Source organism: Dendrobium catenatum, unplaced genomic scaffold, assembly GCF_001605985.2.
Source record: "Dendrobium catenatum unplaced genomic scaffold, ASM160598v2 fragScaff_scaffold_1022, whole genome shotgun sequence".
Classification (NCBI taxonomy): Eukaryota; Viridiplantae; Streptophyta; class Magnoliopsida; order Asparagales; family Orchidaceae; genus Dendrobium; species Dendrobium catenatum.
In genome coordinates, this window is record NW_021319484.1 from 1,405,406 (window position 1) to 1,465,903 (window position 60,498).

Consider the following 60,498-nt stretch of genomic DNA (forward strand, 5'->3'; position numbering starts at 1 on the left):
AAATATATGGAGGATAATTTTAGTAGTAATAGATCCAATGAGGGGATTTTGACTTCGGGCGATCAAGTCATTAATAAGAGTACACGTTTTAGAAATCTTGGGTCTATTATTCATAGTGATCGTGAAATAGATGGCTGAAGTGGAGGAAAGCATCAGGTTTGTTGTGTGATTCAAAAGTCCCCATCAAACTTAAGGGGAAATTCTATAAGATGGTGGTAAGACCTACAATGCTTGATGGTGCAGAATGTTGGTCATTAAAAGAGAAGTATAAAATTAAGTTCAGTGTTATAGAGATGAGAATCCTCAGGCGGATAATTGGCTTACTCTTAGAGATATGATACAAAATGAGCATATCAATGAAAAGGTTTGGGTAGCTCCAATGGAAGATAAGATTAGAGAGAGTCACCATGGTTTGGTCACAAAATGTCGGCCGTCCGATTACCCGGTTAGGAAACTATGCTAGACTTAAATTGCCATGCTAATGGGAGATGTGGTTGCCTGAGAAGCTCCAGCCCATCCAAACAAGCCATATAATAAGAAAAATAGAAACATCATCATTGCGCTCAAAGTATTTCACACATAAAACAGATAATCACAGCACACATGTTGTGTATTGTCACTAATCTTGAAGATAGCCGAATGATTAAGCCTTTTTAATTGTATTTTAAGGTGGGGAAGAGGCTACTTACAGGCCCTGCATCTGTAAATAAAAAATATTATCCCCTATCAGGCCAATTTCAGTTTTCCAACATGCATAAGAAATAGAATCGATATAGAGGCTCTTGAATTACCAATGTAATGAATAAGAAGAAATAGCGTCACTTGGGTTGCCAGTAAGATATGCTGAGCATTTTTTTTATAATATACACACATATATATGCAGATCATCTCAAATAACCATGGTTACTGCACAGTCCTTTAGGAAAGAAAGAGAGAGAGGACAATATGACTTTCATTCCAACACACAAAAAAGCAGCTTTCTAGAAGTACACTCACCTCGAGCATATATAAGAAAAATAATAGCATTGGTTGCCTGAAAATTTTGAGGCCATCCTTGATGTTTGCCGTTGCAAAATGAGATAAGCATCTTAGGTTGTAGAAGATCAGTCACTCATTGGTGAGGCAATCACCAGCACAATTCTTCCAAGAGAAATATTGACGATTACATTATGGAGGAAAGCAGAATACAAGTAAGGAAGTTTTGAGTTTTGAATATAACAATAAGTCATTAATTGTAAAAATATGCCCACCATTTTGATAGTCCTTCCCATGCTCCACAATGGTTACAGATATTTATGAATGTCTCATCCCATTAATATGAAAAATATATGGAAAACTCCATTCAACTTGTATTGATTACTTTGCTCATAGAACATTTGTTTAGCATTTAAGTACATTTATATTGTCGACATAAAGCAATCTTGTGTCAGTTGGATTTGCCTCATCAACATGCTCGATCTGACACTAATCATCTAAAATTTGAAGATCATTTAATTATCTAATTAACATCCTGAAATTTTCAATTACACTACAGATTCAGATAGCAAGGCTTTTGGTGTCATAAGATACATTTGGTTTACACGTTCAGTTTGGCTATAAGTTTGCCGAAATCAGAGTTATAATAGTCCAGAAATTAATTTTGAAAATTCCAGTTAAAATATGCATCAAGTTTCATGCTTGATTTTATATATATATATAAAGAGAAAGTGTGGGGTAGAGAAAGGGAGTTTAAAAGCTGTTGGATCTTCCCAAAAATGAAGGTAAGATAAAAGGTAAAAAAGGTGGTAGACCAAGCATCCAAAAGTAGGGCTGCAGGCGAACCAAGCGTTCGACAATATATCGTTGCTCGGCTCGATTAAAGCTCTTTTGTGGTCATTTAATTAACCAAACAAACAAATTTGAACAATATTTTAAATACTCGATTCTTAAATAAACAAGCTTGAACACTAATATGTTTGGCTCATTTATGTTCACGAACAACATCATTTGAAGCTCGTGAACAAGCTCAACATTAAGCACGATAAGAAGCTCGATAAAAGCTTGATTCTTGAACAAATTGTTCATAAATATATATAAGATGAATCATAGATCGTTTGTTCGTGAACGTGCTCATTTGATAGCTCGAAAACACTAGTTATATATATTCATGAAATTGCTCATTTGATAGCTTAAGAATACTCATTAGACATGTTCATGAATGCGGTTGTTTGATAATTTAAAAAAAAAATTTGCTAAATATGTTTAGTAACATAGCTCGTTAAGGCTTGTTTGTTTAAAGCTCGATAAGCACTAAACGAACCGAACATTAATATGCATTAATTTAAACGAATCAAACATGAACACTAACAATAAAACTCGAATCAAACACGAACCAAAGTTGAACAAGCTGATAATAAACGAACTCAAACAAGAGCACTCACATACTCGGCTAGATTCGGTTTGTTTGCAGCCCTATCCAAAGAAGAGTAAATAGCTGATGGCCACATCAATTGCCACCAAAGGCCATCCTAGATAACTTATCAATACAATCAAAGGGTGTCGAGGAAAGCATATTGGGCATTATCAACACTACCATTAAGACATTCCCAGGGTAAAGGAGTTAATTGCCTTCAAGCAGATATGCAAAGCCCCTGTTAAGTAGAGCGGCCAAATCCTTTAGAGGAGATCTTTGACCAATCTGTTTGGCTCGCCCCAGCATGCGCGCGGGCTAAGTCCTCCCCTGCAACTATGTGTCAAAATCTCTTTTCATCATTCTTTCCACAATGGAAAGTCATTCCTTCCTCAATATTTTACCCCATTACTCTTTCTCTCTCTACAGCTGAAGCATTGCATGGTCCGGGTAAAAGGTGGATTGAAGACTTGAAATGGAAACAGCTTGTAATAAATAAAATGAAAGCTGACAAGGGGTTGTAACATAATGGACGCTCAAGGATGAAAGGGGAGAGAGGAGCTGAATATACACAATCTCATGTGCTGATCCGATGCAAATATGCATCAGCAACTAACCAAAACGGGAATGTTATAAGAACTTTAGAGAGAAGACGGTACCAACCCTGCGCATTATGAAACATTCAGAACCCAAAAGGACTGAAAAAATTTCAGAAGTAAAGAACAAGAACGAGAACACAACTCTCCTTAGTCTATTGGTTGAGAGCTAAGGCTTCCAACTAAGAGGTCTAAGGTTCGAGTCTGTGTATGCGTTGTGTGTGTGAGTTTGCCTTAAATGGCCTAAATGTCCCAAAAAAAAAACAAGAACGAGAGACCAATAACAGGCAAAGGGGGCCAGATGATAGCAAAATGCATCAAGGCAAGTAGAGAAGCTTTCTACTGATAGCCAAGCATGAATCAACATATTAATGGCAGCTGTCACTGCCTCATAAGCTGCAGAACATCAAAAGATTTCAGATCACAAAAATAGGAAATATCATATAATAGCATTGAGAATAATGCTTCACTCCCCCAAAAATAAAGAGCAATGTGAGAAGATAAAGTCAGCATTAGTATTTAGAAGCCCTCCTTTGATATGCAATGCACATTAAGGCAGACAAAAGTTAACAAGGATACTAGAAAGCAAGCTTCCACGCCAATCTGTCACATTAAACAACCATTAAAATGCTAAAATAGTTACCTCAAGACGCAGTTTGGAAGCCAGAGTTGAACATGACTTAAGCCAATCAGCAAAAATGACAGTTTCAAAAATACTACAGACCCCCAAAAATAAAGAGCATTGTGAGAAGAAAGTCACCATTAGTATTTAAAAGCCCTCCTTTGATATGTAATGCCGATTAAGGCAGACAAAAATTAACAAGGATACTTGAAAGCAAGCTTCCACGCCAATCTGTCACATTAAACAACCATTAAAATGCAAAAATAGTTGCCTCAAGATGCAGTTTGGAAGCCGGAGTTGGACATGACTTAAGCCAAACAATACTACAGAAACAGCCCGCTGTCTTCTCCAGGGAAATCCCATCGAGACTTCCTCGATTCTATATAGTCGACGGTTTCTTGAATTTAGGGGGAATTGATTTGGGAAAGAAAGACGAGGGCTTCGGACATTATAGGCCATTAAGGGAAATAGAGAGGAGAAAAGCATACGCTGGAATCATCAGCACGCCTCTACGGTATCCAACCAATAAAAGAGCAGGAGAAAGATGTAAGAGAAATTATTGCGCTGCAAAAGATCTCCTTTGATATCAAAATTTCTTACACTACCCCTTTACAACTTTTAAAAACTCCGGCGCCAGTCAGTGGTCAGGCAGAAGTCCAACATCAATTGGTGGTCAGGTGTAAGTCCAACAAAAATTGGAAGCTGGGTGAAAGTCAGTTGGTGGCTGGACAAAAGTCAAGCGTTAGTCAGTAGGCAGGGGAAAATTCCGTAGTTAGTTGGATGACGGTCAGTGGTCCGACGTTGGTCGAGGAGTCTGGTAGCAAGAGAACTCTAGTTTCTCTCTTCCTTCTATTCCTTGCTTCCCTTCCCCCTTCCATGAGAAATGAAGGGTCTATATATAGTTTTCTGGAAGTAGCATGGCCATTAAATAAGAGATAGGTCAAGGGTATGGGTATGTTGAGAGTGGTTTGAATGGACGACCGATATTGATCCCCTTGATCGTGGACCACTTATTAGGCATTTGAATATCTTTGATCTTAGGCTCGTTGGATTCGTTTTCTCGAGACACTCAATTCGACTATAAGCATGTCACATTTGGAAACCATTTGGTTATCCAATTTATGATTTGAACCTTCCAAATGTACTTCAGGCCTTCAATTTAGACCCATATGAGCTCTCGGATTACAACGAATTTGGTGTCGTTGGGTTTGTCTTTTTCACATGTTAAGTTTGACTATAAGTTTGCTAAAATTAGAGTTCATATGATTCTGCATTTAATTTCGGAAGTTTCCAACTCAATTTTGCCTCGAGATTTGTGCACGATCTAGATAAATTTTTGATGATATATCAATGCCATCCTTGATGCCTCTCTGCTAGAGTAGAGGAAGAATTATCTATGGCCAAATTGTCAATTGTTAGCAGTAACGGTCACAGCCTTTCCATGATTAATTCATCATCCAGTGGCCAGAGAAAAGTAGCAAAACTAAGCAGCAAGAACCGATAATGGATAATTTGTAACAGTCACAGCAACAGAAGTTGGAGGGGGGGTTTATTAATGAAGAGATAATTAGGGAGCTCGGCTCAGCAACTGAAAGAGCTAAGCTTCAAGATTATTGAGCAAGAATAGGAAGACAAAGAAGAAAAGAGCAAAAATAAGAAGGCTCGCATGCCAATAAATCCTTACATATGACAAGTGGAGATTTATAACTTAATTGTCATGCTAATGGTAAATTGCCATGCTAATGGGCGTAGCAGTTGCCTGAGAGCCTCCGGGCCATACAGACATGCCATATAAAAAATATATATATAGGAACATCGCATAGCAGTCATATGCAGTTGATAGCTAAATTCTTTATTAGATTTAAACGAGAATTTGACTTTTAATAGGACACAATGGAGAAAAAGGATTCATGTAGCCGACCCCACGTAGTGGGATAAAGGCTTGATGTTGTTGTTGTTGTTGTATCATTTCCCTCAAAACTTCTCACTGATAAAACAGATACACACAAGGCATGTTATGTGTATTGCCACTAATCTTGAAAATTACCATATGAATAGGACTTTTTAATTGTATTTCAATGTAGAGAAGCTTCGCAATGCTTGACTTCCATTGTAATGTCAACTGTGGTTGCCTGAGAAACTCCAGGCCATCCAGAAAGTCATACCATAGGAAACATAGCCAATATTCAGGCTAAATTCTAAATCATCATCATCATCATCATAGCCCTCTCAGTTTTTTACTCAAAGAAGAAATAATCACAACACACTACAAGTTATATTTGTGGTACAAATCTTTGCAACTTTCATATATTTAGGCCTTCTAACTTTATTGCATGATGAAAATGGGCTACTGATAGGATTTCCATAAAAAAAAAAAAAACCAAAAATATTAAACCCTGTCAATGCAATTTCATTTTTCCTTTTCATGACAATAGACTGTGAGATGTATCAGCATACATAAAAATTAGAAACGAGAAAAACAATTGAACTTATAAAGTAATTAATAAGAAGATTCTGCATCATTTAGTTTGCAAGTAAGAAACTGACCACTTTTTTCCATTACATATCTAGATATATAGAAACATAGAGAGAGAGCGTATTATTTGCAAAAAATGAATTAGGGATCATCTGATACTGCATAAAACAAAGAACTTGATAACAATTACAAACTACTTTCCTCTGATATAAATTGAATTTATAGAATACCTTCATATAAATTGCAACAAAAATATTAGGATCCAACAACAGTTCCTTGTTACCAGCAAAAACATTTTGTATGTACATGCAAAACTAGCAAACAACACAAGAGCATGTATGTATATCTTAAGAGTTGAGAGAGAGAGAATCCTCATTTGTTATATAAAACTTCAAATCCCCTATTATATAAAATTGTCATAAAAAATTGTTATTAATAAATAGCTCATATTCGATCATCGATACATTTTATACCATAGGAAACATAGAGATACTAACAGAAGCACAACACGACCCAGCTAAAATCTAAATCATTATCATCATCATAATCTTCCCCACAATTTTTTTAACTTCTTAAAGAAATAATCACAACACTATTACTCGTTATGAGTATTGCACTAACCTTCATAAATGCCAAATGATATGGCCTTCGTAAATATATTTCTTGGAGAACATGAAGCTACTGATAGTATTTGTATCTAAAAAACAAATTTATATATCTCTTCAAAGAATTTATTTCCCTTTTCACAGCAAGAGACACTGATTCCACCAACATGCATTAAAAATAGATTGGAGAAAGGGCACTTGAATTTATATGGTGATTAAGGAGAGCAAGCGTCAATTAGGTAAACAATATTCCTTTTCCGCTAATTCCTCCAAAACAAACTCAAACAAAAGGATCATGAACCAAAAAGGAGGAAGAAGAAGAAGAAGAAGAAGAAGAAGAAGAAGATAATGAAAGAAAAAGGCTCAGAGAATGACAAGGAATCCATGACATAAAACTATTAGAGAAGCTTTTTACTCAAAGAAGAAATAATTTCAACACACTACAAGTTATATTTGTGGCACAAATCTTTAAAACTGCCATATATTTATGCCTTCTTAATTTTATGTCATGATGAAAATGAGGCAACTGATAGGATTTCCATATTAAAAAGCAAAAATATTAAACTCCATCAACTGAGTAGTGAGAATTCAGTTCAAGTGGCGTGCATTAAGGATGAAGATCAAAAAGTGGATTTATTAGAAGAAGATATTCAACAAAGATGACTAAGATATTTTGCTAAACTTTTCGATGAAGATAGCGAGAATATGGTTGATTTTAGTGACCATAACATCCTAAATGAAATTAAAGATTTTTGTTTTTATCAACATATTAGTAAAACTAAAGTTATATTGGATTTAAAGAAATTGAAGTATGAAAAAAGCTGTTTGACCTTATGATATTTCAATAGAGGTGTAGAAATGCTTAGGAGATGGAGTTTCTTGACTATCTAAACTTTTTAATATTATTTTGAAAACTAAAAAGATGTTAGATGCATGGAGAAATAATTAGTAAATGGCTAAATTCTAAATTATCACCATCGTTGACCTCACAACTTTCACTCATACAAGAGATTATCGCAGCAACAACAAGTTCATGGTATACCGCTAATCTTGAAAATGCCATTTGATTAGGACTTCTTAATTGTATTTCAAGGCGGAGATGAGGCAACTGCCAGGTTTTCCATCTGTAAATGAAAAAAATAATCCTCCATCCGTGCAATTAAAATTTCCAATTCATATGGACAGATTGTGAGAAAATTCTCCAACATGCAAAAGAAATAGAATGGAAACGGAGGCTCTTAAATTTGTAAGGTAATGCAAAATGAAAGGTATTGCACTTAGATTGCCAGTAAGATATACACTGAGCAATTATATATATATATATATATATATATATATATATATATATATCTGAAACTTGCTTCAGAAGAGAAAGAGATAGTACAATATGGCTATTGAATTCCAACATGAATAAACAAACAACCAGCTTTCTAAAAGCCCTCCAAACTGAAGCATAAATAGAGATGATCATAACATCGGTTGCTTGAGAATTTTCAAGTCATCCTTGATGTTCGTCATTGCAAAAAGAGTATAAGGAAACCTGGGGTTCCAGAAGATCAGTCACTAGTTGGCAATCACCAGCTCAGTTCTACCAACAGATATCACGATGATTACATTATTGAGAAAAATACCAGTAACTAGCAAGTTTTGACTTTTGAAAATAACTACTAGCCATTAATTCTAAAAATAAGCCACATCATTAGGACCTCGCTCAAGTACATATTCTAATATGCATGTGTTACATACACGAAGGTACATCCCCTTCCAGAAGTCTAGAAATAACATCCATGACTAAAGAAGAAAAGATATGAGCTTAACATTGATCCTTCATATAATCCAACTAAAATAGAAAATTACTTGATCAAACCACCTTGTGTTCAAGCACAAATTAAAACTCTTGTATACATATCCTGAATGAATTAAATATAGACATTACTAATTCTTTTCTTTCTAAAACTCTCCTCAGCACTTCTCTTGAAAATTTGTTATTGTTCAAGTGATGGTGAAATAGATGGGGATATTATCAACAGAATTCAAGTTGGAGGTTGAAGTGGAGGAATGCATCGGGCTTGTTATATGATAGAAAAGTCCCCCTCAAAATTAAGGGAAAATTATATAAGATGGTGGTGAGACCTGCAATGCTTTATGGTGCTGAATGTTGGCCATTAAAAGAGAAGCATAATACTAAGTTAAGTGTTACAAAGATGAGGAAGCTTAGATGGATGAGTGGCTTTACCCTTAGAGATAGTATACGACGTGAAAAGGTTGGAATAGCTCCAGTGAAAGATACGATTAGAGAGAGTCGCCTTAGATGGTTTGGTCACATTAAACGGATGCCTTCCAATGACCCGATTAGGAAAGTTGCGGATTTATAATTGACTTATGTTAAGATAGGTAGAGGTAGACCTAAAAAGATTTGGTTCGAAAATATAAGAAATGACCTTTCTTTATTATATTTAAATGAGAATTTGATTTTTAACAGGACATAATGACGAAAAAGGAATCATGTAGCCAACCCCACGTAGTGGGCAAAGGCTTGATGTTGTTGTTGTTGTTGTGTAGGAAGGTATATAAAACTGTTATAAAAATTTAAAACAATTGAATCATATACATATAAAGAGAGTGTAGCATAGAGAAAGAAACTTGAAAACCATTGAATCTTCCCATTAATGAAGGATTGAAGGTAGATAAAAGATGTGGTAGACTAAGCATCCAAAAGAAGAGTAAAAATAGCTGATGGCCACATCAGTTTCCACAAAAGGCCAACCTGAATAACTTATCAAGACAATCAAAGGGTGTAGAGGAAAGCATATTTGGGCATCATCAGCACTAACACTAAGACATTCCCTTTGTAAAAGAGTTACTTGCCTTCATGGGAATCGAACTTCAAATCCCTTGTTATATAAAACTGTCATAAAAATTTGTTGTTTATGAATAGCTCATATTTAACCAAACATACATGTAATGCCATAGGAAACATAGAGAAACTCCACAGAAGCACTACAAAACCCAGCTAAAATCTAAATGATTATCATCATCATAATCTTCCCCACAATTTTTTTAACTTCTAAAAGAAATAATCACAGCACTATTACCCATTATGAGTATTTCACTAATCTTCATAACTGCCAAATGATATGGCCTTCGTAATTATATTTCATGGAGAAGATGAAGGTACTCATAGTATTTCTATCTAAAAATCATATGTATCACTCTTCAATGAATTTATTTCCCTTTTCACACCAAGAGACACTGATTCCACCAACATGCGTTAAAATTAGATTGGAGAAAGGCCCCTTGAATTTTCACGGTAGTAAAGAGAGTAAGCGTCAATTAGGTAAACAATATTCCTTTTCCGCTAATTCCTCCAAAACAAACTAAAAAAAAAAGATCATATACCAAAAAGGAAGAAAAAGAATAAGAAGATGCAGAAGAAGATGCTGAAAGAAAAAGGCTCAGAAGATGATAATGAATCCATGACAGAGATATATTGGTGAAGTTTTGCTATGCTCGAATTCCTATCTTAATGTCAGTTGTTATTGCCTGAGAAACTCAAGGCCATCCAAAAAGTCATACCAAAGGAAACATATCAATATACAGGCTAAATTCTAAACCATCATCATCATCATCCTCGACCTCTCAGCTTTTTACTTAAAGAAGAAATAATCACAACATACAAGTTATATTTGGTACAAATGTTTGAAATAGCCAGATATCTAGGCCTTCTTAATTTTATATCATGGTGAAAATGAGGCAATTGTTAGGATTTTCATATAAAAAAGCAAAACAAATAAACACCATCAATGCAATTTCATTTTTCCTTTTCATGTCAAGAGATTGTGAGATGCATCAGCATACCTCAAAATTAGAATCAAGACAGACAATTGAACTTATAAAGTAATTAATAAGAAAATTCTGCATAATATAGTTTGCAAACAAGAAACTGACCACTTTTTCCATTACATATATAGATAGATTGAAACACACGAAGAGAGAGAGTGAGTGAGAGAGCAGAGAGAGAGAGGGTGTGTGTTATTATCAAAAAATGCATTAAGGATCTTCAAACACTGCACTAAATATAGAACTTGAGAACTATCACAAACTACTTCCCTCTTATATGAATTGAATTTATAGAATACCTTCATAGAAATTGCAACGAAAACATTAGGATCCAATAACAGTAGTTACCAGTAAAAACATAAATCCCTGTTCTCAAATATAAATCTCTCCAGGGCATTTCTTTTGTAACTTTATCATATGCCTACTCTAAATCAATAAATATAATATGCAGATTCTCAATCCTCTCTCTATACTTTTCCATCAAACCTCTCAAATATATATGCAAAATGAAAAAAAGGCTTAGCAAGTTACCATGGTTATTGCACCGTGCTTCAAGGAGGGAAGGAGAGAGAGAGAGAGAGAGCAATATAACTAATAAACATCAGTTGCCTGAGATATTTCATTCCATCCTCAATGTTCGCCATTACAAAATGAGTATACGAAAGTTTATTTTCAAAAGATCAGTCACTTGTTGGCACCTACAACAAAAAATTTTGCAATAGAAATCTCAATTATTACATTACTGAGGAAAACAAAAGACAACTATAACTATCAGCTATTAATTGTAAAAATGTCTCACCATGCAAATATTTCTCCTCATTGTCCACACCAATCCAATAATTTCTCAAGTTAAGGGCAATTTGATTGCAAGAAGTATATCATACACATATGTATGTTTGTATGTATATGTATATAGATATATATCCATGCATAAATGGGGGTGTTCAATCATAGAAAAAGCTTTCACGCTGTCCTCTCAGCTCAAGCCCTAATTAAAAAAAGGGGGGAAGCATCTTTTACTAGCAGATATCTGGTGATTTTTAATACCTCGCCATTCTAAATTAAAGATATGACAACTAAACCAAGGAAGATTCGAATAGCAAATGCATCACAGCATCAACACTTAGGGGCTGTTTGGATGCAGGATTTAAGCCGGATTTGAAGTGGATTTGAGCTAAATCCAACCAAACAGCCCAAAATGCAAAACCAAATCTCACAGTAAAACAAATCCGCGGTTGACGGAACATTCCCTCTTTTCGTGGTAAATCCCAGATTAAATCCTTTGATTCCCGAAGAAGCATGGGCAAGGGAAAAAGTTACCTACACAACAAGCAAGCTCCCATTGTTGCTTCCGATCAAAAAACTGTCGTAACTTTCGATCTAACAAGAAGGGAACGTAGTCGAAGGAGCAAAGTCGAACAATGACGAAGAACTCGTGAAAAACTCTACCATCATACGAAACAACGAAGCCGAACGAAATAGAGAAAGAAAAAGTAAAACCTAGACTCCTCTAACTGTTGGATAATTTTATTAATATAATTTAAAATATTAATAATTAAGTGAAACTAATTAAATAATATATAAATGATTAATAAAATAATTAAAAGAATTAAATATGATTTTTTAAAAATATTTATTATAAAATATAATAAATAATATTTAAATAATTAATTATTATTAATAAATTTTTATTATGTTTTATTTAAATTTCTCTTGCAATATTTTAATTATCCTAACAATGCATATAAACTCTTTTAACCGCCTTATATCCTAAACACAAAAGTTTTAGCATGAACAAAAATGAGAAGAGGAAAAGCAAACCCTAGAAACCTCTAATCTATTACTGGTTAACTTAATATAATTTAAAATATTAACAATTAAATAAACTAATAAATTAATAGTACAAATAATAATTAAATAATTAATGATAGAAAAATTCTTAAGTGATTAATAAAATAATTAATAATTAAACAAACTAAATATAATTTAAATAATTAATTAAATTATTAGTAGAACAATTAAATATAAAATGAATAATAATTTAAATAATTAATGAATGATCAGCCATTAAATGTAAAAATATGCCTCACCATTCTCCGATTCCTTCACATTGCCCATAATGTTTTCAGATAATTAAGAGTGGCATAAAAATGGAGAAAATCGGGAACACGACATAGCACATGTAACAGAAGTAGTAGCTAGGCATCCAAAAGAAGAGTAATAATAGCTGATGGCCACATCAGAACTTTTCATTACAATTAAAAGCGGGTAGAGGAAAGCATATTTGGGCATCATCACCACTACCACAAAGACATTCCCATAGCAGAGGACTTATACCACAAGATCATATGTTCAATAAAGACGACTTCGTCCGAATGTGGATTGCATTGGGTTTCATTCATCCGTCTCAAGGAATGACTATGGAGGAGATACTGCAAGAAGGTATTTTGACTTTTTTGGAAAAAAAAAAACTTTAGTTGACAAGGTCAGAGAACACTATAAGATGCATGATTTAATACATGAGTCGGCATCTAAATTTTTTGCACATGTATGCATTGAAGTTGTGGATGTTGAAAAAACTTCTCTCGAAATTTCTGAAACTTTTCGATACTTGTTTGTTCAAACTACAAATCCAGGCATCATAAAAAAGATTGGGCAGTTTAAACATTTGCATTCTCTTTTTTTTGTTCTATAAAGCTTCTTATGAGGATATTTGCAGTGCACTTACTGAAATATTCAGAGCATCGAGAAGCCTACGCTTATTATATGTATGTGCTCCATACTTGAAAATGATACTTGAGGAGATTGAAAATTTGATACCTCTTCGATACTTAAAAATTATTGGTTTTAATTTGATTATGCTGCCAAGATCTCAAAGTAATCTCTATCACTTGCAATACACAATATATGATAGCCCTGAGGAGCTAGAACCCCTTAAACTACAGGAACGTGATGATTTTTTACCAAGTGGCATTAATAGCCTTCCAAACTTGCGTTACATGATATTGCCCAAGAGTTGCAGTTCATTGATATGTTGGATTGGGAAGCTAAAGTCTTGTCCATAATAGGTTGTGAGTTGATGCAGGCAAACTAGAAAGAAAGAGACAAAAGAGGAGAACACTAGGACTAGTAGAACAAAACTCAATTCAAATTAGAATGGTGACATCCAATCAAACACCAAGACAAACAAAAGCCAAACAAACGAAACAAAATTAAAATTAAAAAACACTATTCTCAGAACAACTGACAAGCAGTTTCCTCACATGCAACGAAAAATAGGTAAAATAAGATAAGTGCTTAAGAGCTTGCAAACCAAAGGTCCACCACAGCTACAAGGTCCAACGTCCACCAAAACTCCTCCGGCAAATGTCACCAACTCAGCCAACAAACACCTTCCAATAGCTCACAAAGAAAGATACAAGTGTAATGGAAATTGTGGAGAGAAGAAGAGGTTAGAAGCCCAAGACGAAATAGTGGGTAGGAAGAGAGAAATGGAACAAGCTCTCAAGCTTTTCCAAAGAAGAAACCTAAGGTTTTTAGGAGGCTTTGCTCAAATATTCAACAACATTTTATGCATCTCCAATTTATAAGAGAAAAGGGGGCAGCCAAACAGCCAAGCCCAAGTAGCTAGCACACCAAAGGTTTGCCATGCCCAAGCACTACCTACTCATGATCATTGGATGTTTTCCATCATAGGATAACATAAAAAAATCAAAAAAAAAACTATAGCATTCAAATTACAATAAAAAAACTAAAATAAATTGAAACTTGCATGCATCATGAGTGGTTATAGATTAATTGGGGTGATGAAGAATATGAATGATCTTTGCATTTTAGAAATCAACAGCCTTGAATATGTGAAGGATGCCGAGGAGACTCGTAATGCCCAATTATGTGAAAAGACGAGGCTCATTGATTTGACCTTATGTTGGAGAAGTGCTAATTCATGGAACATCGCTTTATATGAGAACGTGCTCGACAACCTTCATCCACCAAATTGTATAAGGAATATGAGCATAAAGCGTTACTGGGGTGCAAGGTCTGCAATATGTCAATCCGACCTTCAACCTAGAGAAAATCGAATTGGAAAATTGCTTGGAATGGGAAACTCTTCCTCCTTTCAGGCAACTTCCCTTCCCCAAGTCTCTAAAACTTGCTTGGATGCAGAAAGTAAAATGGCTTGAAAGTAAGTTTAATGGGAATGATAAATACCGTGCCTTTCCATTGCTAGAGGTGTTAGATATTTGCGGATTAGAAGCATTAAAGGATTGGTTTGAAGCAGGAGTAGCTGGCGAAGATGGATGTTTGTTTCCTTGCTTAATTGATCTGGTGCTACGTGACTGCCCAAACATTACATCTCTTCCTCTGGCTGATGAAATAACAAGACTTGCAGCACTAAGATACAAGACAATTAGAGATTGCCCCAATCTGATCTCTCTCGGAAGATATCGAGAAGTGGAGACGACTAATAATTGCCATCTCATGCTCAACGATCTTAGCATAAGTGATCCATTGGTGTTGCTAATGGAGCCCTTGAGAAGTATCGCCTCGTTAAAAAAGCTAACAATCACGAAGAATAATGTGCGGGTTTCATTTCCAAATGACATGGAGCAGTGGTATCTGAAAGTTAGGTCTTCTCTTTCTGAGCTGAATTTTAAAGTTAGGCCATATTCGATCATATAATATATAACTAAGACGTTCCCAGCAAAAATCTAAATCTATATGCTATACCAAAGGAAACAAAGAGACGCTCCACAAAAGCACTAACACAACCCAGCAAAAATCTAAATCATTATCATCATCATAATCCCACAAAATTTTTTGAACTTCTAAAAGAAATAATCACAACACTATAACCCATTATCTGTATTGCACAATTTTCATAACTGCCAAATGATATTGCTTTTGTAATTATATTTCATTGACAAAATGATGCTACTGATAGTATATCAATCTAAAAATCATATGTATCTATCTGTTAGATAAATTTATTTCCCTTTTCACCGCAAGAGACACTGATTCCACCAACATGCAATAAAATTAGAATAGAGAAAGGGCCCTCGAATTTTTACGGTTGTAAGGAGAATAAGCGTCAATTAGGTAAACAATATTCCTTTTCCGCTAATTCCTCCAAAACAAACTCATACAAAAGGATCATAATCCAAAAAGGAAGAAGAAGATGATGATAATGAATGAAAAAGGCTCAGAAGATGACAATGAATCCATGACAGAACTATTAGAGAAGCTTCGCTATGCTCGAATTCCCATCGTAATGTCAGTTGTGGTTGCCAGAGAAAGTCCAGGCCATCTAGAAAGCCATACCATAGGAAACAGCAATATTCAGGCTAAATTCTAAACCATCGTCGTCATCATCGCCCTACGGTTTTTATTCAAAGAAAAAATAATAACAACACACTACAAGTTATATTTTTGGCACAAATCTTTGAAATTGCCATATATTTCTGTCTTCTTAATTTTATATCACGGTGAAAATGAGGCAACTGATAGGATTTCCATATAAAAAAAGCAAAAATATTAAACCCCATCAATGCAATTTCATTTTTCCTTTTCATGGCAAGAGATTCTGAGATGCATCAACTTACCTCAAAATTAGAATCGAGACAGACAATTGAACTTATAAACGACTTAATGATCCTCAACAAAATTTGTATTCCATATTTTTTTTTGCAGAAAAATATGCTTCACAAAATAACAAAATAGAGTATTCAGTAGCTGAAAAGAACTTTCATAATATTGCTCACTACTCCATAAAAGAAACAAAATAGCGCCAAGATTTATAAAATAAAAAACCCAGCTTTGTGGCATGACTGAGAGAGATATAAGAAAAAATTGAAAGCTAAACCTGCAGAAGTATATGCTCGCAATTTTTTTTTCCTTAAGCCCATAACTTTTTGCTTTAGTCATTGATGTTCTCACTAGACATTTTCAAAAGGTTGTATCCAGCTGTATGCTTTTTGCTGATGATATTCTTCTTAATGATAAGACTAGAGAGGGAGTTGAAGGTAAACTTGAATAACGGAGGTCAACCTTAGAGTCTAAAGGTTTTAATTTGAGTAAATACAAAATTAAAGTTGGTCATTAGAGTCTAAAGGTTCCATTTCAAGTCTAAATGTTTTAATAGTGAGGGGATTTTGCCTTCGGGCGATCAAGTCATTAATAAGAGTATACGTTTTAGTAATCTTGGGTCTATTATTCACAGTGATCGTGAAATAAATGGTTGAAGTGGAGGAATGCATCAGACTTGTTGTGTGATTCAAAAGTCCCCATCAAACTAAAAGGAAAATTCTATAAGATGGAGGTAAGACCTACAATGTTTGATGGTGCATAATGTTGGCCATTAAAAGAGAAGTATAAAATTAAATTAAGTGTTGCAGAGATGAGGATCCTCAGGTGGATGAGCGGCTTACACATAGAGATATGATACAAAATGAGAATATCCGTTAAAAGGTTCGAGTAGCTTCAGTGGAAAATAAGATTAGAAAGAGTCACCATGGTCTGGACACAAAACGGCGGCAGTCCGATGACCCGGTTAGGAAACTTTGCTATACTTAAATTGCCATGCTAATGGGAGATTAGGTTGCCTGAGAAGCTCCAGGCCATTCAAACAAGCCATATAACAAGAAAAATAGGAACATCTCATAGCCGCCATGTGCAGTTGATGACTAAATTCTAAATCATCATCATTGCGCTCAAAGCATTTCACACATAAAACAGAAAATCACAGCACATGTTGTTTATTGTCACTAATCTTGAAAATTGCCAAATGATTAAGCCTTTTTAATTGTATTTTAAGGTAGGTAAGAGGCTACTGACAGGCCCAGCATCTGTAAATAAAAAATATTATCCCCTATCAGGGCAATTTCAGTTTTCCAACACGCATAAGAAATAGAATCGAGATAGAGACTCTTGAATTACTAATGTAATGAATAAGAAGAAAGAGCGTCACTTGGGTTGCCAGTAAGATATGCTGAGCATTTTTTTTTATAATACACACACACACATATATATATATATATATATATATATATGCAGATCATCTCAAACAACCATGGTTACAGCAAAGTCCTTCAGGAAAGAAAGAGAGAGAGGGCAATATGACTTTCATTCCAACACACAAAAAAGCAGCTTTCTAGAAGTACACTCACCTCGAGCATATATAAGGAAAATAATAGCATTGGTTGCCTGAAAATATTCAGGCCATCCTTGATGTTTGCCGATGCAAAATGAGATAAGCAACCTAGGTTGTAGAAGATAAGTCACTCATTGGTGAGGCAATCACCCGCGCATATCTTCCAAGAGAAACATTGACGATTACATTATGGAGGAAAACAAAATACAACTAACAAGCAAGTTTTGAGTTTTGAATATAACAATAAGCCATTAAATGTAAAAATATGCCCACCATTTGAATATTACTTCCCATGCTCCACAATGGTTACAGATATTTAAAAATGGCTAGTCACATTAATATGAAAAATATCTTGAAAACTTCATTTAACAACTTGTATTGATTACTTTGATCATAGAACACTTGTTTAGCATCTAAGTAAATTTATATTGTCTGCATTAAGTAATCTTGTGCTAGTTGGATTTACATCATCGAGATGCTCAATCTGACTATAATCATCTAAAATTTGGAAATCATTTAATTATCTAATTAACATCCTGAAATTTTGAATTATACTTCAGATTCAGATAGCAAGGCTTTTGGTGTCATAAGATTCATTTGGTTGACACGTTCATTTTGGCTATCAGTTTGCCGACATTAGAGTTAAAATGGTCCATAAATTAATTTTGAAAATTCCAGTTAAATATGCATCAAGGTTCATGACTGATTATATATATATATATATAAAGAGAAACTGTGGGGTAGAGAAAGAGAGTTTAAAAGCTGTTGGATCTTCCCAAAAATGAAAGTAGATAAAAGGTAAAAGAGGTGGTAGACCAAGAATCCAAAAGAAGAGTAAATAGCTGATGGCCACACCAATTGCCACCAAAGGCCATCCTAGATAACTTATCAATACATATTTGAGCGGGGCATGCCGGATACTATGTATTTGTTAACCAAATAGCCTTAATCAAAAGTTCTCTCTCGTTATCGGGAGGGGCAATTAACTATAGAGACTAGCGCCTATAGGAAACCTGAACTCAGATCATGAAGTCCTCGCAAAATGAGGGCGAAATCTCTGGTACTATCTTATTTAAAACCCAATCTGCCCTCTAAAAATTTGCCTGAGAACTTAAAAGTTAAAACTCTTATCGACGACGCGAAAAAGAAAGTGCCCAAGAAGAGTTCGGGGCGCAAACTTTCGGAGCCCACAGAGACCATCGATGCTTCATGGTGATCCTGAAGTGGATGAGTAGCTTTACACTTAGAGATAGAATGTGAAACGAGCATATACATGAAAAGGTTAGAGTATCTCTTATGGCAAATAATATTAGAGAGAGCTGCCTTAGATGGTTTGGTCACATTGTCACATAAAATGTTTATCTTCTAATGTCTTTGTTGAGAGAAGATTAGAAGTATAAGATCCGGCCTATGCTAAAAGAGATGGAGAAAGTGAGGGAGCGTGTTATTGTCAACAAATGCATTAGGCATCTTCTAACATTGCATTAAACATAGAACTTCAGAATTATCACAAACTACTTCCTACCGATAAGAATTGCATTTTATAGAATACCTTCAAAGAAATTATAAAGAAAACAAGAGGATCAATAGTTCCTTGATACCAAATTAAAACAAGAATCACAATCAGGCCATGTGAAAGACACTACATCTCACTTAATCCCACTATAAATTTCAAATATATACTAATTTTCCTTCTCTATACTTGCAAAAGTATGTGCTTTCCAACATACATATGTGTGTATTAAAAAAAGAGAGAATCTTATAGAAGAGAAATCATCACAGACTCTATAATGAGCATCAGCAATAATGTGATTGCAAGCATGTTGCAAACAAATGACTCCAGATCCTACTGTTGCAAAGAATCTGAGAAAAGGTTAGAGCATGCAGCTAAACAACTAAATAGAAGTAGGTTCTTATAGTAGAAGCAACATTGGTAAAAGAAGCAGTATAGTAGGCAATTTTTAATAGAACTACAAGTACGTTGCTAGAGAAGTTCCATTCCATCCTCAATGCCTCATTGCTAGAGTAAAGTAAGAATCGACCATGGCCAAATTATCGGCAATAATTGTCACTGCCTCTCCAAACTAAATCCATCTAGAAGCCAGAGAAACATAGCAAAGCTAAGCAAGAATTGATAATGGATATATTGTAACAGTAACAGCAACAGAAGTTGGAGGGGATTTTATTAGTGAAGAGATTATTAGGGAGCTAGGCGCAACAACTGGATGAGCTATGATTCTCGACTCCTGGGAAAGAATTATTAGAAGAAGAACAATCAATCCATGACATAAAGAGAAGTAGAGAAGCTTTTTTAAACTTTATTTCCCATCCTAATGGAAGATGTACTTGCCATAGAAGCTCCAGGCCATCCAGACATGCCATATCATAATAAACATAGGGGAATTTCATTCCCCTCATGTGCAGTTGATGGCTAAATTCTAAATCATCACCATTGTTGCCCTCAGAAGAGAGAGAGAGAGAGAGAGAGAGAGAGAAGAGAGAGAGTGAGTTATTGTCAACAAATTAGTTAGCAAACTTCTGACACTGCATTGAACAATAAACTTAAGAACTATCACAAACTACTTCCCTCTTATATAAACTGAATTTATCGAATACCTTTATAGAAACTGCAATGAAAACACTAGGATCCAACAACAGTTCCTTGTTACCAACAAAAATATGAACAAAATCCGGTCATGTAAAGACACTTCGTCTCTCTTAATCTCCCTCTCAATGTCGAATATATGGGTAATTTGTCCTCCTCTTCTCTCCCTCTAATCTCTAAATGCTGCCTTATTTTTACCCCTATACAACTCCATTCAAAATTAGAGAAAGAGAGTGGATATGCATTCAATACAAATGAGTAGCTGGCTTTATAAGCAGATCTAATAGTACAAGATCCATGACGTATTAATTTTTCTCTCTCACTGTTTTCACTGCTCTGCTTTCCCAAGGAAATCCCTTTTTAAGGTCAGCACAGGCTAAAAAGATACCCATTCTCAAAGTAACTTAATCCACATAAAATATGAAATATGCACCAATACATAGAAAGTGAAACTGACAAGCATAGATATATGAAGAGTAGCAACATTATCTTCCATATCAAAACCTAATTGTCTTGAAGACAACATAAAGATAGCACCCCAATGCCCTTGTCACTGTCAACAAATGCAATAGGCATCCTCGGAGAGGGAGCATGTTACTGTCAACAAAAGCATTAGGCATCTTTTGACATTGCATTAAACATATAAGCAGGCCTAATAGTACATGATCCATGATGTTTTAACTTTTCTATTTCTCACTGTTTTAACTGCTCTGCTCTTCCAAAGTTATCCTGCTTTAAGGTCAGCATAGACTAAGAAATACCCTTTCTCAGGGGGTCATTAGTGTAAGGAGTCTTGAAAGCAATAACCGATGCAAAGATTTCAGCTTTAATGATTTATATAAAAGATTAGATATTAAGGAAGGCGAAAGATTAGTAGTGAGGATTTAGTACCAATGAAGCGCATTAAGGATGAAAATCAAAGTGGTTTTATTAGAAGAAGACATTCAACAAAAATAGATAAGATATTTTCCTGAACTTTTCAATAAAGATTGCGAGAATACAGTTGATTTTAGTGACCATAGCATCCTAAATGAAAATAAAGATATTTGTTTTTATCAAAGTACTAGTAAAACTGAGTTATAGTGGATTTAAAGAAAATGAACTGTGAAAAAGCTGTTTGACCTTATGATAATCCAATAGAGGTGTAGAAATGCTTAAAAGAAGAAGGAATTTCTTGACTATCTAAGCTTTTTAATATTATTTTGTAGACTAAAAATATGTCAGATAAGGGGAGAAATCATGTGCAGCAAATAGCCAAATTCTAAATTATCACCATCATTGCCCTCACAACTTTCATTCATAGAAGAGATAATCGTAGCAACTACATGTTTTTGGTATACTGCTAATCTTAAAAATGTCATCTGATAATTGTATTTCAAGGCGGAGATCAGGCAACTGACAGGTTTTCCATTTGTAAATGAAAAACATAACTCTCCATCCGTGCAACTTAAATTTCCCATTTATATGGACAGATTGTAAGAAAATTTTCCAACATGCAAAAGAAATTGAATGGAGATGGAGGCTCTTAAATTTGTAAGGTAATGCAAAACGAAAGGTAGAGCAATTAGATTGCAAGTAAGATATGCTGAGCATTTATATATCAAAAATCTGTATATATATAACCGAAAGCTGCTTCAGAAGAGAAAGAGAGTACAATATGCAATTGAATTCCAACACTAATACATAAACAACCAGCGTTCTAAAAGCCCTCCAAACTGAAGCATAACTAGGGATAATCATAGCATCGGTTGCTTGAGAATTTTCAAGCCATCCTTGACGTTCGACATTGCAAAAATAGCATAAGGAACCTAGGTTCCAGAAGATAAGTTATGGCAATCACCAGCTCAGTTCTACCAACAGATATCTCGATGATTACATTATTGAGAAAAATGCAAGTAACAAGCAAGTTCTTCAGGCCTTGCAGGCCTCATCAATTTTGTTTTAATGGCTAACATTTTGCGTCATAAGGCATTGCATGACTTGATCACCCAATGTCACAATCCCACCACTAGATCTATTAATATTAAAATTAAAATTAAACATCATGTATTCGATTTTAGATCTACTCAAATGAAAAACTTTAAACACTTATGTGAACCTCCATAATTCAAATCATTCATCAACTCCCTCGCTAATCCGATCAATAATAAGAATATCATCAGCAAGAAGCATATAGGAAGTTACATCCCCTTGCAGAAGTCTAGAAAGAACATCCATGACTAAAGAAAAAAAAGATATTCACTTAACATTGATCCTTTATATAATCCAACTAAAATAGAAAAATACTTGATCAAACCACCTTGTGTTTAAGCACAAATTAAAACTCCTGTATACATATCCTTAATGACTTAAAAATAAGCATTACTAACTCTTTTCTTTTCTATAACTCTCCACAGCACTTCTCTTGAATGTTTATCATATGCTTACTCTAAATAAATAAATATCTCCCTTTTACTCTATCAATGCTTATCCATCAAAGCTCTCAACAAAAATATATGTTCAATACTGGACCTAACCACCAAGAATTCAAGCAAATTTTGAAAAACATTAAAATCAAACTATAAACTAAGCTATATTACTCTTCCCCAAAAAATTTTACTAGAAAGCTTCTTTAAGCGTTAACCATATTTTATTAAATTCCAGCTGCCGCAACTCCAAGGCTCGGAGAATTGCTAGCTAGTAGGAATACAGACCACAAAAGGGATTCCAGTCACCAAAAAAAATTTTGGGGGACTTTTGAGCCAGCCAACAAATCAAGGTAAGCTGCATAATAACAAGATTGATTTGCTAAAACTTAAGAAAAGTTGACAGCAAGCTTCCACTCTGATATATTAGCTAAAGCCAAAAAAACTTACAATCATGACATCTACAGCTTATGTCTATGGCATTAAAGCAAGGGCGAGGGAAGCTCATTTGATAAACAAACTAGAATATCACCCAAAAAATTTTCACCTATATCTGGTAACCTGGCACCTTCAAGACCAGAAAGCTTCGGGACATTCTTGTTCAAAAAGAACAATTTGGCATTCTAAAGAGAGAGAAAGAGAAAGAGAGGGAGATTGGAGAGAGAGAGAGAAAAGCGAAGAGTAAGAGAACAAGAGAGAGAGACGATGGAGCGATGGGGTGAATGAGAGAGAGAGAGATGCTAGCAACTTGTTATTGTAGGGTGAATCCATTAAGAAAGCTAAAGACATTGTAATGTTACGTATTTACTATATGTTGCAGCATTCATTGACAGCAGAAACTAAAAAATAGATTAGCCCTATTAAATAGAAAATCCTAACAATTTCTCCACACCATGGTAGCTTTATTGTTATCCTAAAGAATTTTTAAGTGCATCTCAGTAATTCTCGTATTAAATAGCACTAAACCAGTTAAAGATACGGGTTTCACAACTTAGAAACATTTGAGTGCAGTAATTTAAAATGGTCCCCGTCATGGAACTATTTTGATTCTTTTAAAAAAAATTTAAGACCAATATGATCTTTTAATAAAATTGAAGAACATTTTGGCCCATCATAAAAACTCAGGTAACCATTTTGATATTTATATATATTAAAAAAGTGTAATTATCCTAGAGGAAATCACCACAGCCTCTATAATGAAAATACAGCAATAATGTGATTGCAAGCGTCTTGCAAACAAATGCCTCCAGGTCCTGCTGAAAAGAATCTCAAGCAAAGTTAGAACAAGCAGGTAAACAAAATAAATATAAGCAGGTTCTTAAAGTAGCAGCAATAATGGTAAAAGAAGCAATACTGTGGGAAGTATTTAATAGCCACAAGTAGGTTGCTCTTGGATCTGCATGCTATCCTTATGCCTCACTCCTAGAGTAGAGGAAGAATTAACTATGGCCAAATTGTCAATTGTTAACATTAACAGTCATTGCCTTTCCAAAAGTAATTCATCTAGTAGCCAGAGAAAAGTAGCAAAATTAGCAGCAAGAATTGATAATGGATAATTTGTAATAGTCACAGCAACGGAAGTTGGAGGGGAGTTTATTAGCGAAGAGATAATTACGGAGCTCAGCTCAACAACTGAAAGAGCTAAGCTTCAAGAGCATTAAGAAAGAATAAGAACAAAAATAAGAAAAGAGCAAAAATAGGAAGGCTCGCATGCCAATAAATCCCTAACATATGACAGGTAGGATGCTTTGCTATACTTTAATTGTCATGCTAATGGGAGATGTAGTTTCCTGAGAAGCTCCAGGCCATTAAGACAAGTCATATAATAAAACATTGGCCTGAATTACCAATGTTGTTGCATGGAGCAACAATAAAGAGATATCCAAAGGTGCCACCTGCACTCAATCATAGAAAAAGCTTTCACGCTGTCCTCTCAGGTCATGCATGTTGCTCAGGTCAGTCATAGTACACGATTCATGGTGTTTTAACTTTTCCATCTCTCACTGTTTTAACTGCTCTGCTCTTCCAAGGCTGTCCTGCTTTAAGGCCAGCGTAGGCTAAGAAATACCGATTCTCAAGGAGTCATTAGCGAATATATAAAATAGGAAACAACCCACAATTTATTTGACCCTTTTTTTGCCTGATAAAAGAGAATGTCACAAAACCATAAAAATAATATACAATTAGAGATTTCTTGAGGCAAAGGATGAGGCGCAAATCAGTCGTCTAACAAAGACTGAGAAGCAATGTTCAACCTCGTACAAGATCAGCTCGGAAACTATCCAACCCAAACTATCAAAACAAAAGATTCAGAATAGTTGGGTGCACAGTTATAAGATCCACAAGCTACTGAAAGGAAAAAAAAGCAGACATAAGAAGATTTTGGTATAAAACAACAAAAATGTAAAAAAAAAAGATTTGTATGACCTCAAAATATAAGTATAAAAGGACGTGAGAAAATAGACTAGAAATTGAAAGAGGTTTTACTCTTTGAATTTGCCTGAAATTATAATAGGGTATTGGTATAATAACAGAGAATTATTATAAATTTCCCAATTGATTCTAATTAGCAACTCCATAAACCTAGGACTAAAGATATGAGATTTAAGAAATCAGATACAAAAGTACTTGTAGTTCATAAACCACATTGTTGATATTCATAAACTAAATTGCTACTCTAACTTTACAAATACGCTTTATGTCGGTAAACAGCTATATGTTTGGCAAGATAAGTTAAAAATTTAAACAAAATTTTTGCTCATTTGACAACACTTAAGTTCCTCTAGATCAACTCATTTACACCCCTAATGGTGAGGAAGGCAAGAACTAACGATGGCTCATGATACCATCATCTTCATAAGCAGCATCACCATAACATCACGTCTACGAATGAGCGTGTTGATTCCTATTTTTAAGAATAAAGATGATGCACAACATTATGCGATTTATATAGGAATTAAGTTAATGTGTCATACTTTAAAACTATGGTAGAGAGTTATGGAGCATAGGTTGCGGCATGATACTAAATTACTAATGTTTCTCAAAATCAATTTGGATTCTTACCAGGTAGGCCTACAAATGCATTAGGTATCTTCTAACACTGTATTAAACATAGAACTTGAATACAATCACAAACTACTTCCCTATGATATGAATTGAATTTATAGAATACCTTCATAGAAATTACAATGAAAACATTAGGATCCAACAACAGTTTGTTGTTACCAACAAAAATAAGTATCACAATAAGGTTATGTCAAAGAGATCATCTCTCTTACTCTCCCTCTCAATGTCAAATATATGGTAATTTGTCCTCCTCTACCTCTTTTTCTCTCTTTAATTTTTTATGGGTTGTCGAGGAGAGTTTTAACTTTCAAGTTTTGAGGCAAATTTTCAGAAGACAGATTAGGTTTTAAATAAGTTACTAACCAGAGATTTCGCCCTCATTTTGAGGGGTTATATGATCTGAGTTTAGGTTTCCTATAGGCACGCCCTATAGTTAATTAGCCTTCCCGATAACGAGAGAGAACTTTCAATTAAGGCTAGTCTTCAAACAAATACATGTTATCCGGCGTATAGTAGCAGCGTGATTTGGTATTAAGTTAAATGTTTCAAAGATGTATTAGTATAAGATCCAGCCCATGCTAAAAGAGAGAGAAAGTGAGGGAGCGCGTTATAATTTCAGAACTATCACAAACTACTTCCCACCGATAAGAATTGCATTTTTAGAATACCTTCATAAAAATTATAAAGAAATCAAGAGGATCAATAGTTCCTTGATACCAACAAAAACAAGAATCACAATCAGGTCAGTGAAATACACTATCTCTCTTAATCCCACTAAAAATTTCAAATATATGCTAATTTATCTTCTTTATATCTCTTTCAGTCGCTCCCATCTCAAAATGCTGCCTTTTTTCCCTTATGCTGCTCAAATCAATATAAGCGAAGACAGAGGATATGCATTAACTTCAACCTGAGTAGTAAACTTTATAAGCAGACATAATAATACATGATTCATGATGTTTTAACTGCTCTGCTCTCCCAAGGCTGTTCTGCTTTAAGGCCAACGTAGGCTGAATTCTAAATCATCACCATTATTTCCCTCACAACTCACTCATAAAAGAGATAATCACAGCAAACTACTACCTGATAAGTCTTCCATCTGTAAAAGAAAATTAGAATCCCCCATCCGTGCAATATAAATTTTTCATTCATATGGACGGATTGTAACAATTTTCCAACTTGAGAAATAGAATGGAGACAGAGGCTATTTAATTTCTAAGGTAATGCATAACGCAAGGAAGTGCACATGGATTGCCAGTAAGATATGCTGAGCATATATATATATATATATATATATCATCTCAAATCACCAGAGAAACAGCATCCTGCTTCAGGGAAGGATAAAGAGTACAATATGACTATTGAATCCCCACACTAATAAATAAATAATCAACTTCCTAAAATCCCTCCAACAACAACAACAACACCAAGCCTTTATCCCACTACGTGGGGTCGGCTACATTAATCCTCCATTGTGTCCAATTAAAAGTCAAATTCTCGTTTAAATCTAATAAAGAAAGGTCTTTCCTAATATTTTCTAACCAAGTCTTTTTAGATCTACCCCTACCTATTTTAACATAAGTCAAATCTAATACCTCTACTCTCCTAACCGGGTCATCGGAAGGCCACCGTTTTATGTGACCAAACCATCTAAGGCGACTCTCTCTAATCTTATCTTCTACTGGAGCTACTCCAACCTTTTCACGTATATGCTCATTTCGTATCCTATCTCTAAGGGTAAAGCCAATCATCCACCTGAGCATCCTCATCTCTGTCACAGTTAACTTAGTATTATGCTTCTCTTTTAATGACCAACATTCGGCACCATAAAGCATTGCAGGCCTCACTACCATCTTATAGAATTTTCCCTTAAGTTTGAGGGGTACATTTCTATCACATAACAAGCCCGATGCATTCCTCCACTTCAACCATCCAACTTGAATTCTACTGATAATATCTCCATCTATTTCACCATCACTCTGAACAATAGATCCAAGATATCTAAAATGTGTACTGTTATTAATGACTTGATCGCCCAAAGTCACAATCCCCTCACTAGGTCTATTACTACTAAAATTACACTCCATATATTCCGTTTTAGATCTACTCAAGCGAAAACCTTTAGACTCTAAGCCTCTAAGGTTGACCTGCATAATTCAAGTTTACCTTCAACTCCCTCTCTAGTCTTATCAACAAGAAGAATATCATCAGCAAAAAGGTATCCCTCCAACAAGTAGGAGATATCCCTCCAACCTCAAGCATAAATAGGTATAATCCTAACATCGGTTGCCTGAAAATTTTCAAGCCATCCTTGATGTTCGGCATTGCAAAATGAGTATAAGTAAACTTGAATTGTAGGAGATCAGTCACTTGTTGGCAATCACCAGCAATGTTACACCACAGATATCTCGATGAAAACATTATTGAGGAAATTACAAGTAGCAAGTAAGATCCATGACTAAAGAAAAAAAGTGTGGCTTAATGCTGATCCTTGATGTAATCCAATTGAAATAGAAAAATACTTGATCAAACAATCTTGTGTTTGAGCACATATTAAAACTCTTGTATACATATCCTTGATGACTTAAATATAAACATTACTAACTCTTTTCTTTTCGTCGAGAACTCTCCAAAGCACTCATATGCTTACTCTAAAAAAATAAATATCAAATGTAGATCCTCTTTACACTCTCTATACTTCTCCATCAAACCTTTCAACAAATATTTAGCTTCAATAGAAGACCTAGCCAGTATGAATTCAAACTAATTTTGAAAAGCACAATCTCATGTGCTGATCCAACGTAAATATACATCAGCAACTAACCAAAACATGAATGTTATAGGAACTTTAGAGAGAAGAAGGCATCCAACCCTGCGCATTATGAAACATTCAGAACCCGAAAGTACTGATAAAATTTCAAAAGTAAATAAGAAGAATTTAAGGGGCATAGATTTGCGAAAAATGACGAGGGCTTCAAACATTATAGACAATGCAGGGAAATAGAGAGAAGAAAAGCATACTCTGAAAAAATCAGCAACGCCTCTAGGGCATCCAACGAATAGAAAAGCCGGAGATAGATTTTAGAGAAATTATTGCGCTCCGAAAAATCTACTTTGATATCAGGAAAAATTAGGCGGCGAGAAAGATGTGCATCCGATCCTACAATCACTACGGCATAGGTTTCGCTGTAGCTGGTATAAATAGTAGATGTCTACTGAAGAGTCGTGTGGGAGGCGAAGAAGCTTCCCCGTAAAAGAGCAGAAATTATTCTGCGCGCACACCGGATCAACCAAATCTCCAGGCTTCCATAAGAGTATCTATCCGTATTATGCGACCAACCCCGCGCTCACGTTTCTTTTTGTTCCCTCTTTCTTTTCTCTTAGCTGATTAAATAAATTTTAATAGCACTGGCAATAAATTTTGTTATTCTTTATTAAAAATATATTTAAATTAAATAAAAAAACATATATAATTTTTAATTTATTTTTTTTTTAATCTATCTCTTGGAATAAACCATATCTAATACATCTATTCTACTAAGAGAATAATCAGAAGACTGAATTCTGTGACATTTAATAATTAATACTAATTAACTTTAAAAATAAAAATTAATTAAATGAAAGTATAATTAGCTACAAATGCATTATGCGTATACAATGAAAATTTCTCAAACTAATTTGATTAGAATTTATTATTGCGTATACAATGAAAATTTCTATAACAATATTTCTTCTCATTGCCAACAATGGTTCCAGATTTCATGAAGAAGAGGAAGCTACCGATGGTATCTCTATCCAAAAATCATATGTATCTCTCTCTCTCTCTTCAATGAATTTATTTCTCTTTTCACAGCAAGAGCCACTGATTCCACCAACATGCGTTAAAATTAAATTAGAGAAAGGGCCCATGAATTTTTGCAGTAGTAAGGAGAGTGCGTAAAGTAGGCAAACAATATTCCTTTTCCGCTAATTCCTCATAAAAATTTCTCAAACTAATTTGATTAGAATTTCTATAACAATATGTCTTCTCATTGCCAACAATAGTTCCAGATTTCATGAAGAAGAGGAAGATACCGATGGTATCTCTATCCAAAAATCATATGTATCTCTCTCTCTCTCTTCCATGAATTTATTTCCCTTTTCACAGCAAGAGACACTGATTCCACCAACATGCGTTAAAATTAAATTAGAGAAAGGGCCCTTGAATTTTTACAGTAGTGAGGAGAGTAAGTGTCAATTAGGTAAACAATATTGTTTTCCGCTAACTACTCCAAAAAAAAAAACTTAAACAAAAGGATCATGAACCAAAAAGGAAGAAGAAGATGAGGATGAAAGAAAAAGGCTCAGAAGATGACAATGAATCCGTGACATAGAACTATTAGAGAAGCTTCGCTATGCTCGAATTCCCATCGTAATGTCAGTTGGGGTTGCCTGAGAAACTTCAGGCCATCCAGAAAGCCATACCATAGGAAACATAGCAAAATTCATGCCAAATTCTAAACCATCATATTCATCATCGCCCTCTCAGCTTTTCACTAAAAGAAGAAATAATCACAACACACTACAGGATATATTTGGGGTGCAAATCTTTGAAACTGACATATATTTAGGCCTTCTTAACTTTATATCATGGTGAAAATGAAGCAACTGATAGGATTTCCATATAAAAAAGCAAAATATTAAACCCCATCAATGCAATTTCATTTTTCCTTTTCATGGCAAAAGATTGTGAGATGCATTAGCATACCTCAAAGTTAGAAACAGAGAGAGAAAGAGAGAGAGTGTGTGTGTTTGTTATTATAAAAAAATTCATTAGTGATCTTCTAACACTGCACTAAATAAGGAACTTGAGACTATCACAAACTAATTCCCTCTGATATGAATTGAATTTATAGAACACCTTCATAGAAATTGCAACGAAAACATTAGGATCCAACAACAGTTCCACTTTACCAGCAAAAACATAAATCCTTGTTCTCAAATATAAAACTTTCCAGGGCATTTCTTTTGGAACTTAACCACATGCTTTCTCTAAATCAATAAATATGCTTTCTATAAATCAATAAATATAATATGTAGAATCTCGATACTCCCTCTATACTTCTCCATCAAACCTCTCAAAAATATATACAAAATGAAAAAAAGACAAGTTACCATGATTACTGCACCGTGCTTCATGAAAAAAAAAAAGAGGGGGGGCGATATGAAAATTAAATTCCAATAGAAAATAAATAAACCACTTTCTAAAGGTCCTCTCACCTTTTACTACCAAATGACATTACATGTAAACGGTTATGACCAGGGCCCTTTGAACCGGGTGTTTTGCCACTAAATGGCCAGAGCTCGTATGTTCCCCAATGACTTCAAATCCTTGAGATATGAATTAAATGAGATATAATCGATAGGCCACAAAGCTCTCTTTTAGCTAAGGTGGATTCAAATTCATCACCATGGGCAAATATTTCCCCCATGTCTACAAGGTACCTTTGGACAATGCAACCCATGGCTGTCGACAAAGATCCTTCTATCAAGTTAGGTCGACTACCTCTAATTAAGTAGACCAGAGACCACGATGACCCGGGCGATGGAACCATGGGATCATAATTGGGTCCATCATCACTTCCCAACCATCCGCCTTAAATGCGAGATAGTTAATTTCTAATTTTAAATATCAACCCATGCTGCTACTATACATCAAATACCACGTACCAATACGTAAAATGAAAGAAGGCTGGAGCGTGAATTTTCATAAAGTGCATTGGGGGTGTTCTGACACTGCATTAAGTGTAGAACTCGAGCCCAACACTAACAATTTCCCTCTCATAGAGTACCGTCAAAGACATTACAATGAAAACAGGACCCAACAATAGTTCCTTGTTACCAACTAAAACATGAATCACTATCACGCCAAGTGAAAGCCGAAAGACACTTCATCACTCAATTTCAAATAAATGGTCATTTCTCCTCTCTCTACCTCTTTCTCTCCCCCTCATCTATAAATGTCGACTTCATTTTTTCCCCAATGCAACTCTATTCAATAAAAGAGAAAGAGGATATGTATTCACTTAAACCGAGCAGCGGCCTTTATAGGGAGGCCTAATAGAAGTTCCATCATGTATCAACTTTTCCATCACTCACTATTTTCGATGATGTATTTACTTTTTCATTTCTCATTGTTTTTCCTACAGTGCTCTCCCAAAACTAAGAACTCCTTTCCAAGAGTCACTAGTGCATATATAACATAGGGAAAAAACACATTATAATTAGACCCTTGGTTTTGCTTGATCAAAGAGAATTTTACTTTAAAAATAATATGCAAACTCTGGTGATTTCTTGAGGCAAAATATTCAGCACAAATCAGTACCTCTAATAAAAAATGGGGTGCAATGTTCAAACCCTAGAAGATCAGCTCAACCTTACCCAAACTGTCCAACCCAAGGTACCAAAAATAAAGATCCAGAAAAAGTGGGATACACATTTAAAAGATCCACAAGTTACTGCTAAGGAAAGAAGCTTGACTAGTAACAATTTCCAATTTAATTCCCACGCACACATGATAAAACTTTATAAAACAACAAAAATTAAACAAACAAAATAATAGACCGGGTCCAGCCAGACCATATGGGACCGGCTCACATTAAATGGGGCGGAACTCTTCCGCCCCCTGTATGCGCCGAACACAAGCCACAAGCCATCTGGAGCTGTTTTCGAAGGATTTTTGAGGAAGTTAGGAGGAAAATTTGAATGTAGGGGCTATTTAGAGATTTCCTTTTGATTTGTATGCATTAAATAGTTTGTTTTCCTAGGGTTAGGGTATCTTGAATTTGGCTGAAATTTGAGATCTCCTAGATTTAGGTTTTTCTTTGGGCTCTAGTAGCGTCTAGAGAGTTGGGAGAGATCGATCCTCCTCTCGAATAGAGGATCAATTGTATCTTGCTATTTTTTGTTTTTCTTTCATCAAATAATACAAATTATCTACTGTTTTCTTGTTTTTTGTGTGGACTTTTGTGAAGAATTCTTGCTGTTTTCCGAAGATTTATACGAAATACTTGAGATCTACAAGTGTTTCCTATCACAAAAGCTTTGAAAGAGCTTTAATTAAAAAATGTGGAAAGAAGTGAGAAAATATACAAGAAATGGAAAGAGGATTTACCCCTTCAATTTGTCCAGAATTATAATAGGTCATGCATGGGATACAACGACGGATTTAGTTTATTAGCGATAAATTTTACAATTATTCTAATGACAAGCTCCATAAAGGACAAAAGACATGAGATTCAAAAAATTATGAATCTACTTCCAATAACACAAAAGTAGTTGTAGTTCATAAACTAAATTTTTGCTATTCATAAACTAAATTGGTACTTCTAACTTTACAAGGATATTGACATCATGTAAGGCAAAATATTAGGCACCACAAAACATTACAGGTCTCACCACCCTCTTATAAAATATTTTGGACCTACGTTGAGATAAAAAAACATAAAAATCACAGAAAATATAAAACAAACTTTAAATTCAATGTCTCATCTTAAGCTCTAAGAAACCAGAATAGTGGCTGGCAGCACCGGTTGCCTCTTGAGGCCATCCTTGATGCATTGATGCCTTGCCATTCCAGGTGAAACCAACACAAACACATGGAAAGCGCAATGGAGAAAAGACTCAACCATGGTTAATGAGCCAGTAGATGTGCTATCCATCATCATCACATCCTCTATGAGAAAAAAGGTAGAAAGATTTTTCCCTCCAGACATGACATCATCCCATCTTTCCCCTTGGCATCACAAATCTCCATGTCCCAGAAAAGGAATATCATATATAAGGGAATAAAAAAAAGTTGCTCATATTTTAAACAAGGATTTCTTATAAGAATTCAATAAAAATGCTACTTCAACTGACATGTAAAGGCACCATCTATCAGCAAATTTACAAAATCGAGGCCAGATTGCCAAAACAGAATGCACATCTTTGATGCCTCATCATTCTCAATCAAAGATATGAAAACTCGACCAAGAAAGATTCAAATAGTCAATGCATCACCGCATCAACACTTAATAAAATAGATAAGCACTGGAAATTAAAATTTAATAACAGACAATAAAAAGAACTTGGTGCAACAACCCAACAACTCATGCTTCATGCTTCTTCCACAACAATCTAATCCATTGATCCACTATAAATAGGCATCCACAACTAGTCAGACCGGGAATTTCATTGAAACTTCAAAGAGAATAATGCATCCTACCCTGCACATTATGAAACATCAATAACCCAAAAGAACTGATAAGAAGAAGAATGAGAAACAAAGAATAGGGCAGGGGTCAGATGACAGCAGATTCCACAAATAACACAAGTAGAAAGCTTTCTACTGATAGTTACGTATAAATCCCCATTGTAATGCCAGCTGTTGTTGCCTCATAAGCTGCCCGCCATCCAAAAATTCCAAATCAGAAAAAAAAAAGAAGCAAACATAGGGGCTGTTTGGTATGCCGATTTAGGCGGATTTATGGCCGGATTTGGGCAAAATCCAGCCAAACGGCCTAAAATGCAAATCCAAATCTCACGGCAAACGAAATCCTCCTTGGACGGAAAATTCTGCTGATTCGCTCTAAATTCGGATTTCCGAAATCCTGTATTTTGTTGGATTTACGAAATCCATGATGCTAGAGAAAGAATCCCTCGATAAATCCTGCTCTATAGTCAACCAGTTACATGAGATTTAAGAGGATTTATCGTGAATGTTACCAAACAGTTTTCAGGATTTAAGCCTCTCAGGATTTTCGAAATCCGGATTTAGAGGATTTACGAAATCCAACTTAAATCAAATCCAAGATGCTACCAAACAGCCCCATAGGGATATCCATGCGTCCAAAGTGGCTAACCCCTAGGGCTGTTCGGATAAAGGATTTAACAGTATTTAAGCCAATTTTGAGCAGGATTTTTTTGCCAAATCCTGCAAACGGGATTTGAACAACCGAAAAATCTCACGGAGGAATAATAAATCCTCCGTCTCCCTTACTGGACCGCAAATCCGGGATTTAATAAATCCTGTAATTTCGCTGATTTACAAGATTTGGGATTTGGCCGAAGAAGCGCGCGAAAGGGAGAAAGGTAGTTTCCTTTACAGCGAGCGACCTCCCAGTAGTTACTTCCAATTAAAATGTCGAGACATTCGATCCGACAGGAAGGGAACGTCGTGGAACGATCGAAGTCAAACAGCAACGAAGGAGCCGAAGAAGCGACTCGTGCAAAGACCCTGCCTCATGCGAAGCAACGAAGTCGAACAGCAACGACGAAATTGAGAAGTTGTACAGCAAAACCCTAGACGCCAATGCGAAGAAATTAATCTACTTAATCTAATTGAACTTAACTAATATAAGCTAAAACGATAACGGCGAATTTACATGACTTCGGATTCGACAGGAAGGAACGTCGTCAAAGGAGGCAAGGAAGTCACTTAGCGCGACTCGTTCAAAACTCTACCTTTCAGGTTTAGCAGGTAAAGTCGAACAGCTTGAGAAGAGGTAAAGAAAACCCTAGCACACCCACGGCTAAAGGAAGAGCAGAAAAATTGGAAATTGACATAAAAGCAGAGAGCACTACTCTCTTGGCCTATTGGTTGAGAGCTTTGGCTTCCAACTAAGAGGTTTAAGGTTCGAGTCTATGTATATGCGTTGTGTGTGAGTTTGCTACTTAAATATCCCAAAAAAAAAATAAAAACAGAGAAGTATAGCACGTGAATCCTAATTTTGAGATATGTTGATGCATCTCACAATCTCTTGCCATGAAAAGGAAAAATGAAATTGCATTGATGGGGTTTAATATTTTTGCTTTTTTTATATGGAAATCCTATCAGTTGCTTCATTTTCACCATGATATAAAATTCATGGCTAATCGTATCTATAACTCCATCTGCTCTTCCATCGGCCTGCTTGTGTCGATTGTAAAGGCCTACGACCACTTTGTCCTACGGGATAGTGTGATCGTACTCTTTGCATTCGAAACCACACGAGCGGAATCCTTTCGGAGACCCACAGAATTTAGCCTGAATATTGTTATATTTCCTATGGTATGGCTTTCTGGATGGTCTGAAGTTTCTCAGGCAACCACAGCTGACATTACAATGGGAATTCGACCATAGTGAAGCTTCTCTAATAGTTCTATGGCATGGATTCATTGTCATCTTCTGAGCCTTTTTCTTTCATCATCCTCATCTTCTTCTTCCTTTTTGGTTCATGATCCTTTTGTTTAAGGGCCAAGTTTGTTTTGGATGAATTAGCAGAAATGGAATCTCTCTCTCTCTCTTATGAACTCTTTATTAATTTTGAATTATTATTAATTAGTTTTAATTATTTATAAATATTTATCTCATTAATCAATTAAATATTTTATTATTAATTCACACCCTATGACTAATTATATTACTAACTCTTTAATTAGGTCAAATTAGATAAATAATTTATGTATTAATTATTTAATTAGTTTACTTAGTTTTTAATATTTTAAATTATATTAATCTTTTTATCCAATAAGGGAATGGGGATAAAAAGGTCTATTTATATACGATCAAATTATATTTGTTTGAGTCGTCATTGTCAATATGAATGGATTTTTTTAGAAAACAAATTCAAGAAATTATATAGAAATTTGTGTTGGGTTAGAACAACATAAAGAATAAATAATAACTTTGAGTGGAAAAAAAAAGAAGGAATTAAGGAAAAGGTGAATATAGAAAAAATAGTGGCTTTCTTTAATCAAAAAAAGAAAGGTAAAATACAAATACAAGAAGAACCCCCTTGTTGGGGGATTCGACAAAAAGATGCAAGAAAAAAATATGAATAAGAAAAAGAAGAATAAAATAAGTCTGAATAGAACAAAAAAAGAAGAAACTTTGAATAAAGAATTACACAAAGTTTAACTAGTAATAACTTAGAGGCATCTAGGGTTTGCTTTTCATCTTCTTTTTCGTCGTTGTTGTTCGACTTCATTCGAATGTGCAGAGATTGCATGAGTCACTTCTTCGGCTCCTTTGTTGTTGTTCGAATTGGTTCCATCTACGATGTTCCCTTACTGCGGAGTGGACGTTACAACATTTCGATGGGAAGAAATGACACAGATCGCTCGATATGAATTTAACTTTCTCACTTTCGTGGGCTTCTTCGGCCAAATTTCATAAATCCGTCGAACTGGAGGATTGAGTAAATTCAGGAGTTATGGCAAAAGAGGGAAACAGAGGATTGAGAATGATGAGGCAGTAAAGACAGTGTGAAAGCTTTTTCTATGTTAATTAGAAAATATTTTCTAATTGCATAGGACAGATTTATGGGATGATTTGAGGGCTAATTTGGGAGGGAGATAATTAAGGAAATAGGAGGGAATTAGGGGAGGGATGTTTAGGTATTTATTATTTAATTATTTGCTTTAAATAGGATGGTTAGGGTTATGCAAATTATTGTGGCTATTCTTGTTCTTAAAGTTTGGTGTCTTAGGCTCTAGCGTCGTCTAGGGATTGGGAGAGATAGATCATTCTCTCGAATTAAGGATCAATTGTATATTGCTATTTTTCTTCCATTAGTTTGAATATTGCAATAAAAACTACTGTTTTATGGTTTCTTCCTTTGGTTTTGTGGATCATTATCGTTGTTGTTGCTTCTCTTGTTAGGGTTTACTTGAGATCTTTAAGTATTTACTAACAAATTGGTATCAGAGCTAATTTTGGGAATGCTTAGGAGATTTTTCTAAGAAAATTAGCTGCTGGTTTTAAATAGAATGGGGCTGTTTTGCTATTTTTGGAATTGAGATTTAGATTTTTTAGTCCAACAAAAATCAAGGTATCGATGGTGGCCAAGAAAGTGTATGTGTTGGAGGAACGCTTCGAAGGGGAGATGGCCAAATGAAAGCAACGGTGGAAGATATATTTCATCCGCGGAAGAAAAAGTTTATAGTCTTAATGAGATGGTAAAAAATATATTAGAAAATCAAATTCAAACGAAAAAACAAAGGGGCCGATAGGAAGAACTACGAATTTTGAAATTCATAGGAGGGAAAACGATGTGGAGATCACGGAGGAGAAAGGTGGAAGGTATGGAGAGAGGCGTGGTTATGGGGGGCATAAACGAAGGGGTGTTAATTGGGAGAGAAAAGAGGGGGGGGATTATGGAGGGGGGGGGGGGATTATGGTATGAGGGGTGCTGATTTTGAAGGAAGGATGAGATAAAACCAAGAGGGGTTTGGGTATGAGCATTGAAGGGAAGATCATGAGACTTTAGAAGGGATGAACACTTGGGAAAGGGGAAATTATGGAGGAATTCAGAGAAACATGAGAGATCCGAAGGAACGGAAGTTAAAGATGACCATTTTTAAAGGGGATGATGCACACTGGTGGATTTATAAGGTTATGAGGTATTTCACAGTTAATGGATTGACGGAGGAGGAAAAATTGACGTCATGGGGATTATGTTTAGAAGAGAAGGTGTTGTATTGGTACTAGTGGAGAGACATGAGGAGTCCAAAATGGAGTTGGAGGGAGTTCAAGGAATGCTTATTTGAATGTTTTTAACATGCAGGGAATAGAACTTATATGAGCATTTCCTTACACTAGTGCAGGAAGAATATATGGCATATTATCTCAAGAGATTTGAGTACATGGCTAGTCGATTAGATCGACTATCGGAGACTATCTTGGTGGGTATTTTCATGAAGGAACTCAAATCGAAGATTAGGTCCACAGTGAGAGTCATGAGACCTCGTGACTTGGGAGAGGCAATAGAGTTGGCACAACTAGTGGAGGATCATAAATACCAAGAGAGGGGAGCTAGGGGCAGCATTATAGGTGGCTCTTATATGATGACTACCACTTTTTTAGTACCCAAGGGACCTACAACAAGCAACATTCGTGGGACTCCTAGGGAGAAGCTAGTAGGAGAAGGAAATGCGGGAAAATTCAAAAGATTGATAGAGAAGGAGATGCAAAAGAAGAGGGCAAAGGGACTATGCTTCATATGTGATGAGAAGTATACTCCAGGGCACAGTTGTAGGCATCGAACTCTTCTGGTTATCACCATCTGTGATGATGAGGAAACTAGGAGGGAGGTGAGAGTGAGGTAGAGAGAGAGAGAGAGAGATGGAGGACAAGCTACTTCTAGATGTGGCGGAGGGCTAATGAATTTAGTAGTAGGATTCACTCTTAATCATGCCATGAAGGTGAAGGGGGAAATAACAGACAAGGAGGTGGTGGTGTTGATTGATAGTGGGGATACCCATAATTTAATATCCAACTAGGTCGTGAACTAATTAAGGGTGAAATTGGTGGATACATGATATTATGGAGTGAAGATGGGTACATGAAAGCTGGAGACAGACCAGTGGATCTATAGAGGAGTAGTTTTGACCATATAGTGGGTTTAGGTGAGTGAGGTTCTCCCATTGGAGTTAGGAAGCACTATTGTTATTCTGGGGATGGAGTGGCTACAGACCTTGGAAGACACCAAGGTGAACTGGGTGGCACTGACGATTGAGTTGGTGGTGGAAGGGAGAAGAGTAGTGATATGGGGAGATGCAGGGCTCTCCAAAGCCATGGTATCACTTAAAAACATGGCGAAAAGCATACTAGAGGTGAGGAATGATCATCTGGAGGGGATCACATTGGAGGAGTGACACCGGTGCTAACTTACTTTATTTCTTTATTTAGCTTATGTTCTATGTTTGTATTTTTTTAGTTTTCGGGTGTAGCTTTGAGGTACCCGTATAGCTTGTTTAGTTTCGTGGCTCACATCCCTGTATATGTATATGTGTACCGTGGGAAATGAAGGTAGATTTTTGGCAAGACTTTACTTATTTGGTTTTCTTTGTTATCTTTTGTATCCTGAATTCTTTTTCAAGTGGTGGCCTTTTGGTTCACAGAGAGACAGAGCAATTATTCCCAGGAAATTCGCTAGGCTGCTCTCTGTTCTTGGGAGCAGCATCAAGGAGGGAGGGGACGTTCCTCTTTTAGTGCAGCCCTTGATTCAACAATTCGATATAATTTTTTTTTATATCCTGAATAACATATCCTTTCATTGTATTAAATTGCACAAATCTTGTTCAGACAGAGCATTGGGTAGACATTTCAAATTCATCTAAATGAAGTCAATAATCTCAATTTGCAATTTCTTTCTTGACAAAGTAACCACAGACAAGGGTGAAACCAGCCTTAGTTCTCTGGAGAGGCAAGTGGTAAGCTTATAAAAAAATAAAAATACATGTAAGGGTGTAAAAATAATTTATTTTATACATAATCGTTTTTCATAAACTTGTTTGTTAGTGTTAGAAAAATTCAACATAATCGACAAAAGTAGCAAGAGGCCAAGAGGCTTTCTGATTTTTAGAAGGGCAGATTAGAAATAACTCTTACTATAGTACACAATTCCGTCCTTGACCACAACCTCCACAACATGAAAGCATAAGGCTGCTTATGTGAACCATTTACAGTAAATGCATGTCATGTTCAGTAGAGAAGACATAAGTTGCCATTGCAAATCTATTCTTGTTTGATATTAAGATTATGATTTGAATCATTACTTTTTACAGCAAATTATTCTATAGGAACCTCAATATCATTTTCAATCATGAGTAAGAATGTATGAGATGCAAATCTGAGTTGTACTTCTTTTTGAGTTGAAACGACATAGGATTTTATCAAAGAAAATAAAAAGGTCAGAACATCCTAATATAGGCTTCATTTAGCTACATGATGTCTTTTGTAAAAGGCAGTTTTAAAAATTTTGTTTAAAAGAATGGAGGTTTCTGATGAAGAAGTCCATACTAAAATGCTTTTGAAAACAATACAAAAATAAATTTCCGTGAAAAAAAGTTCTACAAAAGTGTCACATACAAACAACAACCTAAAAATAACTTTACCGTTTGGAAACATAAAAGGCAAAATTAAGTGGTCTCAAAAGAGGCCATAATTTGTATTAGAATGGAGTTGATCATTGGTTATATATTAAGATTAGTGCAATAAAAATTATTTTTATTAGCACTGACTCTCAAAACAGATCTAATGATTTTAAAGTTTATCCTAATATAATTTATATCATAATATATATATATTCACAAGTACAACTACGAGATTATTGGTTGGACTTGTAAAGAAAAATTAATGCATAGATGTGTGCATCAAAAGCTTGTGTTTTTAAGCGACTCTCTCTAATCTTATCCGTCACTGGAGCTACTCCATTCTTTTCACGTATATGCTTGTTTCTCATTCTATATCTAAGAATAAAATTACTCATATACCTGAGCATCCTCATGTTTCTCTTTTAATGATCAACATTTTATGCCATAAAACATTGCAGGTCTCACCACTGCATTATAGATTTTTCTCTTAAATTTGAAGGGTACATTTCTATCACATAAGTGGCCCCATACATCCCTTAAGTTTGAAGGCTTTACATGATATAATAAAAGTTATAGTATAATTAAATATTTCATAAATAGGGGTACCAATTTTTAAATAAATGCATTTTTTCGTCTCCATTAATTTCTCTCCATCCTCTTTTTTAAAATAATAATTAATTATTTTTTAAAATAAAACAAAATTTCTGACCATCTATAATAAATATATAGGCATATGATCTCACTGTAATATAAATTTATGTTTTTTATATTTGATATGTACTTTTTTAGTTTTTTTAATAAATATGAATATATTGACATTACAGGTGATTTGAATTAAGTTTAAATGAATTTAAATCAAGCACTCGAAACATATTTGAAATATTTAAAATATTAATTAAAATATTAAACACTCTACCTCTGCAAAATTGGAATTAAAGTCAGCATATAACAATTTCGGTGATTAAGTATTCAGTCATGGCATGAATTAATTTAAAGTCAGCATTTATGAGATAATTATTTTTTTAATCTCCTTTAATATTATTTAAGAAGTCATTACATTACATGTAAAATATAATTAATAAAATAACTCTTCTAATACTTAAAAAGTTATTATATATATCCTCAATTATTAATATTTATATAATTCTAATATTTTTCTAATAATAATTTAATCTTAAAATACAACAACATTGAGCAAATTTCTTTGTGATTAAATTCTACAAAAAATATTTTTTGTGATCATTATTGATTTGATCTTAAAATGTAATTTTTTATATTTTGTTCATAAAAAAATAATTATAATAATTTAAAATTCATTTTAATTTAATTTAAATGATAAAAATCTAATAAACTATGCATAATTAATTTCTATATATATCATGAATTATTTTGAAATTTAATTTCATAATTTCACATACATTTTCTACATTTCATATAACAAAAATTAATTTCAAGAAAAATCTCCCAACCACAACCAAGAAATATAAAGAAAAAAAAAAGAGAGATTCAGAGTTTCAGACCAAAGATGCCCTCATTCTCTCTCTACCTCTCTCAGTTATGGAGCGGATTGGGGCCGGTCGGCACGCCTCTCTTATCCTCTCCGTACTCTCCCGACGGCGGCCGAAGGCACCAAGAAGGTGGCGGTGGCGGTGGCGCCGGCGAAGAAATGAAGATGCTTTTGCTCCATCCAGGGCAGGCAGGATTCCACAAAGAAAGGCGGCGGCCTGCGGATCCGGAATACTCCGGCGAGGTGGCGGAGATATGATAGAGAAAGGTTGGGAAGAATGGGAGGATGGCGAGTAAGAGGAGAAGTCGGCGGCTTTCTTTCATGGATATATCATATATAGATATCAAGTTAAAGCCTGTTTAGTGAGAGAAAGAAGCAGTGTAGAGAGAGAGACGGCGCGAGCGGTGGGGAAGAAATAATAATAATAGGCAAAGATGAAATGATCAGACGTATGGTTTGAAAGCTTCGGTGAAAGCTTTGGTGAAGCCAGAACAAGAAAAGGAAAGAAGAGAAACAGAGAACTGAAAATAGAGAAAGAAATAAAGTATATTCAAATGTAAAAGAGTACAACCTATTATATAGGCACCATAGATAGCCTGAACAAAATAAACCAATAACCATGTTACACGTGTAAAGTGAAATAAAACCAAAGTAAATAAAGTAAATAACTGCTGTCTAATATCCCCCCTCAAACTGGTGTCTCCAACGGTTGAACCAGTTTGTGAGCAAGAAGTTTGAATCTAGGAGCAGGTAACGGTTTTGTCAGAATATCAGCTACTTGATCGGTAGTGGGTATGTGATGAATTTGTATTGTTTGATCTGTAATGCAATGACGAATGTAATGACAATCAACCTCAATGTGTTTAGTCCTGGCATGAAACACAGGATTGTTTGCTAATGCTATAGCTGAAGTATTGTCGCAAAAGAGAGATGTGGAAGTGGGCTGAGGACAATTTAATTCATGTAACAGTCGCCGGATCCAGGTGATCTCGGCTGTCGTAGAAGCAAGAGCCCGATATTCGGCTTCAGTGGATGACCGAGCAACGGCATTTTGTTTCTTTGTACTCCAGGAGATCAAAGATGAGCTAAGAAAATTGCAGTATCGTGTTATAGATTTCCGATCCTTCGCATCTCCTGCCCAATCGGAGTCAGAGAAATACTGTAGAATCGGTTTGTCCCGGAACAGAGGGAGACCGACGTGCAGTGTGCCTTGAATGTACCGTAATAGACGCTTGAGATCTTCGAAATGTAGAATGGTTGGATTCTACATATGTTGGCAAACCTTGTTGACGGTGTAAGCGATGTCCGGACGAGTGAGAGTTAGATATTGAAGACAACCGGCGAGTTGACGATAAAACGTAGGATTGGAATAAGCAGCAGTTAGACCATTGGAACTAGAAGATTTTAAATGAGAAGGAGTTGAGACTGGTTTACAATTTGTCATACCTGCACGAGCGAGTATACTTTGAGCAAAACGGCTTTGAGAGAGATGAAGACCATATGAAGTAGGGGGGGGGGGTCACGACCATTACTTCATATTCATATACTATAAAAGCAAGGTGATGATTGACATTCATTTACACATAATCTTATATAAATCAGAGCCATTGGGAAGGCTATCGAAATGATCAAATTATTACAATGGGAAATTATGAAGTTCAGGATTTTATCCTCAAAACTTAGATGATGGCCGATGGAGAACATTAGAAATGGTTTGTCCACTTAATCATTCTCTTTATAGGAGAAGATGTTAAATGACGAAGAAGACGAGCATTGAACATGTGTAGTTTAAATATATTACTAACAACTGGTGTTTCGTGGAGGACAATGAAGGGTGTTAGTTGACAAATGATGATTTGTATCGATGCCGGTGTTAGGCTTCAATCTTCAATTGATGGTCGACATCTGGTGATTGTCGTTAGGCAACAAGCCAATTGATGGTGATGGTGATGGTGGGCACCTGATGATGAATGATGATGGTATCATGCATCAATAAATAGTCACGGATGTGGATCGTCGATGGCATGTGTTTAAGTTATGGTGAGTGGCTTATAATGATATGCCAAGTAGATCTATGAAGTTCTCTAAGAATCTTATATCTCTCTTTACTACAAATCCTCCCTTGATTTGTAAGAACATCTTATTCATAATTTTTTTTTTTAATTTTGGACATCATAACATATTCGAATTTGGTTGATGAAGATATGAAATGTGGTCCATTAGTTAAAATGGGTTATTGCATACTTTATAAAATTATGATCTATCACTAATTTTATATTTAAACTTTGAGGGTTTTTTGGATTAATTAATTAAAAATTAATTTGTGATAAAAATTTTAAGCACGCATCATCTCTGTAAATAGACTTTATCACGAGTACAGTTCTACACGCAGGAAGAAAATATATGGAAGAAGCAAACTTGTGGATCAGAGCCACAGCCTAAACGGTCACCGAGAATCTTCTCTCAAAGCTTTGCAATTACGTGCCTTTCTCTTTTCCTTCTTCTCTCACCACATATTCTCTTAGATTCCTTTGGATTTTCTCTTCCTCCCTCCCTCCCTCCCTCGCCCGCCCTCAACTTGCTCGATGAAAAGTCCTAACTAGCTTCTTAGTTATTGTTATAAGCCAGGTTCCACTTGCGTATCATCACTGCTCCATCGTCCATGGAGGTGCTGCAGCTTGCTTCCACTCACGTCATCTCTTCCTTCCGCCGTGCTCCACGCCACCGAAAGACCACTGCTTCCACCTCCTCGCAGCTTCCTTCTCCTTCCATCCGCCGCCCGGAGGGAGAGCGGCGATCCACATGGAGTAGTGGTAGTGCTAGTGTTTCTTCGCCGGTGCCGTGGAGATCGAGGGAGGACGGTGCTATCGTTGGTTCAGGCGCTGATGAGCTCGAGCTGTTCCTTGATCTGGTGCCGCCGAGGATGAGGAGAGGCTTGGCGCGCCATGGTGAGGTGAGGGAGCTGATTGAGGTCGTCATGGATCTTGGGAGGAAGCCGATCGCGCGGTTTCCGTCGGGGGATTGGATTGTTTCCGACGAGCCTGTTAAACTTGTGGATTTACGGCACGCCATAGGCAAGGTAGTGGGGCTATAAAGATAATCACTTTCTTCTTCTAATGACGAATTTGTTGAGAATTGAGATCGTTTGGCTGCTTAATTTGTAGGTGGGAGACTTTTCTGTTGACAATCGTTCGGGAGTTGATCATTCTTTGCACCGAATAAGTGCGATTCGGAACCGTAAGAAGGACATAATTGGGTTGACTTGTCGAGTTGGACGAGCTGTTTCTGGGAGTGCGGAGATGGTGCGTGATTTAGTTGAGGGTGAAGGTTCCATCTTGGTCATAGGCCCCCCTGGAGTTGGCAAGACTACTTTGATCAGGTATTTAGCTTCCTTTTATAGTACTCATTCCTATACATGTCCAATGCATGCAGTTATAGATAGACTATCTGTTATCTTCAAGCGTCTTGTTCTATGGCATTGAAACTTAGTTGCAAGTTATTTCAAGCAAGAGATGATGAGGATTTTCACCACGTAAATGGTATTATGGACCTTCAGACACCTTCAGTTTTATGTGAATAATGAACGATGAGGCACCTATTACATCAATTCTCAGGATAAAAATCATTTAAATTAATCTCTTACACTCTCTCTCCCTGCGCAATTCATAACGCATAAGTTGGGATTACCAGGAGGATGACTAGATCAGGGAAGGGAGTCATGGGTTGTAGATCCTTTGCTCGCAGTTTGGGCTATGCACTTTCAACGGTTGGGTTTGATTCCATCAACTTTTTAAACTAACACCTTCGATTACCTTGGAATCAAAGAGGCTAGGAAAATTTATTTTGTGCGGACACCAGACGGCATTCAGAGACCAACCATAACGCTACGCGTCACTTTTTTTTGCTCGGAATCGGTGCTCGGTGCCGCTGTGTAGGTGATGTGACGCGTTCTAGTTGGTCTCCAGACCGTCTGTTGTTCGCACAGAATAATTTCTCCAAAGCTAGACGTCAAAAGTGCATCGCATTGCTGGATTGGTGTTACTTGCACTGTGAAATTAACCCAGAACAGTAGAGGATCTACACTTGGTATTCAATAGTTTTGGGTAAGTTCATGCATAACATTTCAATCTTTACTATTTACAAAATGACCATCCTTTTAACCCTATTTTCTCAATTATCACACAAAAAAATAAAAATTCACAACAAAATTCAAACTGTATCTTTTGCTTCTGTTAAATTTCCAATGATTTAATGCAAGCAAATACGAATAACTTTAGTAGTTCCAAAAAAAATAACATGATGTCAGTTTTGTAAATAAGGAACATTTACAAAAATTATTTTCTCTGTGTAAATAATCATTTGATCAAAGTTCGAATCTTTTGGCTATGAAAATTGCTAAATGGTAAAATTATCTTACTCCCTGCATGATAGAGAAGTCAATCAATTTCAACTGGTGAGGGCCTAAAAAGTTAACATTAATCCTTGGCTACTAGTTGATTTGAGTTACAACAAAGCATTTCTCTGAATTTGTTAGAGGGGAATAACATTTAAACACATTGAATGCAAAGCAATTGAAGTCGTTTGGTTTCAATTAGCTTATTTGTGGAGGCTTCAACTTTTATTTTATGCTCAGTGCATTCTTCCTCTTAACTAAGGCTTCGTTTGGGACAGCTTTTTCATTGCCTTCTAAAACAGTTTCTTAGTACAAAAATTTCTAATTTAAGAAAACTTTTAACAAAAACATTGTTTTAGAAAGCATTATGAAAGCTGTTGTCCCAAACTAACCCTTAATCTTTGTATGTTATTTTTGTAACTCTTTTTTTTGTTGAGTTAGTAATAATATTCTATGAAACCTTATAAATTAACTAGATTGACTTTTTATAAATTTCTTCTGATATGTTTCATTAATCCCCTTGTTTGTAGCTGAAATGGTCTGAACTATATTTTTGCAGGGAAATAGCTAGAGTGCTGGCTGATGAGCACTTGAAACGTGTTGTCATAGTGGACACATCCAATGAGATTGGAGGTGATGGGGATGTACCTCACTCCGGAATAGGACGGGCTCGCAGAATGCAAGTTCCTGATGTTAATATGCAGCATAACGTAAGTCATTTCCATTACATAAAAGTTTCATTAGCATTATTACACCTTAAGATCTTCAGCACTGTCAGATTGAAACAATTAGCTTTGTGTTGATCTTTGTGTAAAATTTAAATGATGCCTATGCAGGTTATGATTGAAGCAGTTGAAAACCATATGCCACAAGTTATTATAATTGATGAAATTGGAACTGAACTTGAAGCAATGGCTGCAAGTACCATTGCCCAGAGAGGTGTCCAGCTTGTTGGCACAGCCCATGGTGTTACAATAGAGAGCATCATAAAGAATCCATGTTTACAGGTGCTGGTTGGAGGCATCGAGGTAGATATACCTCGCCAGTTACAGTTTTTCCATCTCATTGGAACTCTTGGTTATCTATCAATACAATTTTTCTAAAATTTAGTTAGGGGTGTCAATATTTAACACGACCCGAAAACTCGACTCGGACCTGACCCAAAAATTCCAGATTATGGTAAAAAACAGGTCGATTCGGGTTCAACAATTCGACCCGTTTCAAAAATCGGGTCGGGTTCGGGTTAACCCTTTAACCCGAAAGTGACATGAAATTGATCCGTTTTGACCCGAAAAATCAAGATTGACCTGTTTTCGACCCATTTTGACCCGAAAGTAGAGTTTGACCCATTTTTCGACCGAAAAACTATCAATTTTTTCATGGTCCCATGTCATTTGGGTTGTGTCGGGTTGACCCGGACTTGAAGTGTGTCAGGTTCGGGTTGACACGAATAGTGCCGTGCCAATTTCGGATTTGACCCGAATCTGACTCGTGACTCAAAATTGACACCCCTAATTTTAGCCATATGCTAACCATCTTTTATCCATTCCCATGAAAAGCGCTCCCATCTCATGGTTTCCATTGAGTAGCATGTTGACTTCACCTTGCGAATTAACAGTCTTTTACTCTTTTCATAGCTCCTTTTTTTTCAACAAATTCCTTTTGCGGAGTATTTTGACTGCTGAAATAAAAATGTATTCACAATGTTCCATCATTTAACTATTAGAGAAAGGCTAGGTAAATAACATGTTAAGTAAGATTTTCATACGGCTGATGGTAATTCTCAAGTGTCTCTTCATCCAGAGTGTTACACTTGGTGATGATGAGGCGAAAAGAAGGAAAGTGCAGAAAACAATACTTGAGAGGAAAGGCCCTCCTGCTTTTACCTGTGCAGTGGAAATAGTATCAAAGAATGAGTGCAGAGTTCATCACAAATTGGAAGCCACTGTGGATGCTATTCTTGCCGGTAAATATTCTTGGTTAAATTGATGGTAGTGCATAGAGTCTTAGGCTTCGTTTGGGACGACTTTATTTCTGCTTCTTAGAGCAGCTTTCTAATATAAAAAATATTAATTTTTTACTAAAAAGTTACTTAATGAAGTAGTAAGAAAGTCGTCCCAAATGATACCTTAGAGTTATTTGGCTTCATATTTTTGTGGAAACAGGTAAATCTCCTCTGTTTGAAGTGCGAAAGCTGGAACCTAAGCCTAATGAATCTAGGGGCCTGGCTCCAGTTATTGATAAGAGCTTCGAAGATCGAGCACCTGTCACCAGTACCCTGAATGAGGATTCAGAGAAAATTACTGAGCAAGCATCCGCAGCTGTTTCAAGACGTAATAAGCATGGAAGCAATACTAAATCAGATTTGAGTAATCCTATACGTGTATATATTTACAAGGTAAATACTGAAATTTTAGTAGTTACTAGCAACATTGAAAAAAATTTCTTCAGGTAGCTTTATTTGACACTGGTCTATTAGTTTCTTCATTTCTTGCAAGAGGGAAGAAAATGCTGGGCACTGTAGTTTTCAAATCTCCATAATCTATATTGTTCCATCCTTTTGGTTTACAAAATTGAATGTCATAGTTTGCACTTGAGAATAAATAGCAAATCCTTTGTTAATCTGTATAGACCAAATAATAATGGCTCATTCCTCATTCTCTGAACATGGACATGTTATGCCGGTCCAGCTTGGACCGGCTCTACCTGGACCGGCCCAGCCGGTCCAGTGCTACTCGCGACGGACGCAGAGGAGCCGCGCGGAAGAGAGAGGGAGCCAGGGAGTGGGTCCACTTGCAATTCAAACATGGGTTAAGTGTTTTTGGAGGGAGAAGGAAGGGTAGAGTAGTCCTTTTGCTTTTAATTTGAATTAGATTGTATTAGTAGGGAGTTATGGGGGGATTAGGTTTTCATCTTGATTTGGAATGAGTTTTGTCTTCTAGGTTTTCTTGCTTGGGCTCTTGGCGTTGCCGGAGATCGTTGGAGAGTGTTTCCTTCCTCTCGAATTGAAGGAAAGTTGTATCTTGCAAGTGCTTTTCATCCTTTATTGAAATAAAAGCGTTTGCATCGTTTTTCTACGTTTCTCCCTACGTTTTCTCTCAGTTTTTTCACTGTTTGAGCTGTGTTCTTGCTGCGGACAGCAGTTTACTTGGCTTAGGTAATTGATTTGGGTTAGGTTTACTTGTGCAAACGAGTATTTCCTATCAGGACACTAGGAGGGTCAAGCTGGCTCTGGGCTTAGTAAGAATAGGCAAACCTTTCCTGCCTAGCATTGCCTAAGAAACATGGCCTACCACACATGCCTATGCTCAACCGCTAAAAGGTTCACCTTCTGCGAAAGTGCACTAGTTAGATAATTTTAACTAGTCATGTTTAGCAAATGGGAGGAAGGTTGTGCTAATTTGAAGCTGCGTATGAGTTCAATTGTATTTCAAAAGACAAGATTCAACACTTGATTTTTGTAATAATTCTCACAATTATTAGCACCAAATCTGAAGTACTATCATGGGAGCTTGTTGCATGCATATGCAAATGTCGGGGGTGGGTGGTAAAATACCGCAACGAAATAAATAAGAAAGTTAAAAACAACATAAATAAAAGAACACCATGATTTAATGTGGAAAAACCTGAAATCAGGAAAAAAAACACGGAGCCACGCCATGCCAAAAAAATTCATTATGAAAATATGGGAGAATTAGTACAAATCTCTCCTCTCTACCATTCTCTCATTGTTTCCCTTCTATCTCAAAGAGGAGAGAAGATATGGTTGAGTTGCATGGCAAGCTATCAAAATTGCATCTCTTTAGAACAAACGGGGCACTTTCGTATGAAACATTAAGCAAATGATAATTTTTGCATTAAATAACACCATTTTGTTGAGATGCTTAAGAACAAGAGGTTTGATAATAGTATTATTGTTAGTATATAAAAGTGCAAAATTGAGATTGCATAAATCTTGAAGCATTATAGATGTATAAAGTTTTGATGACCAGAAAAAGTGAATTTTTATGTCTTAAAAAAATTCTGGAAAAACTTGAAGGGCTTTTTACCAATATTTGGGGTAGATGGGCCTACGTAACTATGAGCAAGTCGTTAATGAATGCTATAGATTATCATAGTTTAATGATTCACAACGTGACTAGCATCCCAGAAGTTTGAGTGGACTAACTCAATTTTTGTATGTTATAACTTCAACCACTCCACAAATCATATTCCTCCTGTTTTAGATATGAAAGATTCAATGTGTGGGATAGAAAGTTACAAAATATTTATGATTCTCTATAAGACAATGAATAGATGTAGATTGATACTAGATCATGGGACACATAAAATATCTAATAGAGAGAGAAAACTGAGCATATCTTGCCAAGCCACAATGAAATCAATTTGTACCATTCACTTTAAATGGATTATCTTCCTGATGAAATTTCCTATGCTATTTGTAAACTGTTTTTGCAGCAAAATGTCAAAAGCAATTATCTAATTAACGTTGAAATTAGCCTTTTTTTCATTGAACTGTCCAAATAATTTTTTAATTTAGGCTTCGTTTGGGATGATTTTTTTATTGCTTCTTAAAGCAACTTTTTAATTAAAAAAAAATATATTAGAAAACTGCTCTGAGAAGCAATAAAAAAGCCGTTCCAAAGGAAGACTTAGTCATTATCTGCGATGGAACAAATAACTTGAATTATTCTTTTTCTTCTGTTTTCCTCAATCTTTTGCTAGATTTTGGAAGCTGATCTATTACAAGTAGCAAAAGTAATGGGTCTTGAGGATAAGATAGACGTCACTGATGACATTGGAACAGCCAATGTGGTTGTTGTATCAAGTTCTGAAATGAAGGAGAATCCCTGGATACGTAGTGTGGCAAAATACCATCAATTACCAGTTTTTGTGATTAAGGTAATTCATTTTATTGTGACCGATAATGTCACTTGTCAAATGCCCAGTTCATATTGCATATCTTGATCTTTATTACAGGAAAATACAATGGCCCAAATGGTAAAAGCAGTTAGAATGGTTCTTGGGGTGAACTCATTTGGATCTACTACAAAAATACCATTGGATCATGCAGAAAACATTGAGATTGAAGATGACGCACCGAAGAGAAAACCTACGTTAGAGGAGATTGATGCCTTGGAGGTATTGTGGTTTTTTCCTTTCTTCATATGTTCATTTTCTCACCTATTAGTTGTTCTAAACTTAGAGCATTTTCCATTGTTTCGCATGCTTTATATTTATTAATCGAGCCCTTTTTGAAGGATATAAAAGAACTGGAAAAATATGTCTTCGAATGCATTTGCTGCAAAAAAAACACTAGATAAATTTATTGGCCCTAACTAACATAGTTGAAATTGAGTAGGGGTGTCAATTCGGGTCAGCGGGTCTGGTTCGGATCCAACCCAAGTTGACCAGGACGTAAACGGATTGACCCGAACCCAACCCGTTTAACTAGACCAGACAGGATATATAACCTGGACCTGACCCGCACGGGTTACCGGGTTGCCCCAACCCGACCCACGAACCCGAACTGATCTGGATTTCCTTCCGTCGGCGTAGTGGTTGAGTCGCGCTGTGTAGGGCCTAGGCCTGGGCGAACGCAGGTGGTACTGGTGAGGCCGCATCCGCATATGAGGTAGATTGTCGTAGGCCGGAGGAAGCGGGAGCCATGATGCGTGAACTAGTGAGGCCGCAGGTGAAGTCGGGGGTGGAGGAGTTGCCAGGGCGGGGTTGTGCAGATTGGCCGGAGGATGCGCCGGGGTGGGGTCGACGGTTGGCAGTCGAGTAGTCGACCTTGCGGACATGCGGTCCGTGTCAACTGGGCTAGGTGGAGATGAGCCTGGGTCACAACGCTAGGTCAAGGTCGCGACTCATGAGTTAGCTGGGTTAGCCGGGTCGACCCACGTGTTTTCGAGTCAACCTGAATCTAACCCATTTTTCATACGGGTCAACCCGAACCTGGATTTTTCCGGGTCGGATTTCAAATCGTGTCAACTTTTGACACCTCTAAAATAGAGTTAGTCTGCTGTGAATAATATTTCCTTCTAACATTGTAGACTACTTTTGTGTCATCCTTATTGGTAAAGCTTGAAATTGAAATAGGAAAATTGTTTAGTCCGCCGCCCACCCAATCCAAAACTATTAGTTAACGTGGAAACGGATGGCCATCACATTGGCATCATCAGTTATTTATATCTTCAGTGCAGGCAGAAGAGATTCCCTACACAACATGCCCAAGGTAAGTAATGCAAAGTAAATCATCACTAACTATTGATCTCGGATCTGTTGAGGCAATCTTGCTTGTTAGTAAGAATTCCAGTTGTTGTGAATTGCTGCTAGGCAATCAAACCTTATAGTCTAATATTACATATTTGAGTGTCTTTCCACCAGATGACAACTATACCATTTATATCAAACTGGTAAGATATATATGTCAGCTAATAAGAAAATTATTAGGTTCGGACACCTAACAGAGAGAATCATCTGGATTTCTCTGTCTACAGTACAAGCGCAGTCAAAGCGTAGTACTGTAGTAACTACGCTTTGACTGCCCTTTGACTACGCTTTAATTGTAGACAGAAAGAAATCCAGATGATTCTCTCTGTCCGGTGTCCGCACCTAATAATTTTCCCAGCTAATAAGGATGATAGGCTTCTTCACACGTTGGAATCTTGTTTGTTTGGTACAAAAATCCAGACATAGTTTTTTACCTAACCAGAGAGTTTTTCTCTACATCGTTATCATCTCTACTGGTTCCTTGTGCTTTTCGTAGGAAGTTCGAATGGCTATCGAATACATCGTAATACCAGGGGGAGAGCCTGTGGAACTCCTTCCTAGATGCTCAGAAATAATAGCTCGGCAATTAAAGCTCGTGGAGAGCTACCAACTCGCAGCTGAGAAGTCGGGCACAGAGTTAAATTCAAGGTTGCAGATTCTTCCAATGAAAATAAGCAAGAAGGGTTCCTCTACAAGAAGATGTTCTGAATCCCATCTGAGAAAGCAAGCAAAAATTGACTCCTTAACCAGTGGGAATTCAGGTACAAGTTTCTCTAGGCTTCCCTTTTTACCCAAATATTCATGAATCCATGATTTGCATATGAGTTTTGGGCTATATTCTTTACATATATTGTATGTACAGTAATGTAAATGTTCTGAATGTAAATCATACTCATTCTTTTAGTAAAATAATATGCAATCACAAGTTACATTAGTTGCCATGAAATTGGCTTAATTCTTCTTCTTCTTCTTTAACAAATCATTTCTGTTTAAGGGGTTTAAATGGTTTGAAACTCATATTGATATATAATCATTCAAGTTTCATCATTTTTGATGATGCATTTTCTATTTACAGCAATGAGCCTTGAGCATGAAATGTCCAAAAGGTGGCATATAGACACTTAGCACCAACTATTTGCCAAAATGTCAACTTAGCCAGTTTAGTATGTAAACAAAGGCCCTTGATTCATTTATGCTTTTTGCTGATTTTTGTGGTAAGGATGTTATTTACAAGCATCTTAAGTCGTCCCAAATTTAGGATGTTATTTTTTACAAGCATCTCATAGTATATCCAATAATTTTAAGTTTATATTGATTGAAATTTTAATAAGGATGTTATTTTTTTTTATGAAAATTATGGCTGAGAAAACAGTTTTTGAAAAGCTGTGATTGCAAAAAGTAAAATGAACATAAGCTGTACCAAACAAAACTTAAATCAATAGCTTTTGCAGCAATGATGCAAATACTGAAGGATTATTGCCTGATTGATGTTGGTTAGGTATATCTCTATACTGTACACTCAGTACTGTATATTAAAATTTCGTTTGGGATGACTTTCGTATTGTTTTGTAAAGCTACTTTTTAGTACAAAAATTTCTTGAAAGTAAAAAAAATTTGTCATTTTAAGTCGTCCCAAATGAAGCCTAAGTTGCTAATTTTGTAAGAGAATGATGCTTGAGGGCTTTTAGAAACTTGTTTCAAGTGTTCCAAAGGATATTTTTGCATTCTATATGCTGTAGCAGGTGGAGAATGTAAAATGCACAGGATTTGTCTGATTTTAAGGAATTGGAGTGAATGAAGCTGTATTTTATTTCATTATTTTATATTTGATTTGTAATTTAAATTATTTAACAAATGTGAACAAATTCATCTATATTTTGATAATTCTCTATCTAACCCTAATGAAACGGGGGAAACAACTATCTCATCATCAGCAGAAACAAAAATTTAAATTCTCTAATCAACCATATATAAGAAACAAAAAATCACTCTATTTTTCTTGAACCAAATAAGTGAGTGAATATTAATTTTATTCATTTTTTGAAGAATTTCCATTTCATTTTCATTTTATCCTTTCAAATTCCACCAAATCAAATGTAGTCAAAAAAAGATAATGTGTGTGAATGACAAGACTTGGCCCGAAGGTTCCAATTAATGAGGTGAGAACATATAGTCAAATGGTAGATTAAATTTTCATTTACTAAATCTATCTCAAATACACTTAAATAGTCATTACAACTTTAAAAATAATAAATTAATATAAAATGAATTAGATATCTTTCATTCGGCGTGTCACATCTACGGTACACATTTTCACATATTCTACTCATTTTGATTATATTAGATTAAACATGAAAATGTTATAACAACTAAAAGTAAGTCAAAGCTCGGTGAGTGAAACGTGCTTCTAAATTACTGTAACTCAAGACAATTTGAACAATATGCATTATCATTCAATTCATATATTAAACTAATTCCATTTAGATTCATTTCATTTTAAGACTTTCAATATTATTCATGTACTATATATTTATTTATATCTTTTTTCTTTCTCATAAATAATGCAATCGTCATAATAGTCACAATCCAATTTAATATTAATGAAGGTACTACTTTTTCAATTCCTTTTCCTTTTCTATAACATTTTATATTTACGTGCATGATTACATTGCGTCCCCAGCCAATGCTATAAAGACGTGTGCTCCATCAGTCAACATGTACATGCAATCATTTGTAATGCAATTAGAAGTAATATAATTACCATAAAATAAAAATATAAATACTCACATTGATTCGGATGTTTTAAAATTCCGCTTTTACTCATTACAAAAATTGTTATTCAACACCTACACAAAAGACATTATTAAATGTCAAAGTTTTGAATTATTGATTTCTCGCGTTTAAATTTTCTTCCTTTTAATTATATTTTATTTCTTAACATAATAATATAATATTTTATTAATTAAGATGTCATTATTATTAAATTTAAAATATATGCACTCTTACTCTTTCTCTCCAATTTTGCTAGTTAAAGCACCTAATTGTTCTTGTATTTAATATATTATATTCAATTAAATTTTCCATAATCTCATTTATTATTCTCAAAGATGTTCATAAATTTTAGAAATAAAATTTATTAACATTAATCATTTTAATCCAATAATTCTCAGTTATAAATTTTCATTATTTTCAAATATAAAATTTCACAAAACGTACCTTGAACTTCTCATATAAAAATGTGTTCATGTCCTAGCTCGCACGTAAGTAACTTCTTCGTTCAGCAGCTTGCTCGTAGGTGCCAACTCCCTTCTCATATTCTCTCTCTCTCTCTCTCTCGATCTCACCTGTCTCCCTCTCCGTCGTCTTCAAACAACGAAGCCACCCACGAATAAGAAAACTTCCTTTTTCTTCCTCTCAGCTGCCTTTTAGTCCCTTTCGTTCGTTTGATTCCACAGGAGTGAGAAAAACACAATTATTCTCCACAAATAGTCATTACTTTTCATATCCAAATGTATTCTCTTGCTTGGTTTCGCTATCCAAATGTATACTATGTTTCTATTAAATACAACACATTATGTATCAATCTTATCACTTATATCAATCTTAGTCTTGCGATATACATATATTAGTCATGTCATATATCATAATTATCTCCTTATTATATTATATTGATTATGTAATTTATCATCTATAATCATATCATATACATATGTAAGCAAGACATGACATCTGGCTATCTGTGCTATTTTTTATATGAAGTCATGTAGGCTAACACTATATGAATCAATCTTAATTATATCAGTCATATTACTAAGAATAAGTCTCGCATCACTTATCAAAAGTTAGACGACTCATGTAAAAAATTTTCACTTTATGTCCGTCGGTATATCATATTATATCAATCAATCTCATTATACCTCTATTTTATATATATATTTTAAGGATCGCACTATAAATATTTTTTTTTTTAAAAAAGCTCATCGGCTCACCCTCATCTACAGGATAATATTGAAAAGAAATTAAATTTGAATAAAATTTATTCATCTTCATACATATAAGGGTATAAAGGTAATTTATTCTTATACAGCTGCAGCACAGCAACTTGACAATTATACTTTCCAAACAAAATGTATTGCTTTATGCACAACAATTTCAAAAAGCAACTTTCTGTACACCAATTTTACGACCTGCTTTACCGACAGCTGCAGCCGTCCCAAACGAACTCTAAATGAATAATAAATTTATGCATATCAATTATCTCATATCCAAATATAGTATATTAACTTTAGATCATCTTACACTCAAATAATATTCTATATTTTAATTAAAATGACATATCTACAAAATTAATCGGTGAAAGCTCAATATAAACTAGCAAAAATGCTCATAATGATAATATCTATCACCCATCAAAAAGTATACAGTGAAAGTTTTCTAAAATGAGAAGTATTATATTTTTATCAATTTCAAGAGGAAGAAAATAGACAAAATAAAAAAGCATAAAGAATATAGGTAGGGCTAAGATTAGCTACCATGATTAGAATGTATTTTGAAATTAGGAGGACGAACGAAGATGCCCTAGAGCAAGCTTTCTCTCTCCTTTCTCTCCCCTCTCCTCTCCTCTCCGCTCACCAAACGTGCATATGAAATGGGAGGGGAAGGCTTAGGGTGAGGGATTTTAGAAAATACTCTTTGATATTTTTATTTTTAAAAAAACATTTTTCTAACCCAGTAGCATGACACTCAAGACCCAGCGCCGTTGTGCTTACTTAAATTCTAGAAAACTAGAGAACTTGGTGTCACATCGCCTAGTAAACTCAATGCTACATCGCACCCTTAGCCAATTTTTAGGAATTTGGGTAAATTAAACTTGTACCTATTACATGACATGTTTTTTGAAGACCACTTATCATGGCAAGATGAGGAATATGATATAGAGAATTTTTTATATTACAAAAAAAAAAAATCCAAATAACCCTAAGGTGACCACATTATTCCTCTTAGATAACCGGACCAAGAAACGACAATTATTAGCATATCATAGCAAGAAGCCATGATTTTTTAGAGCTCAAGGAGAGTTGTGGTTAGAGTGGCGGAAGAAAAATTTCAGATTGAAGTGCTTAAAATGTTTTGTTTTTCATAGCAATTCAAGGGGTTGGTTCACATTTGGACATGCTATATATGTTAGTTTTGCTATTCATTTTCGAACACATTTGGTATGATGTCAGAACCTTATTCAGAGATTTTTTTACCAGTATTGATCCAAATTTGGATGTAGGCTGGCGATATAGTAAACATCAATAAAGATAAAAACACTCATAGTTATATTCAACCGAGTCCCATAGAATATATACAAGATTTATCAAAAACTCATATTCGCCCAAAAGAAATATGAATGCACAGCTTTGTTTTTATTCCTCTTTTTTATTTTTATTGAATAGAAATAAAAACAAATACCCCTTCTCCACTTACAAAACTTCCTTATATTAAAAAAAAGAAAGAAAGTTTATTAAAAAAAAGACCAATTCTTATAAATTCTATCTTAACATCTCATTTGCATCTGACATCATCCTCCCCAAGGGGAATGAGAATTGCCATCAAATCTTCCATGTGTTGCTCTAAGGATGCGTTTGTGACGGCTGCAGCTGTCGGTAAAGTAGGTTGTGAAATTGCTGTACATAAAGTTGCTTTCTAAAGTTGCTTTATAAAAATCATTATATTTTGTTTGGAAAGTATAACTGTAGAGCTGTTGTGCTGCAGCTGCATGAGAACAAATTACCTTTATACCCTTATATATATTTAGATGAAATATATAATTTTTTCAAATTTAATTTTTTTTTTTAAATGTATATGATAATCAACTAACAATTATAAATCAAAATTGTATCCCTTCTTAAGTTGGTACAACTTTTTTAAAATTTATTAAAGATGCCAAAATTTTTTCTTTAAAATATTGTTGTAAAAAATAAAATTTTAACTTAAAAATATTTGTAAGCCGTACAAAAAATGAAAAAAAATTTAAATTATATTTACAATTTCAAAAGCTACGTAAAAAAAATTTATCCAAGTAAAATGCTTTTTATAATTTTTGAATAAAATAAGTTAAAACTTTTTTATTTTATTTCTGCGAAGTTGACAAATACACCTAAGAATACTTGAAAAATAATTTGAAATGTTCGCTCTACTGAAACATTTCTACATTCAAACGATTATTAATATTTAAAACCACAACAATTAAATAAATCTAAATTAAAATTTTATCATCTCAAATGAATGTTTTTGTAGTACTGCCAGAAAATGAAAATAATGGAGAAAATATATGTGCAACTGAGGCGCTGAAGCTGCATTCTGTTACTACTGGAAATGCCCCTGCACACAATACCAAACCTCAAATTCAGGACTAAATGACTTTTCAGACAAAGCTGAAGAATTATTTTCATGCTGTTTCTCATGAGCGACGAGACCCTTGTTTTGGCTTTCCTGAATATCTGGCCATTGCATTATGTACAGGACTGGCTTTAGAAACAACAATAGCCCTGGGCAACTCAAGAGAGGGCAAGCTTCTCTGCGCCATGAAAGATAATCAAAAGGGATTTAAATTTGAGATGTAATGATAGTCAATCATTTTACATGGTATTATCCATGGTCAGAAGTCATGCATATATCAAACAAACGTAAGATTCCTCCAATAAGAACATTATCTACTTTTTATTTCACTGAAGCAGGATTCATAGGGGAGAAACAAGATGAAAGAAAGGTGTTGAAGATTTTATTCCTTGACAATGAGCATTAGCCAATCTATACAGAACATGCATCGGACTAGGCAATATATTGCAAACTTAAGATGATAAAACAAATGAAACCAGAGACCTCCTCACCATCAAATTTTCCTGCTATGTGAATCTTCAAAGATAAAACATGTGACTAATGATCATTTACAAGTAGTAACTACTTTGTTATGATATTCTTCGGTAACATAGGAACCTTAACTTTGAATCTATGGATTTAAAATTCCTTTATGTTTATAATACTCAATCTTATCTGAATTCAGATAAACAACATGAAAATAATTCTTTAGCTTTGTCTGAAAAATGATGAACCAAAAATTATATAAATTCAGCAGAAGTATTTAAATTAAAGGCAAAATAATTGGAAGAATAAACATTAAAATATGATATTTGATCTAGCGAACACCTGCACTTGAACAGAACCTAAACCAACACATTATCTATGCAGATATTTAAAACTCTACAGGATTAATCCAAGATATCATTACTGAAGAGCACAGGGGACATAAGCATCCAAGATAATGTATCAGACATATCATGGTAGGGACTGATGTAGAATAATAAGAAATGGAATAAATAATAAACATGTAACCAATCCATGTCATTGTCAATAGAAGCTAATAGTCTAATCCCAAGGCTCCACACATACATCCAAGCCATGAATACAAGATGACTCTACAAATGTACCGTCTTTATTTATAGGCTTTTACAGAAAACATTACAAACACAAATTCTTGGACCAAACAAGTCCCTTTTAAGTGTTAAAAAAAAAAAAAAATAGTACTAAAACAGTTCAGATATCTACATACTACAGAAGGTTCATTTTACAAAGATCAATAAAGAAAATACAAAGTTATTGATTGTTAAATTGTATGAAACTATGATGTTGTTGTGTCTTGATTT

At 35.2% G+C, this 60,498-nt stretch overlaps 1 protein-coding gene and 2 long non-coding RNA genes across 4 annotated transcripts; 1 reads left to right on the top strand and 2 right to left on the bottom strand.

Annotated features, from left to right (window-relative positions):
- Nucleotides 1-782: 782 nt before the first annotated feature.
- LOC110099398 lies at nucleotides 783-29,233 on the bottom strand. 2 transcript variants are annotated; one of them, XR_003701822.1, is made up of 3 exons: nucleotides 28,776-29,233; nucleotides 11,060-11,226; nucleotides 783-3,053 (listed from the first exon to the last, which is right to left on the bottom strand). It is a non-coding gene; the product is annotated as an uncharacterized LOC110099398 (long non-coding RNA). The 2 variants fall into 2 exon arrangements; XR_003701823.1 differs by lacking the exon at nucleotides 28,776-29,233 and adding an exon at nucleotides 11,328-12,122.
- A 4,365-nt stretch (nucleotides 29,234-33,598) lies between these two features.
- On the bottom strand, nucleotides 33,599-35,152 carry LOC110099402. The gene is made up of 2 exons (XR_002303443.2): nucleotides 34,637-35,152; nucleotides 33,599-34,176 (listed from the first exon to the last, which is right to left on the bottom strand). It is a non-coding gene; the product is annotated as an uncharacterized LOC110099402 (long non-coding RNA).
- Nucleotides 35,153-44,530: 9,378 nt separating this feature from the next.
- On the top strand, nucleotides 44,531-53,765 carry LOC110099410 (uncharacterized protein ycf45). The gene is made up of 9 exons (XM_028697927.1): nucleotides 44,531-45,217; nucleotides 45,303-45,517; nucleotides 47,091-47,241; nucleotides 47,368-47,559; nucleotides 48,335-48,497; nucleotides 48,697-48,929; nucleotides 51,257-51,433; nucleotides 51,512-51,673; nucleotides 53,304-53,765. Exons 1-9 carry the CDS (start codon nucleotides 44,801-44,803, stop codon nucleotides 53,610-53,612), a joined length of 2,019 nt encoding a protein of 672 aa, XP_028553760.1. The 5' UTR covers nucleotides 44,531-44,800; the 3' UTR covers nucleotides 53,613-53,765.
- The last annotated feature ends 6,733 nt before the right edge of the window (nucleotides 53,766-60,498 follow it).

Coding starts and splice junctions, on each gene's coding strand:
- LOC110099410 (XM_028697927.1), top strand. CDS start 44,801: ATGGAGGTGCTGCAGCTTGCTTCCACTCACGTCATCTCTTCCTTCCGC. Junction 48,498..48,696: donor TGTGGATGCTATTCTTGCCG/GTAAATATTCTT, acceptor TTGTGGAAACAG/GTAAATCTCCTCTGTTTGAA. Junction 51,674..53,303: donor AGGAGATTGATGCCTTGGAG/GTATTGTGGTTT, acceptor TGCTTTTCGTAG/GAAGTTCGAATGGCTATCGA.